This window comes from Lotus japonicus, chromosome 6 (assembly GCF_012489685.1).
Source record: "Lotus japonicus ecotype B-129 chromosome 6, LjGifu_v1.2".
In the NCBI taxonomy this organism is placed as follows: domain Eukaryota; kingdom Viridiplantae; phylum Streptophyta; class Magnoliopsida; order Fabales; family Fabaceae; genus Lotus; species Lotus japonicus.
Window position 1 is genome coordinate 9,327,979 of NC_080046.1, and position 71,850 is coordinate 9,399,828.

Here is a 71,850-nt window from a genome sequence, read left to right on the forward strand (position 1 = left end):
GCAAAGTATGGACAATTAGGAAACCCACATGCTAGGGATAGGGCAGTTATGGTTGAAGGAATGCTTAAGCAAGAGTTTGTGAAAGTGATATCGTCTGGTTCGTACCATGTTGCTGTTTTGACATCTGCAGGGAGTGTCTATACATGGGGAAAGGGTGAAAATGGGCAACTAGGGTTAGGTGATACTGAAGACAGACACACGCCTTGTTTTGTCGAGGCTCTAAGAGAGAGGCAGGTAGATACTATAACTTGTGGACCGAGCTTCACAGCTGCAATATGTTTGCACAGACCCATTTCTATTAGTGACCAATCAACTTGTAGTGGTTGTAGGTTGCCATTTGGATTCACAAGGAAGAAGCATCACTGTTATAACTGTGGTCTCTTATTCTGTCGCAATTGTAGTAGTCGAAAGGCTTTAAATGCGTCTCTAGCCCCGAGTAAGAGCAAGGCCTTTCGGGTCTGTGATCAGTGCTTTGAAAGACAGCAAGGAAATAATACACATTCAATTCTGGGCTCAAGGTCAAGAAATTGCAACAACCCTCAGCAGAACAATTTTGGTGATCTCACTGAAGATAGGGGAGGAACAACCATGACGCAGGGTCCTCTATTGTCTCCTGGTCAATCTTGTTACCGAAAAAGCATGCCGAGTGGAAGGAAGGACTGGAAAAACCAACAAGAAAACCAGCAGGATTTAGAAGAGAAATCTTCTGTGTTAAGTGGAGTGGCACCATGGGGGCAAGTTCAATACCCTGCACTATTTAAAAACAATTTAGCAGAATATTCAGCTATGCTTGTTTCTTCATCAAAAAATAAATTAGCTGCAGTTTCACCACTGAATGTAGAACCATCAGAACACAAGCTACCCTATGCAGAGACAGATACAAAAAAGTCTGATAAGATGCTCATAGAAGAAGTTCAGAGGCTGAGAGATGAGGTAATGATTCCACTTTTCAGTACCCTTAAATTGCCTTAGTTTAGACACATTTGATGCAAGAGAGCATTTCTTCATACAGTGCTTTTTGTGTGAAACTTTCTACAACCCTACTTTTCCTCTCTAAATCTCTCTTATCATGTCTATAATCACATCCCAGATTTCTCTTATCTCTTCCTTACTCTCTCCTCATTATAAAACAATTGTACAAGTATAATTTTTCATGCTGCAATATTGTACATGCATCTGTAAAGCAGTGAAAGAGAGTTCTTTCTCCTTCTGAATGTTTTGAGAAAAATGGAAATCCCTTCATAATTCACCAAATCATTATCCTTATTTAGATGAAAAGTACCTTTTTAATTGCTATAACACTACTGACAATCATGACTCCATTTCAACAAAAATAGTGCCATTTGCTCCTCCTCCAAACTATAGGGTCATGTTTGTTTCTGACCCAATGCATGATAGAACAACTACAATTTAGAATCCTTCTATTTTAAGCAGCTTTATTTAGGTGATTTTTCCTTTTTCCTTTGGCTTAACTGGTGTCACGTTTTAGTCTATAGAATGCAATATTCCTCTCATTCCAAGCTTCCTATATCCTTTGGTTGTAAATTAAACCTTCCCTACTCATTTGCTTGGTGAAAATTCATTTGTATTGTTGTTGCTTTGACGTGAAACCATTTCATATCTTTGTATAGGCAAGGAGACTTCAAGAGCAGTGTGATCTCAGAGACAACAAAATACAAGAGTGTCAACAAAAAATTGATGAGAGTTGGCTTATAGCGAAGGAGGAAGCTGCTAAGTGCAAGGCAGCAAAAGAAGTCATTAAAGCTTTGGCACTAAGGGTGAGTTCTTTATTACTATTGTTGTTATCATCATCATCTTTAGTTTGTGTCATGAACCAATTATACCAAAAGCTGAAGAGCGATTGGGTGAAGACGCATGAATGGCTTATATTGTTTTTAGCATTCCCCTCATGAAGAGTTCATTGGGTTTGAAGAGTGTACAATACACAGTCGAACTTCATGTGCTGAAACTTAACTTTTTTTTATTAGAAAATGGGGGGAAACAAGTATCGAACTTTATACCACTTGGTCATAGAGGTTCTGCTACCATGTCGTAAACCAATTATCTCAAAATTGACATGCATGAATGGTTTATATTACAATTGTAACAATTCGTAAGCTAGAATTTTCAATCTATTTGTTATCAGATAATTAAATCCTCGTTACAACTTCTAGCATTGTTTGGTTAAAGGTCTCCTAAAATTCCTCTATTTGGAGTATCTGTTAAAAATGTCTACAGTAAAGTTCTCAATGTCCCTATTGCCTTATAATTAACAATAAGCTCGTTTGGATATGGACCAAAAAGCACTTATTGGAGCTTAGCAGCCAAAAGATCTAGATAAGCTCCAATAAGTGCACTTTGGTCTGCGCTGGAACGGGTTCAATATATAATATAATAGCTCTAAATAAGTATATGGCATTTCTGCAGGATATGAGATGTTACTTCAATTATGCAGTCATTGTAATTTGGCCTTGCATTCTTTGTACATACACAGTAACTGATGTACCTATCAACATTACAGTTGCAGCTCCATACAATATCAGGAAAAGATAATGTTGGGCAAGAAGGAAAGGCTGGACTACATGAATCTCTTCCTAATTTGGCACCGGTACATACAGATATGAACAGTCCAAGAGATAGCAACATGGACAGTCTCTCCAATTCCCCTATAGTATTCTCTGCCACATTAAAATCCAAATTTGGAAAAAGTAAGTTCCTAAAAAATGATAGATCGAAGGAGAATTCTAACTTAACTCAAGCAGAACCTCAACAGGATACTGCAGATGGCTTGAAGGTTGAATGGGTAGAACAGTATGAACCTGGTGTTTATATCACACTTACAACCTTGCCATGTGGGAATACAGGCCTTAAACGCGTGAGATTTAGGTATGAACTTGTGGTTGGCTAAAATTAAATTCAGACAGTAACCATTTTTGCACAGATCTTATCAGCACAAACCACTCACTAATTTCAAGATGCTAGTATTATATTTTTGAATTTGAGCTGGAGTTAACTTGTGTTAGAAAATCAAACATTGAGAATGTGATAGTATGCATGCACATCTAAAACCAGTTATGAAACTGTACATAACAAGCTGTAACTCATAATTTGTCTAAATTGAAATCTGGTACTTTGGAGGATGACAAACCCTATTGAAAACCTTCTTTAGTGTACCTGATGTACCTATCAACCCTAATGAAATCTCATGTTATTTTGTGCTATGCTCTCTTCCCCTTATATCATGATATATATACATATTTACTGTCTTTATTTAATCATGGGATGGGAAATGTAGATTCCTTCTTAGTATTCTTATTTCTTCAAATGATCTGAAAAACAGAATCATTTCTGGCGAGAAGAATACAAAAAATGCACTCTTAGTAAGAATTGATTCTTAGATAAACTCAGTAATTTTTCAAGTTGAGGAAGAATTGATTCTTAGGTAAACTGTTATGAGTAGCTTATTCTGACTTCTGAGGGAAAAGTGATTGTGATGTGAATACAAAAAAAATGCACTCTAGTTTCTTATGTGTTATCTAAATCTATAAGGCATTTGTTGATTGCAGCCGGAAGCGATTCTTTCAGATGGAAGCTGAACGTTGGTGGGAAGAGAATCAATCTGCAGTGTACCATAAGTATGAGATTGAAGGATATAAAAGCACTAGCCAAAATCAGGTGAAAGGCTAAATTTTTACATGCCATTCATCTCTAGCAGTTTTCACTATAGTTTTTGGTAGGTGGTGATGTTGGGTTCAGGATTTAGATAACAGGTTTACTGCAAGAGAGATCAAGTTTTATTTATTGTATGAGCATTAGTATGGGCATTCCACCCTGTACAGTCACCAATAACAGTGTCTCTTAATTTTCTCAATTTTAGTATTATAAAGTTGTTCAAATGCTACCTCTTCCATATCATTTTTCTTAGTAGGGTGGTGTGAAATCTAACCGGATTGCGAACCAATCTGGTGCCCAGTCCATTGTGGAAAAACCGGCAGATTCAATAACAGGTCAGAATTGGTCAAGAATCGGGTCGAACCAGACAGTTTTATTTTGTTTTGTTGCTTCTTTTTTTTTTGAATCCAAAGTTTTTTACTGACCAACATTGCTTATGAGTCATACTCAACAAAAACCAATCAATTGTAATCCGTAAACATACTCCAAATACATAATTTGTTAATCATGAATCATGTTCGAGCTTTACTCTTCAATTTCTAAACCATAGAAATAAATTTATTCAATTCTGTTTCACTATCTTTTACTCGAAGCTTTTGCTCCATGTGGGGCCTGCAGTCTGCCTATGCACTTTTCTTCTTTTACATTCAGATATTTGATTATTTCAGTCTGAAAAGTATGCATAATGTGTTTCTTTGCCAAGCAATATACCTTAAATTAAATATGTAAACGCTACTCATAAATTTTAATACAATAACACAAGAACGTACTGAATCATTACAAGCACTGTATCTTTGTAATATTTAATGTTGTACCAATGTGAAATCGTCAAGGAGACAAGGAGTATAAGTTTTCACATACTAGAATATTAGCATACAGTTGTTTATGGTAATAACCGATGGTAAAAGCAGCCGATGAAGTTTAACTTTACATGTAAGATGAATTTCTAAGCAAGTAACCGTGCCAGAACTTATAGGATGATTGACATTCTGTTTATAATAAATTTTAAAATAAGCTAAGTATTGAGAAAAACTTAATGTAGATGGTTAAATAGAAGAAAACCTTACAAATATTTCAAGGTTCACTCGAAATGCAAGCATATACTCACTTCGAATTACAATCATCAATGACTAGTTCGAAGTACAAGTTTCATGCTCAATCCTAACTGCAAACAACCAGGCCAGTTCAAATTGCATGATCACCAAACAAGCTAAGTCTGAAGTGAAGTCTCAATTGGTCAATCTGAACACAAGCTATCAAAGTTGATTTGAAGATCAAGGTCTCCAAGATCCATTTGAAAAGAACCAAAACACTAGTGCTACAGCTTCCAAGGGTAGTTTGAGGTCAAGTATTCAGAACTCTTCAGGAAGGTTTCCTAGTATCCAAAGGAGAAAAAGTACTTACCGCGTCTACAGGCAGTTATTTTCATGTACTTTAATTGCTAGTTAGATCAAATGTATGGCATAAGGTAGATTAATAATTACAACTTACAATGAAAGATGTTAAAATTGAAACTACTGTAGGGGAAGTAGCAATAGACAATGAGCATCGAAGACAAGCAAAAGATATTGCATCTGCTATTTAAAAATAGATTTTTAAGATTGAATGAGTGATTCAGAAGCTTAAAGTTAAAACTGTAAAAAAATGATGAAAGTGTTGAATCATGCGGTGAAACAAATAATATTTGTAACAAGATAATTAAATGACCAATATTATATTATGGTTTATGATATTTTTTTTTGAAATCGATTATGATGGTTGTCTGTTACTGCATTTGGTTTTTTTTTTAACATCGGAAATATAAATTGCACCCGTTAGGAATCGATCCATAGACCTCCCCTACCTAGTTCATATGTCCTCCAGCCCCTACCACTTGAGCTATATATCTTTTTTTTTTTTTTGAAAAGGAGCTATATATCCTACGGGACAATAAAAATGTTTATAAACTGCATTTGGTTATAAATGTCTTTTAATTGTTATAAATATGTTCAAATTATTTTCATTATGACAATATCATACACCCTCCGGTCACTATTATAAGCAAAAGTTTGTTTTTAGATTCATTCAATAAATGATGTATGTGACCATTTTAATGACCACATACATCATTTATTAAATGAATCTAAAAAACTAACTTTTGCTTATAATAGTGACCGAATGATGTATTTGTATTTGGGTTGATAATTATTGAATTCAAATTTTTGTTTTTATACCGCATTTGGGTATATATGTTAAGTCCCATGCATCGTCGTTGATGCTTTAAAGTTGATCATGTCACTTGTCATTATGTTGTTCTTAATTTTTGTTCTCATTTCTCTTTGGGTAATGGCAATGATCAATGATTACTATTAAGTACTAAATACACCCTCCGGTCACATATAATGATTAGATACATTCATTAAATGAATGAACTTAAAATTTTTTCTTTTTGTTTATATATGTGACCGGAGGGTGTATATCTAGTTTTCCATATTATATTAGGCACTTGTCTATGATAAAAGTGTAATTCATATTAATTTAACCTTCAACTGTGTAGTTTAGTAAATAGTTAGATTTAGTATAGATTTTTTTGTTGAATTTACAGTCTCATCCCTATTTTTGATGTAGGATGGATGCTAAAGAGAATCCATGAAAATTTCATTTAAGAAAAGAAACAAGACGGTGAAGAAATCCATTTTGGAGCAAAGAACTCGCTCAAGTCAAAGAAAGTTCACTCAAACCAAAGTTCCAGGAAAGATTCTCGCTCTAATCGAGATTGAATTTTGCTTAAGCGAGCTATGGCGGTGCAGGAAATTCCCGCGTGAAGAAAGCTAGTCGCTCGAGCGAACCTGAATCTCGCTCGAGCGAAACTAAGACGACATGAACTCTGTAATTAGTCTGAAATAGGGCATAACAGAGTTAGTTCGTATTTTTTCATCTTTTCTTCATTTTTCTTCACTTCCAAACCTTAGAAGCAGGAGAGAAAGCTAGGAGTAACTTAGAGGAAAGCTTGGATGCTAGATTCAATAGCGGAACACAGTTCCAGATTCGATTTTTCATTCTTCTCTTTGATAATTGAAAAGCTATCTATGGAAATGGATAGCTAATTTCTCTTTTGCTGGGGTTAGATGAAGTTGTTTTGATACTTATGTATTCTATGTGATTCTCCTTGATATAAACCATGTTCTGTATCTATGATTCAATGATTTTCCTTGTTCTTCGTGCTATGTTTTGGATTGATCACCTAGATCATTTTGATTGATTCGAACTTGTGTTGGGAACTCACATGTTCTTGAGTCTAAAATTGAGTAAAAATAATCTAATAAGTCCAATGTCTAGGAATGGAATTAGGATTTGTTAGTCATAGAACACCTAAACTTCAAGATAATGATTTTTCTTAATTATGTGAGGAATTCATACTCACGAGTAGAGAGTTATTGTTATCCACTCATGTGAGGAATCCATGAAGTAGGGTTGAACTTGTGTAGATGAATCATATGCACAAAGATCAAACAATGAAATTTAATCCTAACAAGTTTTAATCCCTATTGATATCTATCTTTGTTTTCTTTGTTATCATTTTCTATTTGTTTCAAATATAAACTCAAAATCTTATGAAACTCATTACTTAAGTTACTAAAACTATTGAACGGTAGAGTATTACCAATTTCCTGCTGATACAACAAAACCCTATGATATACTGCAATTGAGTCTTGAAGATTTTAAAATTAGTTTTAGTATAGAAAAATCTCTCAACAATCACTGCTGCCACTTTGCTAGAAAATAGGGAAAACAAGTGATCAAGTACCAAGTTACTCCCTCCGTTCCTAAATATAAGACCTATTCCAAAAAATTGCGCTTATTAAGAAAGCACTTAATGTGACTAATTAGTGTATTGATTTTTTAAAAATGCATACATTCTTCCCTATTTACCCTTTGTCATTTTCTCTCACTAATAAGCATTGCATTTATATCAAAAGTCATAGTTAGTTGAATTAGTAGTAATTAATGGTAGGTAGTAACTTTAGAATTGAAAACATACAATTAATGTGAGGGGTAAATATGGAAGAATACAAAACCTTATGCTAGATTATCGTAAGAGGTCTTATATTTAGGAACATGAAAATTTTGAAACTAAGTTTTATAATTAGGAACGGAGGGAGTACATGATTAAACTCAAACATTCAGTGATGATGTATACTCGATAACAAATAGAATATAAATATATATATATATATATATATATATATATCAATGACAAAATAATTCACTTTGAAAAACAACTTAAAAATAAAAAAGGAGCTAAAGAATTTTCAATTTGAACATAATGTTGGATTGTTGGTGCTCTTATGTTGAAAATAACTCGAATATTAGCGTCGGCTACAACTGACGCTAAAAGTGTAGAAGTGATTTGATCTATAAGACTGATGCTAATAATTATGAAATAACGTCTATCATGGCAATTAGTATTCTGTATTAGCTAAGAGTCAGTTTAAGCTAAATGTAGCGTCGAGCATCTTGACAGAAAATTAGTATTAGCTTCGTGTTGTTTAATGTCAGTGTATCGCCGACACTAAATCGACATTATAATGGTTATAACGTCGATTTTTTTTATTGTTAGTTTCGTCTTCCCGCTGACAATAAAAAAGGGACAAATTATTGATGTGTATATAATGTGATGTAATAAATGGAGAAATACAAGAGAACAATATGGTGTAAATTGAGTGTGTACACTACTTGAATTTCTAAATATACCAAAAGATGGATGGGTCCACCTAATATGCACCACTTTTTAGTGGTGTAACTTTGCACCACTATGTTAATTGTCCATTTTACCCCTGTTCAAAAAATTAATCCCATCAAAATTCACCCGGTAATACCAATATTTTTTTCTTTTTATAAAATAATTTTTTAACAGGGGTAAAATGGATAATTGGTATAGAGGTGCAAGGTTGCACCACTAAAAAGTGGTGCATATTAGGTGGCACCAAGATGGATTCATGAAAGGGAAAGCATGGCATGAGGTAGACATCCTTGGGTTGGCCAGGAAAAGTATGAGATAACTTACAAGTGATCCCACCATGCCGCGTGGATGCTTTATTTATTTCACGTGGCAAAAGCTGGTCCCACATGGGTCCCACTTTGGACAATTAGTTGTTAATGGACTATCAATATGCTCTAAAACGTGATCAAACCATCAAGTGAATTCCATTATTAATTTTATGCACATTCTCTTCAACCATTACAATAAGTTTAAGGGGTTTTTTTAAGTAAATGGTTAAGGGTTTAATTCTTATCTTTTGTAAATTGGGATTTTTTTTTTATTGATTAACCCTTAAAACTGAATATGTTGAACGACTGCTAGGATCGATAAAACAAATTACAGTCCATTTTTTCATTATTGATCTTGAACAGGAGTCTCATTAATATTTATCTTAATTAACTTAATAATTGCTCAACCAATTACCCTTAATTATAAGAGTTTATAATAATAACTATCTTTTATTAATTAAATTAGTGTTGTCATAATGAGATCAAACCGGCCTGACTAACCCGAAACCAGAACATTAGTAAAAACTCTTAGAATATTTTTTTTATAGGCAAATGTTAGTGATTAGTTGTTAGTAGTTACAAATGTTACTCCTCAGAGTTCGAACTCTGGACCTTCATCTCCAACACCTATTTCTACCTTTAGCTCAACCAAGTGAGCTACCCCTCCCACCCAAACTCTTAGAATAAATATAAAACTATTCATGTGGTTCTTACACAACAGTTTACATTTTGGGATAATTAGTTGTTTAACGTGGTATCAAAGCCTCTATGATCAAGCAGTCTAGAATTCGATCATTACTGCTCTTAACTAGAGCTTTTGAGATAATTAGTTGCTTGAAAAATAAGTAAAAAAAAAACTGCCTCAAATATAATCAATTAGGGAAAAATGAGCTTCCTTTATTATATCCAAAATCGAAGTACACTACTCGTCATCCCCTCCCTCAAATATATAACATACAATTGATGCAAAGTTGCTAACATATATTTAGTTTGCTTATGTTGTAGAACTTGATCATTGAACTTTTTCATATTATCAATTAAAAAATACCATCGTTATGAACGTTTTAATCATAAGTATTAATCAACTTGTTCTTGTAATCATTGCTTTGTTCTCATAACAAATTATTGGGATTCGAATGGAAAGCTTTCATATCAGAGTTCTCACTAGCTAGCTATTATAATATTCAAACATACATGATATTTACATATACCCACGTCAAAAACAATTAAAGAGAACAGGAACACAAAAGATGAAGTTCATGAGAATATCAATTGCAAGAAAAAGAAGTGTGAAAGGGTCGTTTTGTTTAGTTATGAAACAGCCGCCAAAGTTCGTTGTCACGTTAATGAAGATTCTTAATAAATCCAAAGAAAAAAGGCATCATGCATGATAGCAATGTGAGCAGAGACCAGAATCCAAGAAAGAACAAGCAGGAAGCATAGGATCATTATAGAAGATCAGAAGAGAGAGTTATAATGTAATAAAATATAGTAATATAAAGTAGTAATAGCCATGCATTAATTCAATCTTCAAACCAAAGATAAAAGGAATCATTCATTTGATCAAAAAAACAAATGAAAAGAAAAGTAGAAAGAGAGAGAGAGAGAGAGAGAGAGAGAGAGAGAGAGAGGGGTGGCACAGACAGAACCTATAGAACCCTATTTTGCTTTTTGTTTACCCAATCTAGCTTCTCTCTCTTTTTGTCCTCTTTATTAAAACCCCAAGCAACCCCAACATTCCACCCTCTCTCGCTCCTCTTTGCTAATTCCCAACATTCTCTTTCAGCTAATTCTTCTTGCATTTCTCTCTCCCTGTTCTTGACTTTGGATCTTCTTCCTCTCTTATCAAGGTCTTTCTCTTTAATGCTTGGCTATGGAACTAGATTATTTTTGTCTTTTTCATACATGTTTCACTCGTTTGAGAAATTGTAGTTGTCTCTCCAAACAAATATTTTCTTAGAATTCAAATTTATATTTTCATCCTTACAATAGTGTAGCATGTTTATCTGTTTGCAAAATGATTTTTTGGTCTTTGACCGACATCTTGTTAGTGTTATGTTATTTTTGGAAAGCTTGTTAGTGTTATGTAATTAAATGCATGCGCACTACATAAAGATATTTATGTTTGATCAAGTTAGCTAATAAGGTTCTAAATTTTTTGTGACAGGGTATTGAATACTTGGTCATTGTTACTTGGAATTGAGCCTTGTGACCTGATTTTTTAGGGTCACGAGGCAACTACCAGCTCCATAGTTAGCTCATCAGTTGATTCCTTTATACATATATGGCACCTGTTTCATTGCCTCCTGGGTTCAGGTTCCACCCCACAGACGAAGAACTTGTTTCTTATTACCTCAAGAGAAAAATCAATGGTCGTAACATTGAGTTGGAGATCATCCCTGAAGTTGATTTATACAAGTGTGAACCATGGGATTTGCCAGGTAAAGCTAAACAGATTTTTTTTCATTCTTGCCAAGTTGTTGTCATCTCTCATTTTTATTTGTCATCTCTCATAATTCACCAGTAAGAGAAAATTTCATCATTTTATAATTTGATTCACTAATATCTAAAAGTTTTTCTTGTTATCTAGCTTAAGATTTGAACATTGACTATGACTATGAGAGAATCCCACTACACACATAGAGAGTAGAGACTAACAAAATCATGAGGAGGCCTACGTTTAAAACATCCTTCACTTTCTTTTGATTGGCAAATCATTATTGGTTAATGGGCCTGCATTTCTCTAGGCACTTTTAACACTTTTAACAATCCAACAAAAGAATCTTAAAAAAATGGGCCTGCATTTCTCTAGGCATTATTTGCTTCTGATCTTATTCAATTATGAAACACCGACTCTCTTTATTGGTCAAGTATATTTTTCTGCTTTTGCATAAAATATTTAGGGGATGTATGTCCTTGTGGAGGATGGTCCTTCAACTAAGGGTTCCTACTTTGAACGTCAAGACATAGTAATGTGGAAATAGTGGGATTCCCACGTAAAAAAAACACAGTCAACAAAAGAAAAGGACTACATTCTCTAGTCTCTGCATACATCATATATACATGACTGCCATGCAATCTACACTTGACATTTCTCATCTTGATTGCATTTTCTTTTCTTACTCATCTGCTTTACCATTGAACAAGTCTGGTTGGTTAAAAGTCTTTCTAAGAGTTCTGCTTTTAATGATCAATTTTTCTACCCATGATTTTAAACGGTTACTTTTAACCACTGAAACCGGCACACATCTCAATCAATGACCAAGTTTGATATTGAAAATATAAGTTTTATCTATTCAAAAAAATATTCTAGCATTCACCAAACAAAACTAATAAGAAGAGAAAATAGAAGTTTACAACTTTTCATGATTATCAGGTAAACCAATTACTACAAGTATTTGTGAAAATGTTAATTATGACAATGCAGCGCATGTTTGGACAGTTGAAACTAAAATTAAAAACCAATTTTGAAGAAACGCTTTTGTGAATAGCTTTTGATATCAATATGGTGTTAGAATTGATTACGAAAATAAATGAAGTTATTCATCATATATAGCTATAACCCAATTGATACTTACAGGGAAGTCATTGTTACCGGGAAAAGATTTGGAGTGGTATTTCTTCAGCCCTCGAGACAGGAAGTACCCAAATGGATCAAGAACCAACCGTGCAACAAAATCTGGATATTGGAAGGCCACAGGGAAGGATCGTAAGGTGCACTCTCAGAGTCGAGCAATTGGAATGAAAAAAACCCTAGTTTACTATCGAGGAAGGGCGCCACATGGATCTCGCACTGGTTGGGTCATGCATGAGTACCGTCTTGATGAGAGGGAATGTGAAACTGCTACTGCTTCAGGCTTGCAGGTTCAACACCTCCTTTCCTTTCACCTCTCCTCTTCCTTTTTTCTGAAAAAAAAGTTTATCTAAATGTGTTATTTTCGGTTTTCATACCATCGAAACTAAAATAGTCTATGTTTCTTGGTCTTAAGGCGTTTTGGACTAGACCACCATTTCAACTCATACTAATACATTCTCTGTAATCCATAGTAATATTTTGGGCCTTTTGCACTTTCAACCCAACACTTTTCGGTTGAACTCAAAAGTCGATAATGTTTAAATCAATATTTTCAATTTGTTTATCTATTTTTAGCTTTGAATCTGTGAAATCATATTTGTGTTGACGTAAACTAAAAGTTAATAAGGTAGTACCATTGCTTTAAATATATTTCTTGAATAAAATCAAGTGTTATTATAAAATTTAGAATTACTCATGTCATGTTTGAATTTACAAATGTTTTAAATCCATAGACATCTGATTATTCTTTCAACTGATACAATAAATAATTTTCATTTTAAAATTCTAGAGGATAAAATTTGATTTTATTTACAAATTCTAATTAATTTCAGGATGCATATGCTCTTTGCCGTGTGTTCAAGAAGAGTACAGTGATTGCCCCAAAAGTTGGGGAGCAGTATGTTAATGTCACCAGACATGCAAATCAGATGACAAGTGAGCAATCATCAAGCATTGAGCTCTATTCTGAAGGAAGAGGAGAAGTTTTAGAGAGCACAAATTATTTGATGCCGTGGGATACATGCTCAACCCAAAACGTAAATGGGGCTCCAGCATCTTACTCATCATTTCCCAATAGTGGCACAAGGGATAATGGGATGTGGTCACAGTTCTCATCCGATGACTTGCTCAATCTTCCAACATCTTCTTCATCATTTCCCAATTATGGAGCCATACCTTACCCACCATCCAAGGTACTATAAGTTTTTTACACAAATTAAATTTGGCAAATTGCAATTACGATACTTATAGCGTGTTTGGATGTGCACCTGGCACACTTCAAACACATTATTTTAAAAAACATGTTATTTTAAAAAGCTACAAGTTGTAGCTTATGATTCAATGGTAATATGTAATTTCTGGAAGTGAATCCAGGCATCTAAGACACGTTATTTCAAAAGCTACACAATGTAGCTTATTATTGAACCGCTTCCCTTAGGTCATAGCTAGATTAACAAGACAGCTTAAATTTTACCTCACAAATCCAAGGCACTACAATGTCTTGTTTACCCTTTACATGATTTAATTTGCAGGTGGATATAGCACTAGAATGTGCAAGGATGCAGCACAGGTTTACCATGCCTCCCTTGGAGGTAGAGGACTTCCCACAAGTTGGCAATTCTGAGCTGAAGATGATGACACAGGCCTCGGGTTCCATGTCCGGAAGCAAACGTGAAACAGATATCTTGCAGGAAATTCTTTCAGTTGCTCATGTTTCCCAGGAATTGATAAACCAATCCAGCTACTCACAGGCATTATGGGGAAGCAATAGTGACAATTATGCTCCTCATGAGAATGATTTTACTTTTATGGTTGACACTAATAATTACAATCATATGAATGACATGAACTCCTTGAGATATGTTGACAAAGCATGGGAAGATCCAAATGCAAGATCAATAGACATCATAGGAGATCTTCATGATGACTTCAAGGCTGATCAGAGGATGGTGGAGAATTTAAGATGGGTTGGAATGTCAAGCAAAGATTTTGAAAAGGTATGCCGTAATGCTAATATTTAATTTATTAACTTGAAAGTACTGCATATTATATTTGCACATATTTCTTAATTATAACAATCATACAAACCCATTAGCTTAAGGTAAAGATCCCAATATGGATTTTAAATTTATATATAAAATTTAGTAATTTAAACATATTTGCAATCACTTAGTGCGAGCACCCCATAACAAAGGAATTAGTCGATGCAGTCTACTAGTAACACAATTCTTGGAGGATACATGTGAAATAGATTGGGAATTGCTAGTCTAGGATGTATGTATTTGTTAATAAACTGAGTTATGATATATAGTTACATACACACCTTCACCCATTTTTCACCTTCAATTTCTATCTATTTTCATCTTATTTATCAATCAAATCACTTATCACATCTTTATTTTTTCTCTTTTTTTTTCCTCTTTCTTCTTCCACCTCTCCACACATCAAGAGTGAGGTGTGAAGATATTATTATTCTAATAAGCTAACATTCGATTTGATGTTTATTTGCGCAATTTGTCAGAGCTTTATGGAAGAGCAAAAGGTAGTTCCAATTGAGGATATTTCGAGCTTCCAAACTATCAGGGAAGAGAATGAGGTGCAAGGTATTAAATCAATTAAAAGTTTTGTACATGATATTGCTTTTTCTAATGATCATTGGTGATGTAAATTTTTCTCATTTTATTTTAACAACAACTTTTATTGAACTTTCATTTGCAGCAGAATCTGAGCAACAAAATAGCAACAAAGAACTCAATGATACTGACATTGACAATTTCTCATTGGAGTTCATCAATGATGATGACCCCAATGTGAACTTTATTGATGATGGCAACATTGACTATTCAAATTCTTCAAGCTTTGAGGTAGTAGAGGAAACAAAAGTGAGTCATGGAATGTTTGTTTCCACTGGCCAAATAGCCGAGACATTCTTTCATCAAATAGCTCCTTCACAAACTATCAAAGTTCAACTTAATCCAGTAATGACAAACAAACATTCTATAGAGAATGCAGAGACAATGGTTATAAATCAAGAGTACTCTTTGTTTTGGAAGTTTAAGGACTATGCGTTGGGGAAGCTGATAAAGCCATCAAAGACAACAGCAAGTGCACTTTTATACATCTTTGCAATTTTGTTGATGCATGGTGGTTATTTGAAGGAACAAGTGGAAGATTGGAAACCAGACCTTGTGGATGTAAAAATGAGATCCCAATCAGCTGAGAAAATAACATGGTATGAGGAAGAAAAAATTGGGATTGTTGGTATCAAGTGTGGGAAAGGATTTAGTGTGGTCTTGAAGAAGATAGGCATCTTCCTCACCATATCTTTTGCTCTTTGTACCGTGTGGGCTAACCACATTACAGTGAGCCCTTGAGCTCCTAATTAATTTCTTTTTGTTTTTAGCTTCTAACTTAAGAATTTTATATAGAAGGATCAAATTATTACATTCTAAAATTGGGTTTCCCCCACCAATTTACTAGGACACATTGTACCAAGATATATACTTGTATTTTAATTCATTAATATGTAATTTCAAATTCATTCAATCATTTTTCTTTTATCTTGTCACCCGTTCGGGAAACAATTGCATGTTTCTTTCAATAAATGTCTTTTTTTTACAATAATAAATGTCTTTCTCAAGATTCAAATTTATGTTTTCATCCTTACTAGGTCTAGCTTGCTTACCAATAGATCAACAACTGATATTCAATTTGTTCATCTTCATTTTTTATTTAAACCAAATAAATTGAAGTGTTAAAAATTAGTGCCTTAGCTTATTTTAGAAAATTCTTAGCTTATTTGTTCTTCTTCATATTTCATGTTCTTTGTGTAAGCAATTTCCCTGAAAATTATTATTTAACAGGGGAATTCTAGTAAACACCATTAGGTGGTGTATCCATTCACACCTTGTAACATATAGAGTTAAATTTGTAATAATGTTTGAGTTATCATTCTTTCACACTCTCGCATCATTTAAAATTGTTATCTATTTTTTCTTCTTTTTAAATCATATAACGTATCATATATATATATATATATATATATATATATATATATATATCTCTTATTTTTCTCTTTTTTCTTCATATTTCTCACTCCACCTCATTTATACTTATATTGAAGTGTAAAGGAAATTTAATTTAAACATGTTTGATAGAGTTTATAATATAGCTAACCAAGTGGGTTGACAACTTGACATAATGATTCATCATTTCATTCTTAAGCAAGTCTTTAAGGTTTGAATCTCAACTCTTGTGAAGGGAAAAACATATTTGGTCACTTCCCTACTGTGCTTAATACGATACCGTAAAGCGATGAGTTAATCTCACAACTATCAGCTGTAGGATACCTTCATTAACACCGAAAAAGAGTTTGTAGAAAAGGATAATCATACACACTACAAAAAAATGTTATTTTAGCCTCTAAAATTATCATCAACAACAACTCTGACCCTAAATTTGACCGGTTAGAATTAGCAACAACCCAACAAGATGCAAAGTCAACACAAACTGTCCAAAAAAACTGACTGACCAATAATAAATGGAGTCGCCTAACTAGTAATTTGCGCTAATTTAAACCGACAAAAAAATTATCGGCCAACAAAATGTTTGTTGTGACAGTTTGGGGTCAATACTATGTTCAGTGGTATTGTTAGTATCGTTTGCGACCAACACTAATGTATCTCGGTACAACCCATTTCACGGCCGCGAGAGTTAGCTTCACCTTGACATAAATAAAGATATTAATGATATTTGCATCTGGCCCCTATATTTATTATCCAACTTATTCAAACGTCCCCATATGCTAATCTTCCTCTTCTTCCTCTTGTAAACAAAAAAACGTCCACATATACCGCTGATATGCAGGTTATTCGTTCACGTGACTCTGTTCTGTCTGTGCTATAATTTGCAAGAAATTATTTGAATAATCATACCCAATTTGCGTACAACAGAGTATCAAACACATTGATGCATCACTGACACATTAGTAAGTATAATCTCTATTCATCATAAATTAAAAGTGTGTTTAATATTTTACTCATTTACTTCTAATATCTTTAAGGGAAAAACCTGTTTTCCTACTAGGCTTAGTTGTTTTACCCAAAAAGATAAAGCTCTATTCAATTTCAGTCTTATAAATTAATTATAATACTTCATGCTTCTTTTGCTAAAAGCTCAAAAAGTAGATAATTTCTTGTGAGTTGTTGGTTGAGAAAAATTAAATAAGAAAACTGATCAACTTATGGTGGTATGGGAAAATTGGTTGTTATCCCATAAGCTGCAATCAAGGAATAAATAGGTAGTCGTTGAACTATGGTGAATGCACAGCACATGTTTGATGATGACAAGTAGATAATTCACATTCATCAGGGTATCAAAGAAAGTGACAAAAGTAAAAAATTGTAACAATTTAGGAACCAACAAAACAAAGAGGATGAAAAGAACATGACAAAATAACCCAAACATGGGTTCACGGGTCACTCACTGTTTCCTCATCTTCTTGTTAAATATAAAAGTGCACACCCCACTAGCTACAATATGCCATTATCAATTCATTCACACCCTCTAAACTATACATAATTTCACCGTAATTTTAGATGCAATTAGACATACAAATAGTACGGATATTCAACAGTGACTCATTTTTCTTTTTGTCTCTCTCACTTCTTTTCTTTCTTAGTCTAGATATCTATTGAATTTCTACATTATTCGGATATCTACAAATCATTTTCATAATTCCAATCCATTTATCTGGAAAAAGCTGCAGACACCACTCTCACACACAAGGAATTGATGCAATTTAGCTTCAGAAAATTTCCCAAAAAGTCAAATAGCTTTTCATGACCTCATAAAAGTGCTTTAAAGTAATGATAATGAGCAAACATACTATATATAATTGGCTTCAGTGATCAAATTATTTTTATATAGCAAGAGCCAAAGAGGTAACTCATTCAGCTTATGGATTCAGCTACTTGTTATTGTTCATGGCTGCAACCCTTCTTCCTGTTAGCATTGGTTTGGTTTTTTAACTGTGGAGGTGTTCAGGGGGCAACCCCTGCAGTGAAAGTGGGTAACTTATCAAAGGTGGAAGATGCTGTAAACTTTCATATTTACTATGGCCAGACCTTCAAAGTCATTAAAAATGCAATTGATGGCCAGAGCTACCTTCTTCTCCAGGTACTCCATGAAAGATATCTTAGAAATTTTTGGGAACAACTTGTTCTTTAGTGTGTGTTGGGTAAATTATTCTAAAACAAAAACCAATTTTGGTGAAAAGCTTCTGTGAGTATCTTCTGGGTGCTAGAATTGATTCTAACTAAAGAAAAATTTATCTAATATGCTAGAAGAAAAACTACAACTTGTTGTTTAGAAGTGATTTTGGTGTTTGTCCACCGTGTGTCCAAACATGCTATTATTGTCTGTGGAATGTGTATATGAATGAGTTTTATTACACCAATAGGTCCTTAAGTGTTAGTTTGATTTCTGGTTAAGTAGATAAATAATGAAATGGAAAATGGTAGGCATAGCCTAAATTAGTGTGGATGAGAAAATTTAGGCATTATCAAATTTTATTTTAGATGTCTGTTAGTGAAAACGTTAGTTGGGTTAGCTGGATAGATATAGTTTTGAAGAAATAAAATATGCTACTGCCTATAAAAAGTGGAGAGGTAGAGAGGGAGAGTAACTATCTTGTTATTTGAGAGAGAATTTGGGTATTTACTATTTATATTAGGGACCTGAATACCCTCAATGCTGAATCTGTAATTTGGTGAAATTTTTCCCTACTTTCATTGTAACATAATCCAGGTTCCTATTATCTTTAAATTGTTTCAATGATTTTATAAAAGAAATTCACATAATCATAAGAATGCCTTTGTACTTTCCCAATTGGAAACTACTTTATTAAGGGTTGATAAACTAGTATGATCAATCTATTAGCTGCCCAATTTGTTTTTTCAAAAACATTGATCGGGGAAAGTAGTCAAAGATAGGAGACTTTACCACAAAGCGAGTAGATCAACTAGGAGGGAGTTGTTCTAGCTTATGCTTAGGTCTTGGGTTCGAATCCCTGTAAATGCAGTTGCGTTAAATACTTGGTAGGAAGAACTTTACCACTCATATAGGTCCTACCCGACTCATACATGATTGCTTCAGTGGAGGATACATGTATTTAAACAAAACAAAAAAAAGATAGGAGATTTTTAAAGTAGATCATATATCAGTATAATGTATAACAGTAATCTGCTGAGAATGTATGTTTTAATGAATTAAACATAGGATTTACAATTTTTTCTCTAATATTTTGCATGTTTGCTGCAATTTTCCTACTAATCTATGTTTCTAGTCAACTTAATTTTGTTCCACCAATTCCTTTTACTGGCAGAACAATTCAAGAATTGCATCAAGGACTAAATATTGCACGTCAAGAATCAAATCCTTTATAATACCATTGTCAAACTTTTCTGTTGATACAGATTCATTTCCTGGTATGCCATGCATATTCCTAAACTCCTTGCTCATTCTCATTCAACTTATTGATTCTCTTTTTTCTTTGAAATCAATATGCTAGCAGATAACACCACAAACCATGTGATTTTACCAGCAAACCAAAATTCAGTACCAATTCAATGTTCCAATGCAAAAAAAGGATGTCTTATTCATGAGCTGCAAACTAGCAAAGTAATTATTTTTCACCTTTGTTATGCCTAACATTTTCTTTTCTTTTTTTCTTTCTTTCTTTTGCTTCTGGGGATTGGAACTCAAGTTTCCTTCGTAGAGGTGAGAATCTCTTATTACTTCCGGATTCACATTCGTGTTTCCATGATCAAGATTTGAGGATTTAATTTCTTTTCTGCTTTGCATTCTTATGTCCTCCTATTATTGTTTTTGACATTTGAGCAGCTTTTAGGCTTACTTGAGAGCTTAAAAGGCATAACCTCAGACACTGTGGCTTCTCCATGTGTGTTGAAATTGTATGAAGGAGGACAGATAGAAATGTTCAACAAAAGCGATGTTCAAAAGCTTGCGCAGTTCGCTGCACACTTCTTCACTGACCTTGACACTGATCAACATCCATCTTGTAATTTTGCAACTTTTGTTCCTTTTGCAGAGGATACCCCTTTGCAGGTAAGCAACTTGAGATGACTCTATAGATAAATTTTCAAAATCCTTAAGGATCTAAACTGTGCTTCATGTGTTAGAAATAAATATGACATTTACTTTAATTTGATAGAGAGCAGAGTGGATCAAGTTCATGGGAGCTTTTGCAAATGTTGAAGCTAGAGCCAATGATGTCTATAGTACAGTAAGAACACCACTCAGTCCATATAACTATACAACTAATAATTTCGATGGCAGCGTTTCTCTACATACAAAATTGATATTAATTTAATGCTGAAATTTCTTCCTCACTCTTGCCTTGACTGATAATCAGGATATAAGTATTTCTAAATTACTTTGTACTTAAAAGTTAATCAAGTTTCTGTATGCATGAAATAAAATTTGGACTTGGAGACTAATCAATCACTGTTTCATGATATTATCTGATTAGAATATGTGATAAATGTTACTCAGACAAATGGTTTGTTATTGTACAGGTTAAGCAGAACTATTTGTGCTTGGCTGAAATCGCAAAAACTAGGACATCGTTCAAGCCAACAGTAGCTTGGATGAAGTATGATACGGTATGTACCATAGCAAATAAACCCTCTAATACACATTTCAAAATCATTGTAGCTTTGTTTTCTCTGCAAATTATCTGTAGCTTAGCTTACTTCTGATACATGGATTTTCTTTATTGGCACCCAATGAATAACCTTTAATGTTGTGTTATTTTCAATTGAAATGTCATCTTTGCAGGGTGTTTGGTCTTTTACAAAGGATGGATATCAGTTGAAGGTATGAAACCATTGATTTAGTGCTTGACTTGTAAATACATTATTCAAGCCAAGCATTTCTGATCAGTTTCATATCATATTTTAGTTAATCTGCTGCTCGTGCTTCATGTTCCCCTTGTCACCATCTAATTTTTTATAGAAAAACTTGGCACACAGTATGTGGAAGATGCAGGCGGAGCGAATTTGGATGACTCTATGAGCAAGCACACATACAATATCTCTGATCCTGATGACTTAGAGGAATTGCACGCCATCCTATGTGTAAGTTTAATTAAGATATTTAGATATCTTATTTAATGAGAAAATTCAATTCTGTTATTTAGATATCTTAATTTATTTTCTTTTTACTTATTACTTTTTGTAATTGAGTAAATGTAATTTTGTATGTAGACTGTGGAAGTAGTGATTGATGAAACATTAACTTCTGATCCAGTCAACTACACGCTATCAACATTCATCCAAAACCTGAATGTTGAAGATCGTTCTTGTTTTTCCTTTCTTACAAACACAAGCCTATGGAGATATGACAAACGGATTCAAAACTATACAGCTCTTGGTAAGTTACCTGCATCTCCAATTTAATGCCCTTGTGATCTATCTCTTGTGTTTATTTAGTGATTCACAAGAAAATGAACTCAAGAACCAAAGAGTAATCAGAGACACAAACATGGCCTTGCTATATGTAAATCAATAACCTTTTCTGCCTAGTTTGTATTGAGTTTCTCCTAATTTGGGGTTTCCCTATAAGCCCCACATCTAGTGCCTGAAAATATTTTAAGACCAAAAGTTGAATCCCACATAGGGGGGTGAAGTCTAACTTTTTTGTAAAATGAAGGTTTGAGATTGAAAACAAAACACACCAAAATCTAATCTCTCACTTTCATACAAAAGTGGATTTCAAAATCTGGTGTGTGTTCCTCTCAATCTCAACTTTTTTTTTTTGAGTGATTTGCTCTTAACCTCATCTCTTTTTTTAATATAAAAGAGTTTAATAGCAAAGAATTTTGGACCATCCAGTGTGGGATTTCAACTCTTATAAGGAAACCAGTGTATAAATTTTTTTTTCATCCATTAGATTTGGGACTTCTAGGAAAACTCTAAATAAGGAAAAAACCAACACAATCTGTAACCCAAAAACACTCATTTGTGGTCTAAGTAAAACATAAAGATCCAAAAACCTTCAAATAACCCAAATCAGGCTCCATTGAGAAGTTTAACATGTTGTGGTTTAATTTTGGAATAGGAACATGGTCTTTAGCACCTGAATCTAATTAACCAGGTGCTGTGAGATTTATTTGACAAGAATATATAACTTTGTTATGATAAGCTTGAAAATCCAATTGATCACTAAGTACATTCTATTCTAGCATGATGCATGAGCTTGTGCTTCTTAGTTTGTTAGCTTACTTTCATTGAATAATGTTTGTCTCTGCATTTGATAGATTGGTATAATGGAGCAGTCTCCCAACCTCATTTGGTACTAGCAGATCTTATTGAAGTTTTATTTCCCACTGGAAATTACACCATTACATATTTTAGGAACCTTGCAAAGGTATGCTTCCATTGGTGAAAGAAAAAGAACTATTTCCAAGACAATTTTTCATATTATTAACCTCTCAGCTCAAGTCATTCATCAATCATCATCTAATTGCAGGGGGAAACACCCATAGTTATTGGCCCTGAAATGTGTGACAGGGACGCTTCCTCAACAATGGATCCTACCATAGTAGCATGTGGATGATTAACTTTCAAGTTCAAAAATAGGTATATTCTTGTTAAAAATATTCAATCTTTTGAAATTCAGGATTTTTAACATAGGATCTTAGATCTATACTTCTGTTTTGTTTGTACTAGTATTTACAGTCTACGAGGAGTATTCATATTTTTTAGGATGGAGACACAAGTATTCTATTATCTAATGAGACAATTTTACTTGAGCCGCGAAGGACACTATGAGTGGTAAAACCGAATGTTAATGTAGTTGTATTTATATAGAGTCGAATCCGAGATATCTATTTGAATTAGAACTATTATGTGTTAGTTGATTTATGTGTTTCGCGATATGAGTATGGATAATTTGATACACAAAATTTCACACTCCTACCTCTTTGTAGTGGCAATTTAAGTGTATATGAACAAGCATGACAATACCTGAGTTCGCGGTTCTGTTTGAAATTAAATCAAACAAAATGATAAGAGAATGGAATTGAAATAAACAAACATAACATGACAAAAAGAGTTGAATTGTGTTATAAAGTTCTTTTCAAACTCTTAATAATTTTCAAATTTATCTATTAACTTGAGCAGATGCTAACTGAAAGTAGAATATGTAAAGATTAGCACGTGATAAGGCTCAAGCGTTCAGCATCCAAGTAGAACCTAAAAAGTTAACCAAAAAAGTCTTAACGCCTAAGCCTAGCCTGTGGCCTGTTAAAGACTTTTTTTCAAGTCTGGCCTGACCTTCCCAAAAGCCTGGTTTGACATGTTAGCCTGTTTAAAGGTCTGTTTCACTAGATGAGTTTTACGTTTGCTAACAAACTTATATGTAAAGAAACTATCAAACTTATAAGCTAACGTGTTAAATTATACTAAAATAAATTTTTCAACAATCAGATTTATAATATTATAAGCTACTAGGTAGAAATGGAACTAAACAAGATTATGTTGGTTTCTTAGAGTTAGAGGGCCCAATTAAAATCACACTTCATATTAAGGTATTTAAACACATCATATATCTATTTCTACGTAGACTTATAACTTTGAATCACTATATAAGTCAATTTGCTTAAATATATAAAAATGTCAATAAGTATATAATATCAAGATATTATGATAAATTTCTAATATATAAACATCATCAATGGTAAATATATATTTATACTAATCATATTTAAAATGTATCAGAAAAATACTAATTATATTTACTTAAATAGGCTAGCCTATAAGGCTTACAAGGCTTTTTGAATGGCATAAGCCTAGCCTTTTAAACTAAATAGGCTTTTCAAAATGCCTAAGCCTTACCTATTTATCAATTTGGCCTGGCCTGGCCTGGGCCTGTGGATAAAAACGGCCTGACCTATTCCCACCCCTACTTTCAAGTGAGGATAAAAACTCTATTGTTCAGGGAGAAAACCCTAAAATGCCCCCAGATTTAAACATAATTTTAAACTTTTTAAGGGCAGTCTGGGGCTTTCACAATTTTTTTAATTGGAACGTTGTGTTTACTCTTCTTCAACCTTGCTTCTACGTTCTCCTTTGGGTTCTCCTCTGTTTTTCACGATGAAAACAGAGCCCTGCTTCGTCCTTCTTCCTCCTTCCTCCTCCTCCTTCTTCCTCCTCCTCCTTCAGCGTAGCGGCCGTAGCGCTACACGCTATAGCGCTATTGCGGATTTTGGGCTCGCCGCTATCGGCCATTAACAACATTGATTTAGAGTGATCTTTTATAATCACGAATTCAATTCCTATGTTAGTAATCAAAACTAATTGACAAAGATAAGGGGAAGAGATATACCACATGAGTGTTTATTCTGGTTAACCCCAAACTTTGGGCTATGTTGAGTTTGCTTACTCCTTAAAGGTACTTCCACGTGCTAACTTTACAAAGTTATAAATATGTGACTGGCCTCTTCACACTAATGAGTTGTTTCTGAGTTAGTTTTTTGAGATTTTTTGAGGAAAAGGGAGATAATGGCATATTTTTATTTTTTAATAAATATTATCTAATTTGATGATGTTTAAAGTGAAGTGTATGAAATGATAAATTAACATAAGCCCAACATTCTACAAATTATGTATTATAAAAAATATTATGTAATCCTTCCAATTTGAAAAATAAAAATATGCCCTCCATTGCCATTTTGATTAAAGAGATTTTTTTTGAATAACTACTATTAAATTACTTTCAAGACTTAATCGCAGTATAATATCAAATTTTGTCAAATTCAAACGTTGGATGAACGATTAAAAGGTGATAATTATCTAAATGAGAAAAACAATAAAGGAAGGGAAAAAAGAATTTGACGGAGGTAAACGAAGAAGAAAATGTACTTAGAAAATTATTTCACTTGATCCACAATTTGTTCTCAATCAACACACTCAAATAAGGTGAAATTAACATTTAAGATGTCGATAGGACTATTCACCTACTAATTCCTTCATTAAGCAAATCTACCAATTGAGATCTTAGCCTTAATCCCTTAAGTCACAGTAATCACAAAATGGAGCATTATAGCACAAACTAGCTCGATCAGACATATCCAAAGCCATGTTTCTAACCCAAGAAGTTCATGCCTTGGTGGATGGAATCTTTGACTGTCACTTAGGGAATCCATTGGTTCATAACTAGATAATCATATCCCATTGTCGAGTATCCTGACTAATCACTCAGTTTAGACCTCATTTCCTACCTAAGATATTCATATTTAAGGGTAAACGTCTCCTATTGTCCCTTAAAAAACCTCAACCTAGCCTAAAAAAATTATTTCCTAGGGTCAATGATGCAAAGGGAGGTTCGTCTCATAAACTAGACTCACACCAACTTCCCAATTGTTATGCAAGCCCTCAAAATCATAACATGACCAAGAGATTCATGAAGAACAAAAAGAAAAAATTAACATCCCAATACATAAGTGAAATTACCCCTTTCATAACTAAGCATACATAAACCATATCAAATTTCCATCCAATTCATAAATCAATGAAAGCTATATAAATTACCATTTGACCAAACGAGGAATCAAACATAGAAAGAAACACCAAGCAATAAAAACTCATCTATATAATTGCATAGAGATGTATTGAGCAAGAGTAAAAACAAACTTCTTCTCCACCAACTTGGGTTTAGAATGACCCAAGATGCATAAAAAAAACACTAAAGAAGTGCTTAAATAAGAAAAATCTAAAAAAAAATCATGTTTTATGTCGGAGACAGGGGCGCACAGACTTGACAATAAAGAGCTCACGTAGAAAAATGGCTCTTGCGACTTCGTTCATCGTTGGATCGAGTTTTGATATGTTTCAAGACTCACATATCTTCAATCTAACCAACCTTATTGTCAAGAAAATGTATGTGCACGGAGATCAAACACACACAAGAAGCATCTAAATTACTTAAGTAAAATTTGCAATAAAAAACACATAAAAACACCAAATAAATTTATAAAAATCCTTAAACAATATATAAATACAAAAATGCATGATATAAGATCTAAATGCATAAAAATGACTAAAATAACCTAAATAACTTATTAAACTAAATACAAAATAACTAAAAAAATGGAGGTTTCATAAGGATCAGTAGTTTTCATTTAGAAAAAGGACTTTTCAATTTTATTTATTTATTTAAGGGCTGGAAATTCTTTGTTTTTTTTTGTCAAAAGATTTTAGTTTTTTTTTTTGTTGATACGCAATAAAAAATATATTGATGAATATGGGTACTTCAAAAGATTTTAGTTAATATTAATTTCAATATTTTCGGAGCCCCATTGGATATATGGGCTGATCCAATACAACTCACAACCCGCATCAAATTAGGGTTTCAGCGGCGCACTCTTCTTTCTTCCCTTTATAACCACACACCTTCTCCCCCTTTTCACAAATCAGACCATCTTCTCTACCGAAGTTTCAATCTTTCATACTGTTTTCAATTTAGGGTTTGAATTTGGATTCTGGGTATGTCTCAATTTTGTGAATCTCGCGTCAATTACTGATTACCAGTGCTCTAAACCTTGTGGGCTCTGTGTATGATATGACGCCATAGCAATTCCTTTCTGCAATATCTTGTGTGCTGTTTATCCTTTCTTCTCAGTTCCTATTGCAGAGTGGGATAATTCTCTGCTAGTTTTCAACAATTTTCAGTTTTGTAGTTTGTTTTTTCAAACTGTTTTGGGTTTTGCTAGGAATTAGGTTTTAGTTATTTTTCTGTGTTTTTGTCTTTGATTTTAGTCTGTTAATTTTTTTCATTGAAAGATGGATGTGATGATTTTTTCCCCAGATGATCGAAGCTGAACAATCTGTGCGATTTTTTTCTCTTAGGAGAAATCAAGCCAAATAAATCTGATCCATCTCTGATACTGAAAAATCTTTTTATGTGTTGCATTTAGGTGTTGATTTTCATTTGCTTCTCTATGTCTTGGATTATATTTGGTTCATGATTTTATTGAATGTTTGTATTTTTTGGAGAAATAAATTAATATGGTATCTGATACCTAAATATCTGAATTCCTTACAATTTGTTCTCCAGATATCAATGATCAGAAGTTTAATGCTTGCATTGCTTTTTGTTGGCATTGCAAGTTTGGCTCTTGTGTTACATACATCATGGAATCCATTCCTTTTAATACTTCCTTGAATAATTTGTATTTCCTTAGCTTGTATTTTAGATTAAAATTGAAATGCTGTTATCTTTGTTGAAATCTTAGTAGAAAATGTTTAACAATGTGTGATTTTAGTTGATGATTAAAGTTGGAGGTGATGATTATTTCCCCAGATGATCGAAGCTGAACAATCTGTGCGATTTTTCTCTATTGAGAAACCAAGCCAAATAATCTGATCCATCTCAATAGAACTCATTTATATTTCTTAAATGTATGAAATTATCATTATTCTGGTAAATTTTAGATACAATGTTTAGTAATTTTTTAAAAACAACACAGCCTTTTTTGTCATGCGATAGAAAAGTTTCCATTAGATGCAATATTCACATTCGTTTCTTTGCTATGAAAATATTTAGTAGCTAATTTTTTTTTATTTCAAATTAGTTCCTCGTTGTTTTGTTTACCTTGTAAATATTCTTAGTTTAATTTACTTAAGACAGTTGTTTGAATCAAATATCCCGCAACCTGGATTATGATCATTCATTGGAGTTAACATTGGTTTTTGCTATGAAATCCGCTTCTTTGTTGACTTCACTACAGATTAGTTCTGAGACATATATATGGATGTGAAGTGTTGTGCTGAGGTAGCAAGGTTGTGGATTTTATGGTCAAAGGCCATCAACAACATTTAATTGCATATTGAAAACATACTCAGATAAATTCAAAATGTGTTTGGAGCAGCCCTTTACTAGTTAGGGATCCCTAATCTCTTGGCCACTACTTGGAAAATTTTAAAGACAACTTTCGATAATTTTATAAATTTAGCCACTACAAGTTTTTGATATTTTTTACACTTTTAGATATCTTTACAAATTTAGTTTTTCGAAATTGAAATCATTTTCTATTATAACATTTTCAATTTTATTTTATATAGTTTAAAATGAAAACATGAAATAGACTGACAAATAAATCCTAAGCCCCTATCCAAAAAATGGAGTACTACATCCAAATGACAAAAAAAATAGCCCCTCATTCCAAAACAAAAGTTCCAAGATCCTGGTTAAGAACCAAAGATTCAAATTCTGGTGGTACCTCTTCTGTTCAAACTGGAGTTATGGGATTTTGAAGAGTTTTTGGCTAAGTAATCAGCTACAGAATTGCTGAATTGACGCACTAAAGTCTAATTAAAACTGAAAAGGATGAGACTAAGTCTCTATAATCATTTAAAATGGAAAACAAATAAGAAGAAGAACCACTATTTGCCTTATTTCAAGTCTCAAAGTGAGGTACTTTCAAAAGAAAACAGTCTTAAAGAAATGTAAGCAATCTGTCTCAAGAGTCACTTGTTGGAATCCAAGGTCTTTATCATTTAAAATGGAAAACAAATAAGAAGAAGAACCACTATTTGCCTTATTTCAAGTCTCAAAGTGAGGTACTTTCAAAAGAAAAAAGTCTTAAAGAAATGTAAGCAATCTGTCTCAAGAGTCACTTGCTGGAATCCAAGGTCTTTATCTAGGGAGAGTAGGGTTGGCAATGGCCCCGTGGGTGCGGGTTTGGTCATTCCCACACCCGAACACAAATTTAACATCTAAACTCAAACTCAATATGGGTGCAAAAGTTAAACCCAACCCCAAACTCTTGGATTTCGGGTTACCCAAACCCAAACCTAAAATCCGATGTGAGAACCGAACCCGCAAAAAACTCAAATACCCGATCCGGAAACAAAATGAACATAAGCTGATTAAACTTCATCATCTTTCCAATACAAAGGAAAAATTAAAGTCCATGAACATATGCTGATAAACAACATAATGTATTGATTTATAAACATCCAAATTCTAAATGTCTAATTAAACTTCATTCTTCAATGTTCTTCTAATTAAACTTCTCAGTAGAAGTATTCAACAAAGAACAACAACTACAAATAATATAACAAAATAACAAAAACAGCCACAAATTCTGGTTTGAGTTTGGGTGCGGGTTTAATCAATCCCACACCCATACCCAAACAGGTTATAAAATTTGGGTGAAACCCAAATCCACACCCAAACCCAAACCCAAAGAAATCGGGTTTTGTCTAAAATTTCGGGTTGTGTTCAGGTTGGGCCCCGCGGATTTGAGTTTTCTTGCCATCTCTAAGAAAAAGTGACCATTGAAAAGCTAATGCTTCCGCCACCAAAGGAGATGGTGCCTCAACCGGATGCATAATTGTTGCCATAACTTGCGCATGTTCTTTCCTTGCAATTAAGCCAAATCCTGCACCTACATTTAGCACCCAAGATGTCTCAAAATATATTTTAATTAAGTCACCCCTTTGGCTTGGTCCATGTTCCCCTTTTCACACGTTGTTCCTCTGCTTGGACCATACCCACCGCCACATGTTCCCCTTGCGCACAGAGATTGCCAAACCGCCCTATAATTCCCTCAAAGTTGGGTTGTTTCTGCTGGTGTACAACACCATTTTGCATTTTCCATATCCCATAAATAAAGTTAAGGCATCGCCCAATAAGTTGAGCATCATTCTGGTAAAAAATCAGGAACTCTTCTAGTTCCTCATTATGTCGAAACCTCGCCCCCATGGGAGATGCAAACCACCACCTTGTCACCACCGGACATGTAAATAGTATATGTGCTACCGCTTCTGGACCTGCACAGCACAACGGACAATCCTCCTCGACTTGGACACCATGAATATTGCGTCGGGAGAATCTTCTTCGCAGCTCCCACGCTACTTCCTTGCAGCGAGGAAGAGCCTCTGCCGACCAAAGAGCCTTCCAGAATTTTGGATGTAGTTGTTGCCCTCTAGAGAAAGACCCCGTTGAGAAAGAAGATTCATTATGAGGCATGATTTATTTAATCTGTCTCCATGGAGGTGGTGGGTGGTGGGTTATTAGTTGGATCATAACTGTTGGTATGTAATCTTTTGCTTCTTTACTTTTTTACGCTGTACTTTTTTCTTTCTTGTATTGGGTTGAAGTACCCCTTGTACTTCATTTCAATATAATTCATTTGGCTTATCAAAAAAAAATTAAGAATCCTCCTCTGTCTACGAAAAGCATATCCTGTTTTGGTAGAGTAGCCTCCATCAGTTGTTAATGGCCAATAAAAGTCATCCTGCATTGGATTGAAATATGTTTTCTCCTTTATCTTTTGAGATCAATGGTGAAAGATGGTGAGAATCTTCTAGTTCTTTTTGGTTCGGTTCACAGTTCAGTACGATTTTCTTAGAACCATGAACATGCCTAGTTGCCAAGATCTGTCGAAGTGGAGATTATAAGCGTTTAATGTTGCACTTCTTGAACCAAAAGGTTTGGTAGAAGAAGTGCAAAGTTAAATGCTTTTAAGCCCTACTTTGATAGATTTTCACCACTAGGCATGTTGTTCTAAGAAAATCGTACTGAACTGTGAACCGAACCAAAAAGTTCCAGAACCATTAATATGGTGTCAAAACTAAACCACTTTTCAAAAATCAGTTCCGTGAACCGAATTGATTCCTTACAACCAATTTGAACCGTACTAAATTGCTTTTACCATTTTTATTTTATTTTAGATTCTAATTTTAAGTTTTTTACCTGTGTACCGTTAGTCAGTAGTAACTGTGAGACCCAAGTTTCTAAGCTTAGAATAAATGAATGAAATTCCTATTCACGATTAGGTTCGATGTATCGTGAAGGAAAAACCTGAACAAGTGTTTATCGAATGGAATGAATTTATGAAGGAGAAAGCTCAGGAAAAAGGCTAAGGATAGTATTAAGGTCGATATAAGTTATAGCACAAGTAGTATTCGCTTATACCTAGGACAAGAGCGTTAGTAAACGACTAATTTGCACTCAAAGACACGATAGAAACTAATTCCAAAAATGTTCAGAGAAATGTTAGAACTTCTCTTAATCCTTTCCATGACAAGCGTTTCGATACGAAACCCTGGAATGTACGAACGACCGATTCTAGTTCTCGGAGGTTTGCCGAAACTAAATCTCTGATAGCTCAAGAAACCTAAAATAAACGGTCGATGAAGACTTTTTCTATTCGGAGCTTCAAACGAAGATTCCACACGCATACACATATTTCTTTCGAGTTTTCCAATCTTTCTTCGGAAAGAAGTTTTCTCATCCGACATCAACTGCAAAAAGTAGTTTTTCGGGTAAAATAAATTTACACCGACTTTGGATCGTTTGTCTTAATTCCAAGAAAACTATTTTGAGTTCTGGAATTCTGTCGCCATAACCTGTCTTAGAATTCACAGAGGAAGGCACAGGAAAAATCGGAATCGCGAAATTTTCATTTTTCCGCATTTTCCATCAACTATAAATAGCTTGAAAAAAAAATCAAAATCCTCCACCACCATTAACACCAAACCCGCGAGCTTGAGAGGAGAAGGGGAGGAAGAGATTTTCGCCGTTTCTTGCCTGATCGCTGCACCGACAGTTGCTACTCGAAGACCTCGAGGTATAGATGTTATTCCTTACTTCTGATCGTCAATTCTGTCGTTTTTCTCTATGTCTTTCTGTGCTCAAAGTTTTGAGCTTTTTGTAATACTGTCCAAATAACTTGATTTCTCTATCTAAACTTATTCCCTGCATGCCCAATAGCATGTTTAGCGGATTACATTTCGCCGAATCTCGCCGAATTGCCGCCGAGTTTCAATTCTGCTCAAAAACCCATTTTTTGACCAAAGCTTCGCCCTTTAGACTTAAAACTCTCGACTGAGCTTAACGCCAGTAGGATTAGTTGTCATAAACGTCGTTGGTGACGTCCCCATCTAATTTGTTTTTCGAAATTCCAAATTTAAAATTCCGAGCTAAAAACACTGACCAAAATACCCATGCGTCAGTTTTCGATCCGATAATTTTTCCGAGCTTTAATTCGCCTTAGGTACGACTAATGATAACCTAGGAACCAAGTTTGATCGAAGAAAAAGCGTCGGACACAATTAGTGTGTGTGGCCGAGAGCACCCTCAATGGGGGAGGAAAATTTCTCTTTTTCGAAAACTCGTCTTATCGCGTTAGATTATCGTACTTCGGAGTTTATGATGCTTCGTGTAACCTTAGTAATTATTGTTTGCTGAGTTTCTGACTGATTGTGATTGAATTCTGTGGTTTCGCTCTAAGGTTCGTTCGAGGAATTCCAAGGAGCGGAAGGAGGAGATTGTGAAGGAACGCTGCAGGATCACGCTGGAGGAGCTACAGGTGAGGGCTACTCACTGAATACTAGATAATGTTTTAGGTGTCGACGAATTCGACTTGATTTATTGTTTATGCATTTGATTGTGATTGACTGGGAAATGTTTTCTGAGGCTTCGGCTGACAATGATGATTATTTATCGCTTGACATGTTTTTTATATTGATTTACATGCTATGTGCTAAATGGTTAATCTAGGATGTGTTGATATTGATTCACATGCTATTTGCTAAATGGTTAATCTAGGATGTGTTGATATATGTGCCATGACTGTTGGATTGTGTTACTTTGATTATGCAATTACACATATATCTGTTGTACGTCAGAGTGAGGATAACAACCAGTTATGCCAAACTTATCATGAGATTTTGGGAAAGTTTGACGGGACGAACGGAGGTTCGGGCCCTTATTCATATTTCAGTGGATCGAGACCTTCTCTGGGAATTACTTGGGATGATGGGATCTTTTAAACTCATAAGATTAGAGACAAAACTAAATGGAAACCATTTTACAAGAAAAATTCATAATACACTAAACAACCTCTGAACCCTTTAAATAATGATAACAATCTCAGATGAAAGCTTAAGGTTGTATATTAGTTTTGGAAAATGAGAAGTGTCGCCGAATCCAAGTTTTGGGGAAACTAATAAGTTTATGAGTATGTTAATACTCTTTTGCTCGATGAGCAGTTTTGTTGTTTGGCTATCTACAAGATAAGCCGGGAAATTAATAAGTTTCTGAGTATGTGGATACTCTTTTGCTCGATGAGCAGTTTATTTGTTTGGCTACCTAAAGGATAAGCCTGGGAACTATAAGTCCCAAGTACATTGGTACTCTTTGCTCGCTGAGCAGTTTTGACCATCGGAATTAGATGAGTCGGATGACTCGAGAAGTCATCACGAGTGATTGCACTCTTTTTATATTTAATTGTCTTTTGTCGCAGAATCGATATTTACCTTAGAGTATTCTTTTTAGAGACAATAAGTTAGCTAGAACACGTGACGACGTGACGAGTGAGGTCGGAGACGTTGTTTGGCTAATCACGTTGCATTCATTCACACAATTCTGGGGTTAATACACGGTGGGATGCCGGACCTCGGTGGATTCCAAAATGGTCATAAGACCCGGATTTCCACATAAGAACACTGCGGTGATTCTTAGTAGCAGACGGAAATGGCAGGCCAGCGGGTATACTGCTGATCTGACTACATTTTGTTTGGTGTAAGAGATGCCCGAGCGGAAATGGTCCCACTTTGGCCGGTGATAGGACTGACTCGTTGGTGTCCATCCTTCCGGATTGCATCTTGTTCCTCGTCATCTCATTCATGCACCATGCATACTGACTTAGTTGCCGAGTGTGATTTGTTACTTGTTAATTTTACTTGATACATGTTATTTGTCAGTAATTATCATTTACATTCAATTGGAAGATATACAAATTATAATGCTATCACAAACTTCTAAGCCTAAGTAGCTATCCCTTAAACTTTATCTACTGGGTGTATTACTTATGTAATTCTTTGAGTTGACCCTTGCGCCTTCTGTTTGTGTTTTGGCGGACTACGCCCATTGTCAGATGTCCATGGCGGATTGGTTTACGATGGTCCACCCTTCGGGGGGGACTAGGTTTGAGATGCTTGATCAGGAGATCCCCGGCTCATGGGTGGTCGACCCCGCTTGCCACAAAGCGATTTACTCGGGGAGAATAATGGAAGATCGTGTCGACAGTCTGGGACACTTGACGGAGGGAGTTCTGAGGCGTTACACAATCAGCTTTAACCTGCCACCCGGCGTGCACTGTGGACCCGGTGTAGGAGTACCACCACCACCGTCGTCTTCTGACGATGAGGACCCCTCGGAGGAGGAGCCTGTGGGAGGGACTTCATCAGACTCTAGCTCACCTACTGTTGCCGTTGCTGATGACCTTGGTTCGGGTCCTGGACCCGTGAGACCAACACATAAGCATGTTGCAGTAGCGAGATGGGGGATGGTTGCAGACATTGACCTAGTCGTCCTGGATTCTGATTCGGACGATGACCACGCTAGCATGTAGTTGTGAGTGCTGGGGTGTACTCCTCTGGACAGGATTAGGGTAGGAGTAGCATTATAGCTCTGTTCGTCATGTTCGTATTTTGGGGCAGGGTAGGTTTCCGACCTTTAGCTTTTTGTGTGGTTTTCTTTATGGAAATCACAGAGAGTTGGTCGGATTAGGAGGTCTTGTTTAGACCGTTTTGGGCTGACCTACTTTCGTTTTGGAGGACTGTATTACGAACACTTGACCTTTCACTTTGGTTTGTACATATTGCCCACGGGCACCACTTTCGGTTACTTCCCGTCATTGGAGGATACTCGTGACGTGGTCCACTACTTACAGCGGGGGCTGTAAATATATATTACATTAGTTATGTTTGTCTTTTGCTGTAGAGTCTTTACTTCGACAAGTCTTTAATTTTATTATTTAAAACATATCGAAAAAAAATATTCACGTTTTTCCGCTTTATTTTCTTTTTGGTTACTAAAGTGATGCCACCGAAATCGGGGTGTTACAGTAACTCACTAACTCTTTAGTGTTTCTCACACTCTCTTGACACCAATTCTCTGAAGAATCAATTAGTTTCCATGATCCTAACCCCAAATGAACCCCATCTCCAAATCCAACAAATTCACCTACATGAACCCTAACTCCGGTTGCGGTGATGGAGAGAAATCACAAGGGTTTAAAGATGTTACCGAAGGATAGCTCAAGTGGTAAAAGCTAGTGATATAAGAGTTGGGTGGGAGAAAGGGTGAAGAGTTCAAATCTTGAGGATGAGTAGTTTACTAAACATTACTAACAACTACTCCCTCCGTTCATTTTTAACTGTCCACTTTGAAGAATTTTTTTTGTTTCTATTTAACTGTACAGTTAGCATTTCAAGAGAGCAGTAAATGGTGTTTTTACAAAAAATGCCCTTGTCAGTACAATAAATGATGAGAGATAACACATACTTTAAAGGGTAAAATAGAAAATTAATCCTCACTTTTTCTAAAAATCAACAAAATTAATCACAACCTTAATATGTGTGCATCCACTCAAAGTGGACAGTTAAATAGGAACGGAGGGAGTAACATTTACCTATAAAAAACAAGGGTTTGAAGATGGTCCTTCCATTGTGTTTGATTTATATAATCATATCTAATGCTATTTCTATTTGGTATGTAAATTTAGAAAAAAGAAACGATTATGATGTGAGCGAGATTGATGAGCACTTGTAATTAATCTCAATTCTCACATGCAACTGGCAAGTACAATTTTGATTTTTGAGAGCTATTGAGGTGATGTATTTAAAATTTAGAAAAAAAAAAATGTGCACCGATAGTTTTTTTATACTGTCAACTAATCAGATTTTAAGGATGTGAGAAAATCTCTCTTTTTATTTAATTTCATTAATTGACGCGGCATACCCTTAAAATATCTTGGTTAACGGTGTAAAAAAAACTTTACACCGTCGGTGCATAGAAATTAAACTCTTTAAAATAGTATTAAAACTATATTTACAAATAATAGTTTTCTAATTTTTAATTGGTTCTCAAATAGTTTCCAAAAAATGTTCCGAAAACCATTTCTCAAAATCAGTTCTTTAAATTGGTTTTTAATTTATGCGATCGAACCCGCTCTTTAAATAGCCCAACCAGTTCTTAAATTAAACTGGTTCATAACTGGTTCTAAGGCTCAAACCAAATTATAAATCAGAACCGGTTTGCTGAACTGAAGAACCAGTTTATTGAATTAAAAATCCGGCTTGGTTTAATTATTGTGAAGCAAAAACTAATTTGGTTAAGTTCAGCCAAACTGGCTTTCTTGAACCGAACCATGAACAGGTCGCTGGCCACAACAAAACTCAAAAACAAAATGATGAAGGAGACTATACTAGCTGAACAAATTCGGTAAAGGGCTCATAAATAGGGTTAATGAAGATGCTCAAATGTTATGTACCAGAGAATATCTTAAGTAAGAAAGGTACACTAATGAAACCCTAGCAGAGCACAAACAAGGACATGATATAATAAAAATGAAATATTCTCATTAATGATAGTAAAGTTGTCAGATACAAGGTAAAAACCTCCCTTTTATAGAGGGTGAGGTCAACATCTAGATTGTTCCTATATTTGTGCCTTTACAAACAAGGTCCAAATCCTTATGTAGATAAGACAAACCCAAAAGAATCTTCTAGCTGGCAGATGAGAACACCGGTGGAACAATAGACCTTTAGACCTTCCATCACCGCCTGTGACCTTTGCCAGTCTTGACACGTCGCCATCTTCTATGAGTGTAATGGGTGGGCATCATATTAGGGATGCCCCGCCCAGTCCATCAAAGTTTTCTAGATTTTGGGTGGAATGTAAAGATGAAGAAGAATGTGGAATAGTACATGATGTTTAAGGTTTTAGGTTTGTTCATGATTTTTCTATTTTAGTTTTGAGTTTGTTTATTTTGAGAAGACGTTTAAGATGATGGATTAAAGATTATAGATTGGTAACTATAGATTAATAATTACATATCTAAATTTGGCCCCTCTTAAGTTTGAAAATTTTGATCTCAAATGACATATCATCATGTCACATAAGCTCTAGTTGAGCACTTAGCAAGGTCACATAATCACCATCTCTAGAGCGAACAGAAATTGGGTGATTTCCTATATATTCAAACTTTACTCGGACGAGGTGCAAAAAACATAGTTAATCCAATAATTTTTTTATGGCATGCCAGTCTGATTGATAGATTGTGAATCACCCATGTGAAGCATAGTAGAAGCCTTTCAATTTTTTGGCTAACAATTGTTCCTTTGACTATAAATGAAGGTAATTAACTTTTTTCTTCTTTAAATAAACTACTTAGTTATATCTAAGTGAGAGGGATTTTTAGGTTTCCTCTTGTAACCCAAAAAAAGTGAGAGGGATTTTTTATGTAATAGTGAGAGAATCAATTTTTGACCTTTTGATCAAAATGAATGAGTGAGATTAATAGCCAATTTAAAACCTGACGTGCCTCTCAATAGATGCCCACCCAAACTTCTATTTTTTGTTCGTCCATTTTCTCTTTCTACCGCAACCATGGTGCTTCATAAACCTTTTCTTTCTTGTTTCATATTGTGCCATCATCATTCAAAAGTTTGGATTGGTTATTTGTTTGAGTCTTTAGACTCATTCCCTCTTACGAGAAATAATGAGTTTGGTTCAATTGTCTATGTACAATATTAACTTTGAAATGCACCACTGTTTTGGGAATCGGAGGAATGACACCTCACACCCGCTAGGACGATCAGAAAAGGATAATCAAACCCTTAAAAACTTCAGTCGCTCTTTAGTTCACGCTCCACTACCCTAGTGGATCAGAACTAGTGGACTACTGTTCTGGGAATAAGGGAAAGACACCTGACCCCCGACAGTACGAGCGCATGTCGGTTTCGAGGGAGCCACGCAGAACCTACCCCGTTTTCTTGGTCATATCTCCCTTAACCAATCGTCTACCTATCCTATCACGGACTGACCGACGACGGGGGACGAGTAACCGGGAGACTCACCCCAACGACCATTGATGACCCGAGATTTAAGGATATTTTCCTAGCTTATTTGCATGTAGTTTAGTATAATTTTTAGGATATTTCATTCATTTTAGGACACTTTAGGCTTATTTCATACATTTTAATATTTTTATTTGGTTTTAGTATTTTTCTACATTTTATAGTATTTTCTAGATATTATTAGGATTTATTTACTTTAATTTAGGATTATATAAGTTTATTTTAAGTTGCAATCTTATTTTTATCTCTTATATATTTTTATTTGCTTTATTTTAGGAGAAGATTTGGAGAAAAAAAGAAAGAATCCAAGAAATAAGGAGAATTTCGTATCTGCTATCTTCCCCAACGGAAGAAACCGCTGCAATAGCACTAGATTTTATCTGCTGTTTAATGTAGCGACACTTTAACCGTCGCGAAAGAACCTGACGGACCAGAACATAAAAATTACTATAAATTCCGTTTTTTACCTACTTTTTGGGATTTTTTTTGTCTTTTTTTTTCTCCTAAACCTAATAAACACCTTTGGGAGACTTAGAGGCAATTTCTTGGTGGAGAGGAAGGCTAGGCCCTTGAGGGCCGGTGTCAGGGTCATGGAGGAGGTGACAGCTTCTCCGGATGTCCATGGCTCCGTTCTATTTTGGGTTTTGTTTTTCTCTTTACCTATATGTGTGTTGACTCTCTTTTAGTATTTGGGATGACTTAATTTGATTTTCTCTCTTATTCAATATACTATTATGCAATTATAATTATGGATTTTCATTATTTGGTGTTTTTCTCTATGCTTAACGCTTCTATTGGTCGATTGATAATTTTAAGGGTTTATATTAATTCGTAAATAGATTGGGAAATTGATATGAGTTGATGTAGGCTTAGTTCATATAAAGGGGAAAAATTTCTATGTCTTAGGTTATTAATTCTCTTTGCACGTTCATGTATCTTTTACCAATGTGATGCTTTTTAGGATTTACATGACAATTGAGAACTTGGTGTAAATTTAGTTTATGAGAGGAACCACCCTTGCATCAGTCATCTTAAGAAAGACATGTCTTAGGTAGGGTTAAGGTTTTCTAGGTGACAATAGGAGACATTAACTCTTAGGTATGAATATCATGAGTTGGAAAAGAGATCTATACCGAGTGACAAGTCGGGATACTCACCTCTCTAGGATAGGATTATCTAGTAGGAACTATTAGGATTTCTTGAGTGACAGTCAGGGATTCTATCCACTAGGACATGAACTTCTTAGGTTAGGAACAGAGCTTGGGAATGTCTTATCGAGTAGGTATGTGCTATAATGCTCCTTTATGATCACTAGGACTTAAGGAATTAAGGCTAGGTTCTTAATTGGTAGATTCACTTAGCTAAGAAATTAGTAGGTGAATAACTTTTATCGGCATCTTAAATGTTAATTTCATCTAATAAGAGTATATTGGTTGATAATAAGTAGTAAATCAAGTGAACTCATTTTCCAAATACACTTTCTTCTTTGTTTGCCTCCGTGAAACTTCTTTTATCGCTTTAATTATAGTTTTTCCTAAATTTAAATAAAACACATTTTACTATTTAAGCCATTCATCCAACATCTAGCTAGTAAGATTAATACGTAGCAACACAATCCCTGTGGAGACGACAAAACCCGATACTATACTACGATTGAGTCTTGAAAGGGATTTGATAGTAGTTAGTGGAGGAAAACCTCTTCATTAAATATCCTTTCATCAACCATCATAACGAACGACTACCTAGGGCATCAACCGATCAATAGTGAGCTGTTTCCGTCACACTCAGAGGGATCGACTCAACCATCCCATCACAGACTCTACACCCCGCTTATGGGGACTAGGGCCAAGTCTCGAGGTCAAGATGCAGGCTACGAGGATCCCTGGACCATAGGATCTCTGAAGCTTGCAGGAACCACAGACGAATCTGACGACGAAGAATCACTCGGTGATCGTAGACACTCATGACACTTCCCTCCCGCTGGGGACCACCCGACAATCCAGATCTCATATAAAAGGCCCCTTACGACAAGAGGCCAAGGTAAATTTCTCATAACACTTAACCAAAAAGTTATCTCACACTGATAACTGACTTAAGCTTCGGAGTGCATTGCAGGACCCCCTCTCTGTTCCCTTCCCCTCCTACCCCTTCCAGGGTAGTGTTGGTCGGCTTCCCCCCCGATCAACCACATATGATTCGACATTTGTTTTGATTCATAATGCATAGAAAAATTTGCACAGTTGCAGGTCAGATTGATGTCGAAAGAAATCTTTTTCTTTTGATATTTGTGTTTACGATGAAACTACTGAAAAATCCCGATGACTTCTCCTCTGGTTCCCAATCACAGTTGAGTTGATTCCCCCTCTCACATGAAAAGGAAAAGGGAAGACCCACAAAAACAATTTGTTTGAGAACGAAGACGCAGAGGGAGGTAACAACGGGAGAAAATGGAACAAATAAGAAAAGGAGGTTTGATTCGTCATGCTTTTAAGATGGAACACGTGAGGGGTTTGAAATTTCCTCTTTTTTTTTTTCTTTTTCTTTTTGGTAAAAAAATTGCTCCTCTCACCCTCACATAAAAAACCTCCCTTTATATATGTGGGCTGATTCAATAGTGGGCTACTACAACTCAGGCTTCATCACAAGCCACATCAAATTAGGGTTTCAGCGGCGCACTCTTCTTTATAACCAGACACCTTCGCCTTTTTCTTGTCACTCATCAGACCCTGTTCTCTTCCGGTCCCAAAGTTATCTTTCAATCTATTTTCAATTTTGTATTTGTTAATTTTTTCTGGGTTTGTCTCATTAGTCTGGATTACGTCACGGCAATTCCTTCCTGCAATCTCTTGTATGCTGTTTATCCTTTCTTCTCAGTTCTAATTGCAAAGTGGGAAAATTCTCTGCTAGTTTTAATGTCTTGAAAATTTCAGTATTTGTTTTTTTTCAGTGTTTTGTGTTTTGCCAAGAAACAGGTGTTTTTGTCTGTGATTTTAGTTTCTGTTGATGAGTTTCATTGAGAGATGGAAGTGATGATTATTTCCCCAGATGATCGAAGCTGAACAAACTCTGCGATTTTTTTCTCTTTGGAGAAATCAAGCCAAATAAATCTGATCCATCTCTGATACTGAAAAAAGGGAATTGAGTTTGGTGCCCCACCCCTTAGGCTTTGCACCCCACTTTATTAAATACGGAATTTAAAGTTCCGTATCAATACGGAAAATAAAATTCCGTATCTGTTTTAGTATATAATGAGTGGTTGAAAATGTGACATGCATGCTTAAATATAGTACGGAATTTTAAGTTCCGTATTCAATAGGGAGAATACAGAATTTTAAATTCTGTATTTGATAAAGTGGGGTGCCAAGCCCCATAGGTGGGGTGTCAAACCCAACTCCCCTGAAAAAACTGTGTTGTTCTGTTTTCGATTATATTCTTTCTGTTTATGATTTTATTGAATGTTATCCTTTTTGGAGGAATAAATAAATGATTTGTTACCTGAGTATATGAATTTCTATTCAATTTCAATGTGTTTTTCAGATATCAATATTCAATCAAAAGTTTAATGGATGCAGAGCATTCTCTTGGCATTGCTAGTTTGGATATTCTGTTACGTTTATCATGGACCCTATTCCTTTTGATACCTCCATGAATAATTTTGTACTTCTGTAGCGTTTTGTGTGAATTTAACTTGAAATTTATGTTATCTGAGTTGATGAAATCTTACTAGAAAATGTTGAACGATGTCTAATCTGAGTTGATGAAATCTCTGATTGCTTTGAAAGGTGGAGGTGATGATTATTTCCCCAGATGATCGACGCTGAACAATCTGTGCGATTTTTCTCTATTGAGAAACCAAGCCAAATAATCTGATCCATCTCAAAATAACACGTTTATATTTCTTGTATGTGTAAAATTATTATTGTTCTTCTGTAATTTAGGCTCTATATATGTGTTGTAAAGTTGAATGGACTCAAATCTCTTGAGCATGCACAGTTTTGAGGGGTCTCTACTTTGGTGCTTGAGGCGGGTACCCTTGGATGATATTCTGGGCACCCAAAATTGGAATTTACATATATACATCAACCGTTGGCAATACAACATACATTCCCAAAATATATGGCTAATGTAATGGCTAATTAAATGCACCTGAAGGAACACTGAAATATGTTGGCCCCAACTGAAAGACTCCTTTATACTCTTTGACTGTAAGTAATCGGAGCTTGAGGTCACCGTCTTCCTCTAGGTGATCATAAACTTAGGCAGTCTTTTTACAGCAACTTGGGCTTTAGTGGGATCGGCCTTGAACCCTGTAGACTTTTGGTAGCAGCTGTTGTGGCATAAAGCGTGCATGGGGCATGAAATTAAATATGAAGGCTATAGGTATGTATAGCCACTCCAAAATCATCCCTCCCAAAGGGGGCTAAACCAAACTAATGTCGGCTATATGGCCAAGATTCAGTATGGAATCACAACTTGTCAGGGAATATTTAAAGAATATTGAATATGCTCCACATCAAAGCATATGAAGAATCCCCAAAAGGAATTAATTACTACATTCAGCTCAAGTTAGTCCCCCTCTTTGATGAATGGAAATAATTCACTCAAGCAAATCATTTACAATTAGTTCAAAATTAAACAAATTCGGAGAAAGCAAGCAAATCAAATTATTATATAATATAGCCTACAATTAACTCAAAATGAAACAAATTAGGAGAAAGCAAACAAGAAAGACCTCAAAGGTTGTAATGCAAGGATGGACAAATTAAAGAATGATGTACAAGAGGCTACAAAATCTTAGCTAAGTGATGCCAACCTTTTTAGTTCACTTCATTCTCCAAGGCGTCTCTCTACATCAAATATTTTTCAAATAAAGCATTAAAGAAATAAAGAGATATAGAAAATGGTATTAGCACCTCCGTTCTCTTACTCACTCATCACATACCTGTTTTTTTTTTTTTTTTAAATGCACTCATCACATACCTCAAATATACCATTTTTGCATAATGAGAGATGACTTTTCCTTTCTCACATTTTACTATGCTCAAACAACTTGACTCACATAACATAATTTTTCCAACAAAATTCACCAAAGCAATTGTGAGCCGGTGGTACAAGAGTATTTTCTTAGCACATTTTCACTTTATTTTCATTTACTAAATAGGCCAATTTAATCTTTTTTTATTGACTTTTAGTCTTAATTTACATTTTTAGCATTTTTTGTTAATTTTGTTTATCTAAGTTGCAGGTTTTACTGAAGTGATGGGAATGCTCATTCGTTCGCCTTTGCACATACATTTTCTTGACAATTTGATTTGTCATTTTAAAGATCTATGTGTTATGAATAATATATTAAAATTTTAATCCGATCCAACGATGAATGAATATATATGAGCCACTTAACAGTGAGTGCTTAGAGGTTAAAAGTTGTTGCTGGCGCATATGAGCTCAGGTAACGAGAAAAACTTATAAAACTCATTTTTAGAACCAAGTTTGTAGACTTTTAGGTACTTTTGACATCTTGGACCGCTAGAGAGCTTAGGAAGGCATTAGAGCTCTCCTAGAGGTTGACAATGTAAACAAGATCATTGGGCTTGTGATTGAAGTTTCACATCTATTGGATTGCTAGTTATTGGGTCACTTGCAACTAGTTCGAATCAGGGAGCCGTGTATAAATATTTTTAGGGTCTAAGACGAAAATGTTAAAGTGGTTTTCTTTTAACAAGAGTCTTAAAGAGACTTAATATATCATAAATTATTTTAGTTTTATATACTAATCTTCTAGTTTTTTTAGTTGCAAAATCATTTATCAAAGTTTTTTAATCAAGAAATTCTCTAACATTACAATTTCATTAAATAATATAACTAACTCATTCTAAATATCTATAACATTGTCGACCTTAGATCTGATTTAAAAATTTTTAATTCTGAATAACTTCTTTTAGTTGTAGCAACCGTTATAGGGATTGTCAGTAAAATCATTTATACACAATATACTAAAAAAACTAGAAGATTAATACTAAAAGAACTAGAAGATTAATATATAAAACTAAAATAATTTATGATATATTAATCAAGAAATTCTCTAACATTACAATTTCATTAAATAATATAACTAACTCATTCTAAATATCTTATAACACCTTAGATCTGATTTAAATTTTTTTAATTTTGAATAACTTCTTTTAGTTGTAGCAACCGTTATAGGGATTGTCAGTAAAATTTTATACACAATATATACATTTGAAAATAATTTAAAGTTTTAATATAACTCAATACTTCTATCAGAACGTTAATTTCTTTTATTTATTTTGAAAATATATCAAAACCATCAATGTCAAAATATTCATTAAAACTTAAAAAAAAAGTCAAGATTACTACAACATTTTTTCAATTCATCATCATCTAAAGCTTTAATTTTTTGAATCAAATAAAAACAAAAAAATCTCATATTATAAAAATAAAAAATTGGGGCCTAAGGCATATGACCCAAATTTGGAGTCTCATATTTTTTTAATTCATCCTCATCTTAACTATTATTTGGTGTATTAATTTGAAATAGATAAATCTTTCCAAATCTCTTGTATGTTATTGTAATTGGGTTCTAACAGCCCCCTTGTGGTAGTTTTTTAATTCATTTGGCTTAAAAACAAACAAAACAATTAAAACATTCATTCTATTAATTATTTTTTGCTACACCCATATCCTTACACTGCTTACCAACGTAACCAAACATAAAACAAATTTTGATACATCACACTCATATTCTCTTTATCATATTTTCACACACTTTCCATTCCTAACAATTTAAGGGTGTGAATGGAATTGATGTGTGAACAAATTATTTTCCAAACCAAAAGATAACCATCACCAGTCCCACACTCTTTTTTTCTACCATCTTATGAAAACACAAAGCATCTACTACTCATACAAATAACATATAAGAATTGGAGTTATAACATCTCCTACTTACTGAACCAGCTCCCTTAATTTCTTCCAAGCTGGCCTACTTGAAATCTTGTCCCACCAAGCACTCACTTTCTCCCTCTCAGTAATCAAGTGCCCCATTTTGGCAGTCTCTTTGAGATGTTCAATCCCTGGAAGGTGGCTCAGATCAGCCAAAGTGAACTTATCTCCAGCAAGATAAGTGGTTTCAGAAAGCCTTGTTTCATACACATCAAGCACTTTTTCTAGCTTCTCCACACAGCTATGAGCCAAGGCCAAATCTCCAGGCTGACCCATCCTTGGAAGGATCACAAGCTGAAACATGAGAGTGAAACACAAATCATTGAAGTTGTGTGCTTCTACTTCCAGCCATTGGTCCACCAGGGCCCTCTCCTCTAAGGTTGTGCCCAATAGGTCAGGTCCACGGTCTGCATACTTTGCTGCGTAGTACCTTACAATAGCCCTGGATTCTGCAAATATATATATACGTGTATAAATATTATAAACAATAGTAGAAAGTCATGGAATGGAATGTGTCGGCTGAAAATAAAACACCCTTGACATTTTTTTGGAACCAATGAACATGTGAAAGTAGTGGATGGGAGGACAAAACGTTTGATTAATTTATTTTTTTTATTAGAAAAAAATTACTTTTCTTAAATAATTTTTTTAAACTTTTAAAATATTTGTTTCAGATTTTTAAAAATTATTTATTTCTTAAAAAATTTGAAAAACAACTCATTTGAATAAACTATTTTAATTAGTTTATCAGGATACTTTATCATGATAGATGAAAGAAAAAAAATACAAAATAAGCAAAAAAAACTTTTTCTTTTCATAAAAATCTCTAAAAAATAATCTCTTTTATAAATAATTACAAATTATTATTTTTTAATTTGAAATAAACGCACTAAAAATCTTAAATAACTAATTTTTTAAGAGTTGATTTATGGACCTCAATCCTTCTCCCAACCTTTATATTCACTGACTCTTACCACTTAAATTATCATTCGGTGACACATTAAAATCATATAATAAAATAAGTTTTTATGTAGAATAAAATCATTCTTAACCTTGATCTAGCTTTTGTCGAGTTAAATCTAAACCCATTAAGTTTTACTATAGTATTATTGTTTTTATCGTGCAACCTATAAATAATTAAGTTACTCGATATATCATAATATATATGGCAAGCCATGTGTTTCACAGAGGCCAAAAAAGTCCCTTAAAAGGAAGAACAAAACAATAGCTGAATAATTGATTTGTCTAGCCATTTAAAATAGAACAAAGGAGCTGATTGGTACAAATTGCTAGTGGTTCCAATTTATGGATTTCGCGGCTATGTTTACTTAGGAAAGTTTATTTGTAAAAGTGCATAAGTAAAATATCTCCGGCAAGTTTATGTGGTGATACAATAAAACAGCATGAGTACTTTTGTATTCTGGAAAATAAAATGTTTTATAAGAACTAAAATCAATACTTACAAATTAAATTTTATAGGGGTGGATATTTTTTTTGTTACAGGTGAAAAACATATTTGATTCTTAATTTCTAAATCCATAATTTGTATTTCTTAAGTTGGAATAAATTCAATCGAGAGAAAAAAACCATATATAGGGGCATTAATTGCTTAAAAGCCAAAAATATTATTTTTTCTTTCTTACCAAAGAGCCTCAAATCACCATCTTCCACGACCGGAACTTGACCAAAAGGCTGCAAAAATTCTAATTCCTATTAGTTATCAAGGGAAAATAACTCAAGATGCTATATGATGATATTGTGCAAGGAAAATCTCATAGAGCATATAAGCTGAATCTCCAAAAACACAAATATGGGGAAAAATCAAATACAAGTTACAACTATATAGGTTAAAACCTCATATCTACAAAAAAAAAATAACTTTATAAATATAGAAAGAAAAAAATTAACAGATCTAATTAAAAATTGTCAAAGATGAACAAACAAACAGATTCTATAGTTCTAAATACAAAATTTTAGCTAATTGTATTTTTGCTGAAAAAAAGAACCACACGTACAAAAGCTTAACTTATTAAGTTATTGGTTAAATGCATGGTATATAATATGTTTAGGCTTTGTCCACTGTGAAATTATACTTGGAAAAGTAAAAATACATGCATGTTTTGATACACGATGATAGTTAAAATCACATTAGAAAGTTTCGAATGCTAAGAAAAGTTTGTTTTGTATCCACCGTAATTTTAGTTTATTATGGGTTTTCACCGTTTATCCAAATATGCATAATTCCATATACTAGAAGTATGCTGACTCCACCTGCAAGAGAAGGAACTCAGGTTTCTTTTGCTCTCCTTTTTCAAGTTCAACAGGCACAAGTTCAAATTCTACTCCTTTCTCGAAGAGGCAAGCCAACACCCTCTGAGGGCAGGCTGCCCTTGAAGCACCGTAGACCTTCACCACCATTTTCTCTGTTTTGATGATATGCAAATTGGAGAGCTCAAGAGTGTTAATTACTTTGGTCTCGTTATGATCAATTGAGGGCCAACACTGCCAAATATATATAGTGTGATTGATTGATTCGCCTACTTTAGTTATTGTCTTCCCTTTGTACTTAACTGTCCACGAAACGAAGGGTGCAACCAGCAGCATTGGGGGTTACCACGTGATGACTTGTTTGTCCCTCTTAAGTCTTACGTAACGTGATCAGTCGTCTTTGCATTAAAAGGTTCTATACCAGTTTATAAGGGGTGGTGAATCATTTCTCATGTGAAATTTTTCTCATGTATTCCTAAAGTGTTTATAAAGAGAGAGATAAATTTCATGAAATTTTCAACTTGTAAAACATGAAGAATTTTCACATGAGATGATCCATTTCCGTCTATAAGGAATTATATTCTAAAGGGAATTAACCAAATTAACATACAAGTTTTTTAACAAAAATAAAATAAAATTTTACAATGATTCTCTACCATGAGATGGTCCAATTTCATTTTTTAGTGATAAAACAAAAATATCTTCATCTTCCATCATTCATTCTTTCACTATCCTTTTAATGGAAATCTGGCTTCGTCGCTTTCTGTTTAATTTAGGGTTCTCTCTGCCGCACGCCGCCACGCACACCACCTTGGTCTTCATTTTCTCTTATTCCTCCTTCCTCGCGTTGACTGGTAACGAGAACCCTCACCCACATCGGTCCTTTCCGCCGTAACACCGACCGAGCCACCACCGGTGATCGGGCTTCATGTCATCGCAAAGTTCTTGGTCAACCCATTGTCCCTCAAGAAAACATCATCAATAGTGAACGAGGGAAGCCGACCAAGACTACCCAAGAAGGGTAGGGGATGAGGTGAATGGAGAGAGCTTTGATGACGAGTAGAGAGGATGGTGTCAAGGGGTGCACCGGTGACTAGAGCGGAGGTGGTGGAATCCGATCGTCGAGGGTGAGCCCGGGAGGGGGTCCTGCAAAGACTCTTTGATGCCTATGTCAGTTCAGGAACCTTGGAAAAATCTCTAAGTGTTGGAGTTAGAAAATCCTACCTTGTCTCTGGATGAGAGAGCGTTTTATACTTGCCCATGGGGCTAGAGTAGCCTCAGGGAAAGTTATGAGAGCCTAGGCCCCTAGGAGATTCTTCACTGTGAGACCCAAGTTTTTAAGCTTAGAATAAATTAGTGAAATTTCTTATTCCCGAATAAGTTCGATGTAACGTGAAGTAAGAAAACTGGATAAACGTTTATTAAATGGAATAAGTGTATGGAGAAGATATTTCACGAGAAGGTTAATGACAAGATTCGAATCGACGAAACTTATGACGCAAGTATTATTCGTTTACGCATAGGACAAGAACCTTAGGAAAAAATTAATTTAACCCTTGGAACACTATAAGAATAAATTCCAAAAATCTTCAAGAGGAATATAAGAATTTATCTTATTCCTTTCCATGACAAGCGTTTCGATACGAAACCCTGGAATGTACGAATGTCAAATTCCAATTCTCGGAAGTTTGCCGAAACTGAACTCCTGATAGTTCAAGAACCCTAAAATCAACCGACGATGAAGACTTTTTCTATTCGGAGCTTTAAACGGAGATTTCACCCGCGTACACCTATTTCTTTCGATGTTTTGAATCTTTCTTCAGAACGAAGTTTTCTCATTCGACATCAACTGCAAAAAGTAGTTTTTCGGGATAAATCGATTCACACCGACTTTGGATCGTTTGCCTTAATTCCAAGAAACCTGTTTTGAGTTCTGGAATTCTGTCGCCAGAACCTATCTTAGAATTCACAGAGGAATACGCAGGAAAAATCGGAATCGCGAAATATTCATTTTCCCGCATTTTCCATTACCTATAAATAGCAAAAAAATGAAAAATTTCTCACCATTCCACCATTGTTGGTCGCGAGCTTGAGAGGAGAGGGAGGAGAAAAGATTTTCGCCGTTTCTTGCATGATCGTCTCACTAACAGTTGCTACGCGTAGGCATCGAGGTATAGTTGCTATTCCATACTTCTGATCGTCAATTCCGTCGTTTTTCTCTATGTTTTTCTGTGCTCAAAGTTTTGAGCTTTTCGTAAAACTGTCCAAATAGCTTGATTTTAGTGTCTAAACAAATTCCCTACCAACCCAAAAGTACTTCTAGCGGATTACATTTTGCTTAAACTCGTCGAATCGTCGCCGGGCTTCGATTGTGCTCCAAAAACCCATTTTCTGACAAAAGCTCTGCTCTTTCGGTTTAAAACTCTCGACTTAGCTTAGTGTCAGTAGGATTAGTTGTAATAAACGTCGTTAGTGACATTTCTATCTAATTTGTTTTTCGAAATTCCAATTTTGAAATTCCGAGCTAAAAACACTGACCAAAATACCCCTGCGACGGTTTTCGATCCGATAATTTTTCCGAGCTTTAATTCGCCTTAGTTACGACTAATTATAACCTAGGAACCAAGTTTGATCGAAGAAAAATCGGCGCACACAATTAGTGTGTGTGGCCGAGAGCACCTCCAAGGGGGGGAGGAAAATTCGTTTTTCGAAAACTTGTCTTAACGTGTTAGATTATCGTTCTTCGGAGTTTATGATGCTTCGTGTAACTTTAGTAATTAGTGTTTGCTGAGTTTCTGACTCAATGTGATTGAATTCTGTGATTTTGCTCTAAGGTTCGTTTGAGGAATTCTGTGGAGCTGAAGAGGAAGGTTGTGATGGAGAGCTTGAGGAACACGCTGGAGGAATTACAGGTGAGGGCTACTCACTGAATACTAGATAATGCTTTAGGTGTCGACGAATTCGACTTGATTTATTGTTTATGCACTTGATTGTGTTTGACTGGGATAATTGTTTTCTGAGGCTTCGGCTGACAATTGATAATCATTTATCGCTTGAATTGTTTTTGAGATTGATTCACATGCTATGTGTTAAATGGTTAATCTAGGATGTGTTGATATTGATTCACATGCTATGTGCTAAATGGTTAATCTAGGATGTGTTGATATATGTGCCATGACTGTTGGATTGTGTTACTTTGATTATGCAAATACACATATATCTGTTGTACGTCAGAGTGAGGATAACGGGCAGTTATGCCACACTCATCATGAGATTTTGGGAAGTTTGACGGGACGAACCGAGGTTCGGGCCCTTGTTATTGTTTTAATGGATCGAGACCTTCTCTGGGAGTTTCTTGGGATTATGGGATCTTTTAAACTCATAAGATTAGAGATAAAACTAAATGGAAACTATTTTACAAGGAAAATTCATAAAACACTAAACAACCTCTGAACCTTTACATAATGATCACAATCTCAAATAAGAGCTTAGGACTTGAATATTAGTTTTGGAAAATGAGAAGTGTCGCCGAGTCCAAGTTTTGGGGAACTAATAAGTTTCCGAGTATGTTGATACTCTTTGCTCGATGAGTAGTTTTGTTGTTTGGCTATCTAAAAAATAAGCCGGGAAATTAATAAGTTTCTGTGTACGTTGATGCTCTTTTGCTCGATGAGCAGTTTGCTGTTTGGCTATCTAAAGGATAAGCCGGGGAACTATAAGTTCCAAGTACATTGGTACTCTTTGCTCGCTGAGCAGTTTTTGCGGATGGAGATGAGTCGGATAACTCGAGAAGTTATCACGAGTGATTGCACTCTTTTCATAATTAATTGTCTTTTGTCGCAGAATCGACATTTACCTTAGGGTATTCTTTTTAGAGACAATAAGTTAGCTAGAACACGTGACGACGTGACGAGTGAGGTCGGAGGCGTTGTTTGGCTAATCACTTTGCATTCATGCACTCATTTTGAGGTTAATACACGGTGGGATGCCGGACCTCGGTGGATTCAAAAAATGGTCATAAGACCCGGATTTCCACATAAGAACACTGCGGTGATTCTTAGTAGCAGACGGAAATGGCAGACCTGCGGGTTCACTGCTGATCTGACTACATTTTGTTTGGTATAAGAGACACCTGAGCAGAAATGGTCCCACCTTGGCAGGTGTTAGGGCTAACTCGATGGTGTCCATCCTTCCGGATTGCATCTTGTTCCTCGTCATTGCATTCATGCACCATACATACTGACTTAGTTGCCGTGTGTGATTGATAATTGTTAATCTTGCTTGAGATATGTTAATTGTCCTCAAATTTTATTTATAATCATTTAGGAAGATATACAATTTATATTGCTGTCATTTATATCTAAGCCTACGTAGCTATTGCTTAAACTTTACCTAGTGAATGTACTATTATGTAATTCATTGAGTTGACCCTTGCACGTGCTACCTGTGTTTGGGGGGCTATGTATGTCCTTATTGTCAGATGTCCATGGCGGACTGGTTCGAGATGGTCGTCCCTTCAGGGCGGACTAGGTTTGAGATGCTGGATCAGGACACCCCGGGCTCATGGGTGGTCGACCCTGCCGGTCACCGAGCTATCTATTCGGGGCGAATAATGGAGGATCGCGTCGACAGGATGGGAAACCTGACGCACGGAGTTTTGAGACGCTACACCGTCAGCTTCAACCTACCACCGGGTGTGCACTGTGGACCTGGAGTTGTAGTACCACCACCACCGTCGCCTTCGGGCGACGAGGACCCCTCGGAGGAGGTGCCTGTGGGAGGGACTTCATCAGACTCTAGCTCACTCACTGTTGCGGCTGCTGTTGATTTGGGATCGGGTTCAGAACCCGCGAGACCAGCTGTGGAGACAGATGTAGCCATAGACCTAGTCGTCTTGGATTCAGATTCAGACGACGATCTTGATGATGCGTAGTTGGGAGTGCTGTGGTGTGCTCCTCTAGCCAGGATTAGGGTAGGAGTAGCGTTGTGGCTCTGGTCTTCAGTTTCTCATTTTGGGGCAGGGTAGGTCCCCGACCTTTAGCTTTTTGTGTGGTTCTCTTTACGGGAATCACAGAGAGTTGGTCGGACTAGGAGGTCTTCGGGCTGTTTTTGGGCTGACCTACTTTCGTTGGGAGGACTGTATTCTAAATACTTGACCTTTTATTTCGGTTTGTACATATTTGCCTACGGGCACTACTTTCCGTCACTTTTCCGTCACTGAAGGTTACTCGTGACGTGGCTTGTTATTTACAGCGGGGGCTGTAAATGTATTTGTACATTAGTTATGTTTATCTTTCGTAGTCGAGTCTTTATTTCGTCAAGTCTTTATTTACTTAGAACAAATATCAAAAAAAAAAAATTCACGTTTTTCCGCTTTGTTTTCTTTTTGGTTACTAAAGTGATCTGTAGAGTGAGCGATCGGGCTAGGGAGTGATCGTCCAAGGGTAAGTTAGAGGAATGAGTCAGTTGGTCATACCGACTCCCAAAACAGTAGTCTCTTAGTCTCTTAGATAGATATTGAACGGAAAACTAAACGGCAAGCAAAAGCTTTAGTTGGAAACCCAAATTGCAATTTAAGTTGGAGACCAATGTCATCTAAATAGTGTAAGTATAATTTAATACACATATTAAATAGTGAGAGACTGAAAGTATAATTAAATACACATATTAGACCCTAAGAGCATCTATATCCATTATACTTAGTAAAAATTTACATTCCATTTTTTACAATTCTTTATAATGTCACATCATTTATACCACTTTAGTAACTTTTTACTCCAACCCAACAACTCTTAAAAGTTCTATAATGAATTCCATCATCAACATCACATTTGTATATTTTATTATTTATCTTCATTTTAATTACTAATTATATTAATTGTAAGTGTTTGTAATAAATACAAGCTCATTTTTCAAGTCTAGTGTAGAATATCTATTTCCACATACTCATCTTTATTATGTTGGAATTGAATATGTACTATAATGATAATAGATATTCATATGAGTATGTATTTAACATTAGATATTACAATTGGAGATGCACTAGCTAGGTGTGATATAGAAACTCTATCTCACAGAAGAGAGCGATTACCTATTTTTTATCATCTAGCTTTGTCCCCCACGAGTGCAATTTTGCCCGGTTCCAATTCATTTACGCGGTGCATGAAACAGGAGGTGGCGCTAAAATACAAGGATCATGAAAATGACTCCTATGAGCCATGATGAGGGGACACGAGGCATTCAAACACTTGTATAATACAACCACCTTTTGATTTCTATGCTCGTGGCACCGACCAGGCCTTACAAATTTCAAACAACAACAACCATGATCTCATGGGACTTACGTGGTTTTTAATGTTTAAACAATTTAAAATCATTTTTTCAACCAGGTACAATTTGGGGGATGAACCGATGAAGGTTTGTTTAGCCGTGAAATCAGCAACATAATTGTCACTGATCTTAATAAAAGACAAACTAAAGAAGAAAAATCAAGAGTTAACTCTTCACAATTTTCAAGAATGATTCTAAAATAAGAGCGGTTGAAGTACACTTCTGACATCAACAACCAACAAACAATCAGTCACAAAGACGAAATCCAATAGATTCAAGTCGCCCACGAAACTACCCAACGAAGACACAAAGCTTTTGCGAAAATAGGTGAAGCCACATAAGAGAGTGAAATCATACTGGCAGCATGAGGAAATTATGACGATTTCGAGCAACCACACCCCCCGTTGTAAGACTAGAAGTTCAAACTGCGCATCAGAGTTCAGCTTCTCAAGACCAAGTGGGGGACATCAAGCTTGCAAGTGATTCACGAAAATGGCAGGAGCAATAGGACACTTAACCGCATGTGCAACTAGCCCAACACCTCGTGAAATGGTTCCAGAAGTGGTCAATCTACAACTATGAAAAATTAAGTTTGTGCAAATTCTGCCCCAATTCTATTTTTGTCGATGTTTCTACCCCTCATGTTTTCAAACAATGCACCGTCTACCCCTCCATTAGTCAAACGTTAAAAAACTAACGGAATGAGCTGATTTGGCTTTTTATTTTAATATTTTTTTGACCTGCCACGTTGAAATTACAAGTGAAATTGAAAAAGGGGCATGGGAGATTCAAACTCAAGACCTGTAAGTAGCAAAACATGCATTTAACCAGTTCAGTTACATACATAATTGATATATACATTAAGCAAATTTAATTTATATCATTTCCTTGATCATCATCAACTTCATATACTCTTCTTCATCTCTCCAATCCACTCAGGAACCTCTCCTGAAAAAGCCTGACTGACGGAGGGGTAGACGGTGCACTGTTTGAAAACATGAGGGGTAGAAACGTCGACAAAAATAGAGTAGGGGCAGAATTTGTACAAACTTGAAACATTAGGGGCAAAAAATGTTTTTTAGCCAAAAATCAATCATTACGACGCTCCAATATTGATGCAAGTGGCGGATCAGGACCCGGGGGTTAGGCGGTTCAAATTTTTCAAATGAACACATCGGTAAAAATATAATTAAAAACAACTTTAATATGTTTATACATCAGAAATTATACAAGTCATAATTGTGCAAATATGTGAGTTTTTAGTGCAAATAGGTGCAAAACTTAGTCTACTAGTATAATTTAAAATTTTCAGGGGGTTCAAAAAAAATTACATAGGGGATTAAGTGCAATTTTTTTTGTCCAAGGGGTACATCTGAACCCTCTTACTTTAAGGTAGATCTGCCGCTGATTGATGCATGCATAGAAAGGAGAAGAATAACATTTGAAGACTTGTTGGCTTTATCATTCTTCAAAACATGAATTCAACTTTGTTTTCTATTGCTAGTATAAGTATTTTCCCTATTTTCAATATTATATTTTGTTTTTAGTTTAGGATTTCATATTGGACCTACATAGGGGTTTAGTTTGGACTCAGCGCTTGTATTCTCGCCCATTAGGATTTGGGTTTAGGGCTTGTATTTAGGCCTATTAGGATTTGGACTTGTATATCGGTCCAAATAGGGTTGTGACACTTGGGGCCGAGTTGGGTTTAGCCCACTTGAATTAGGGGCCACTTATCATGCTCCCCCAATACAAGGAGCTTTCATGTGTATTTTCACACCTTACCGTCAGAATATTCATATTTGAATTTGTGAGTTGAAAAAACTGTCTTCGAGTTCTTTCTTGGAAACCCTAAAGAATTATCAAGAGGTGACTCTAGTGGCTTCTCTCCTTTCAGAACTATCATGCTTCTCTTTCTTTGGGCTTATCATTCTTGCACGTGGTGCTTCCACGCTTAACATCGCCAACCAAAGTCATCTACAATTCCAATTGCAACACACACCACACCGTAACAGCAAACGAGCAAGATAAAATATCATGAGAGACTGACTCCACTACAACGTTGCAGAATGGGCAAGTGCTATCCACCAGGATCCCTTTACACTGCAAATTGTCACACACCGATAATATATCACTACAAACTCGCTAGAAGAGCTCCTTGCACATATGTAATGCTGACCTTCCAAATATGCTTCCTTAGACCATTAGTAATTACTGACGACTTCGCACATAGTCATCGGGAATTTTTCCGATGAGCCCATTGCCAACAGATTCCTAACCATCAGAGTTCCGTCCATAAATTAGCACTACCAACGCTTTTCAGTGATTACCGACAACTTTTGACCATCGGTAATCAGAACGTTCCTCTAATTACAGAAATACTTAAATTTCACACTTCAAAAAAATTTAAAGATCAAAATTTCTCCATTCAAATATAAGAGATCCAAGTCATGATAGATAATAGGCCAAAAGTACAACTAACAAAAAAAGAATGAGATGATATAGTTTCCTTCCATGTTTAAGGACCGCCACCCTCACAACTGGAGAATGCGATTTAGGAAGCCCTGTGCCTTGATTGAGCCGTGAAATGCCATCATGGGTTTAGCCTTGTGGAAGGAGGCAAATTATTACCCCCAGGCCTCGAGTTTGGCAGATGAAATCATTGCAACAACCATGACTCTTGGAAACTATTGAGAAATTCATTTAATTGGTCAAAATTCATGTAGATCTACTAAATTATATGATCTTATTTTAAATTTACGAAAACTTACATGAATTTTAATCAATCAAATGTAAAGAGTTAAGAGTGTCAAAGAAAGTGCTACTAGGACTCCCATTTTCTCTTTTCCCTTTTCCTTTTCTCCCTCTTTATCTCCTTATTTGGTGATAGTGCACGTAATGTGCTCCTCTCAGTCACCTTTGATACCATGTTTGTTATTTTTTAAATTCAAACCATTAACTGATATCAGAATATCCGAGTCCGAGATGTCAAAAACATTTCAGATTTTCCAAAATGGTGGATTAATGGATTAAGAAACTTTAGACCATCTGATTAAATATCGTACTTATTAGTTTAAACAAAACATGGTTTTGAAGGTTGATGCATTATCGGGTACATCAAGAGTTGTAAAATGTTTATTCAAGTTTGGGAAAACAAATATTTTCTTGTGATCCGGTTTATGCGGTTCAAAATGATTTTGAACATTTCATTAGTAGTTCGGTTCTTCTAACTTGTAGGACCAGCCACCACACCGATTTCTGGTCTAACCAATTGAACTGTCCAGCCCGGTCTGATTTTTTAAACAATGATATAACATGTTTGACAGGAAACAAAGTAGGGTAATTATTGATTTTGAAAGCAATACATGATACATCTTTTGGTTGGTTTTGTTTCATAACAAATGCAACTTTTCTTACGAAAAAAGAACAATTTTAGTATAATTAAACAAAACGCATTAATTAATTTTATTTCTTTCCATCGATCCACCATTCATTATCCTGCCCCAGTCGTTTGATCAATGTTCATGTGTTTACCGGTAGTTGCACCTAATATTCTACAACCCAAACTCATGCTTTGACAATTGAGATGGAGATATGAAAGATACGCTTTGCTCTACGGTATGAGATTTTAATTGATATGAAAGGTATGTAGCACGAGGAGTTTTAAGAATGAATAAGCGACAAATCAAATTAATATTTTATTTATGGTCAATGGCGACAAAACAATTAAAGTTTCTGATTAAAACCATACATGGGGTGGACCAATGAAAAACAGTTAAAAAATGCAGCTTATAGCTAGCCACGTAAACATTCATTCCTTTAGTAGAAAAATATAAACCTGCTGTATATCTACTATTTCTCATCTAGGGTTTAGATCCAATGCTGGTCGCAACAGTGGGTAAAGTGATTGTCTGAATATTCTATGTAAAAAAATTGATTTTTAAGTGTTGTACTTTTAAGAAGATATTTGACATTCACCACACCGGATCGGAATACAAAATTACAATAATAATTTAGTGCACATGAAAAGAAAACTCCCTGCCAAGTTTTATTTCGTTGTTGGACACATAATATTAATTAAGTAATTAATTATTACAAGCATAAAAAAACGCTTTATTCAAATGAAAATCACGCATGTGACAAACCATGAGCAAATGAACCTCTATCTTCTCCCGGGAGGCTATTCTTGCAGACAAAAATGAATAAATAATTCACTGCGTGATGCGATTGCGACTCTGTGATGCTCCAACACTCGTGGTTCATGAGCCTCATGGTTTGCAGTGATTGAGGAGTCGAGTACTGGAGCCCTACCCTAATTGACATCGATCTAAGGGGTGGGTAAGATTATATGAACCATTGAAATCAACATACACGATTCTAATTCGGAAAATGCTGTGGGGCACGACCTTGGGCCTCGTGCACCACGCACGAAGCAATTTCTGGCGGTTTTTAACCGCCAGAAACCGTAGCTTTTCTTTTTATTTTTGACAGTTGTAATTTTGTGGCGGTTTTAAACCGCCAGAAACCGTAGCTTTGTTTTTTTTTTAACAGTTGTAATTTTGTGGCGGTTTAAAACCGCCACTAAATTACACTCGTGCACTAGTCGTACATATTCTCTCGTACCATATAGCATTATCATTACAGGACAATTAGATCAGATGTTTAACTATTAAATGAAGTATTAAATAAAAAACTAAATGAATTGCATGTTTTTAAAAGGATAATATTTTTTGTTCAATAATTAAAAGGACAATTAGCAGAAATAAGGACAATTGCCTGTAGAATAAGTTTGTGACTTGTGTAGCAATTGACAACCCAACCAACAACGTCGCCTTTGTTTTTGTCAAAAGAACATTGTGTTCTTTTTTTTGGGTCGATCGAAAGAATTAGCCCACTCAACAGGTAGAAGAGGTGGATTTGGATTTAGACAATGAAAGCTATAGCCTTCTTTTGTCAATAAAACTAGCCCATTCATCATAGGCCTAAACACAGAGAGATATATGAATAATTTGTACTCACCTAATAAGGGTATTGATTTTGGCACCGGAACCTCAAAATTCACCCACTTTAAAGTATAAATTAACTAGGATTATACCTGTTTTTGTCCGTGCGATGCACAGATAATTTTTAACGAACTCTACTGTGAACTACAATTATTCAGAATTTGATATATATGGAATAATACAATGATGTATTTTCTAATACATACAATTATACTTAGTCAAACACTTACATATCGTTATTTTCTTATGTTTATTTTAAAATGTTTTATCTTTCTTATATATATGAGTTTCAAATGTGAATTGTGTTTGACCCCCTGTCGACTTGTAATTTGGCGCAATCTTTACTGTAAAAGATGAAAAGTTGACTGAAATGTAATAACATATTAGACTATGAGGGAGATATTTGAAACTAAAAGAAAATATTTATACATATATTCAAGAGTAATGAGATTACAAAATAAAAGAACCTTTGTTTAGTAATAACTCTGCTGGCTCTTTGTCCTATTCTCGATCTTAGCCGCTCTCTTCTCTATTATTATTAATATATTTGAATTTCCAAAAAAAAAAACTCTATTGGTTCTTCTAGCCGACTGTCTTCAGTTCCTGACACCACTGTTTCTCTTGATGACATTTCTTCATGTGGAGATTCAGCAGTTGCTTTACCACCTTCCAACCCAGGCACTGAAGAGGCAAGTACATCAAAACCTGCAATGAAGAAGAGGTTGATCCATGTGAAGAATGAAAAGTTAAGTTGCTTATGTATCTATAATGGACATCTTCAGAGTAATATTATGGTTGTACTTTCATGGATATCAAATTTTATTTTGTATCTCTAAGTATGATAAAGCCCTAAATCAATCTGCCCTCAATATCTCACACATTTATGTGTTTGGGTGTTAGATGTTATATAATTATATATTGTAAGATTAGGAGATGTCCATTTTTTAGTATTCCAAGGGATTCTAATGTGTAATTTCCAAGACATGTATTTATTTGAAGTTGCTTTTTTTTTTTTGGTTACAGAAGTTGCTTTTATTTAAGCTACTTATGTTGTTCCTTATCCATTGTTTATTTTTATGTTCATTCGATCCTTCTGTAATCATATATAGTGCGATGCCCGGGAAATATATTCAACAATTCGCTCAGATTAATTATGTGATAAACACATGAGTTATATAATCATGATGTCATCTCAAATAAATTAATAGTCATTCGTATATAAATGATAGAATAAAATTTAGAGTTAAATTTCAACATTAAATAAAAAATTTAGACATCATACTTGTACTTGAATTACATTTGAGAAAAAGGATGATAACGTATCACAATTGTCTTTTTTCAAAAATATAAAAAATAGATTTCAGCATGAAATTATTAAACAATTAAAAAAATGGCTTAATTTCACTTTTGCTCCCTTATCTTTTACCGTTGTGCGAAGTCCCTCCCCCATGTTTAAAAGAAGCAGATTCCCTCCCTCATGTTTTAATTTGTGCTACCGTTAACTTTCCATCCAATTATTAACGGAATTTCTATTTTCACCTTCTCCTTTTACTAACCAAACCCCTCAATCAAAAATATAAAATAAAGGAAAAAATAAATGAAATAAGTTAAAAACAGAAGAAAAAAATATTTTTATAAAAGAAAAAAAAACTCCTTCATCTCTCTCCATTAAACAACACCAACCCAGCAACCCTCCACCACTCCATTCTTCTTCTTCTCTCATCCAACCACCATGAAATTGAATTTGAATCTTACCATGAAAAGAACCCAGGCAACCATAAAGCCCACTGTCACTTAATCTCCCTCTTTGTAGAAATAAAAATCCCTAATCTCTAATATGCATCAACAACAACAAAAACATGGAGACAACCCAAAATCCAGAATGAATAATAAATCTAACATCAACCATAATCTTCATCTTTATCCTAAACCATTAAAAACCTCTTCCCCTTATCCACATACCATTTGGCAGCAACAACCACCGAACCAACAGAGCCCTTGCTGAAAAGGTGCGACCTTTGGGTTTGTTTCTCGCCCATATCTGGTGGTGCGGTAATGGGGGTGGCTTACGTGAGAACGCCGATCATCTGCTCTTCGCCGCCGGCCAACACCTTCCCAAGGTGCGACCTTTTCCTCTTGTTACAGATCTGGGTTTGGTTGAAGATGGGAGATGGAGGTTGAAGATGATTTTCTGGATGATGACTGTTGTTCCTTTGTTGTCATCAATTTTGTTAAAAACAACCTGATGTCCTAGCCGATGTTGTGACATCTGCCTTGGTGAAGGCCTGGACATCCGCCCCTGCTGGCGTGCAATGTGGGTCCCTTTTGTTATTGGTTTGGAGGATGTGATTTGTTATTACTTGAGATTCAAGTAACTTATTAAAGGGAGATATACGCGGGTTGTTTATTGTTGGAACAAATCAGTGATTGGAGATTTGTTTCTATTCTTAAGTTGTTAATCACTCATATCATATCTTGGAAGATTCTGTGCTGATATGAGTTGGATCAGAGTTGTTCTTCAGCCCAAGAAACCCTAGTGCCGCCTCTGCTGAAGTATAAATAGAACAAAGACCTAAAACGTGAGCCACCAGAGCTAAGATTGAAGATCAAGTGTTTTAGGATTGTAAGTTGTGTTTTGTTCTTGTTATTTGTGAACTGTTCTTGCTCCCTGATTCTATAAAGCAAGTTTCAGTTCTGTGTTGTGTTTGAGTGTCAAACAAACTCTGTGTTATTGTTGTTCACCAATCATTGTGGCAGTGATTGAGAGAAAGTGAGAGGGGCTCTCATACTTAGGTTGAGATTCTAAGTAGAAATACACTGGGTAGATTAGGAAGTGAACTATGAACTGAGTTGTTCATGAGTGTCTGTAATTCCTGAATCTTGAGATAGTGGATTTCCTTTCTTTGGGTGCATGCAAACCCTCACCGAACTGGGTTACCAATCTTCTGTGTTCTACTTTATTATTTTTCTGGTTTTGTTACTGTTAGTCAGTTGTCGAAACGGTTGTCCCAGCATCGCGTTCGACATCTGTCCTGTGTGAGAACCGTATTTTCGATTGGCATCAGAGCAGGCACCCTATTCTGTTGGGTGAGCTCCAGGGAATATATACTGTTCTCAAGGACAACATTATGGATGGAAGAAGATCAATCTATATGCCACCAATTTTGGATGGTACCAATTATGACTACTGGAAGGCTCGAATGGTGGTTTTTTTCAAATCTATGGACAGTATAACATGGAAGGCAATAGTCAAGGGGTGGAAACATCCTGTGATAGCATCCACAACTGAATTGAAACCTGAAGATAAGTGGACAAAGAAAGAAGATGACGAAGCTCTTGGAAACTCCAAAGCCTTGAATGCTATTTTTAATGGAGTTGACAAAAATATGTTCAGGTTAATCAATACATGTACTGTGGCTAAAGAAGCATGGGAGATTCTCAAGACTGCCCATGAAGGAACATCAAGAGTTCGTATGTCAAAGCTTCAGCTTCTTACAACTCAGTTTGAGACTATGAAGATGAATGAGGATGAATCCATATATGAGTTTCACATGCGTATAAGGGATCTAGCCAACTCTTCTTTTGCCCTAGGGGAACCCATGTCTGAAGAAAAGTTAGCAAGAAAGATTCTCAGGTCTCTCCCCAAGAGGTTTGATATGAAGGTAACTGCCATTGAAGAAGCCCAAGACATTAGTAACATCAAGGTTGATGAACTCATTGGTTCCTTGCAAACCTTTGAGATGTCTCTTAATGGTAGATATGAGAAGAAGGCGAAGAGTATAACTTTTGTGTCCAACACTGAAGAAGATGAAGATCAGAGGGACAAGGATACTGATGCAAACATTGCAGAAGCTGTATCATTACTTAACAAAGCGTTGAAGAGTTTGGGCAGAATGTCAAATACAAATGTCCTGGACAATGTGTCGGACAATGTGAAGAATACTGAATTTCAACTCAAAGACAAACATGGGAATGATACAACCAAGGCTATTCATGTAAAGGCTCTCATTGGGAAGTGCTATTCTGATGCTGAGTCAAGTGATGGTGATGAGCAAGAACTAGTTGAAACCTACAAATTGTTGCTGGCTAAGTGGGAGGAATCATGTACGTATGGTGAGAAAATGAGAAAAGAAGTCAAAGATTTGATTGCTGAGAAGAAGCAACTTTAGAGTAATAACTCCAGTTTGCAAGAAGAAGTAAAGACCATCAGCAAGTTGCGTGAGGAGAATGAGAAACTTCAGATCACTAATGCAAAACTGCAGGAGGAGGTAACATTACTGAACTCAAAGCTTGAAGGTATGAAAAAGTCTATTCGTATGATGAATAAAAGTACTAATGTGTTAGAGGAGATTCTGGAAGTTGGGAAAACAGTTGGAGATATGGAGGGGATAGGCTTCAGCTACAAGAGTGCAAAGAAGTCTGCTTCATCTGAAAAGCAAACTAAGCAACCAATGTCATACCCAATGTCGCATCATTCTGTACGACATGTGTACCCTCAGTTCAGAAAATCCAAGAAATTTACTTGGAGATGTCATCACTATGGCAAACTTGGTCATATAAGGCCCTACTGTTACAAGCTATATGGATATCCTCAGTCTCATGATCAACCAAGGACTAATCCACAAGTAGCTTCATCAAGGAAAGAGTGGAAACCTAAAGAAGGAGTTAGAGTCAAGTTCTTCGGCGAGGAAGAGATGTCTCCACAGCCATCTAGGGTGAATAGATCATATTCAAAGGATGTTGCTCTTCTTAAATCTCCGAGTTCTGGTGTAGATGTTATGAAGGAATGGAGGAAGAAATTTGTTGCTGCAAGTTCTCTTGAAGTCTCAAATGCACCAACAACTGTTCATGCAAGCATAGGTGAATCTGTAAGTGCATATCCTAATGTTATTGTGACTAATGTGATTCATGAGATATCAGTTGAATCTGTTTCTGTTCCCAATGTTGAACCTCATGTTGAGACATTAGTTGAGACTACTTCAGATGTGAATATGGAACCCTCTGCTGGAAATCCAAACCCCATTGTTGACACATCTGAACTTGATCTCCAAATCCATCAATCTGCCTTGGGTTCTGAACCATCTACCGTTTGTAAGAAGTCAGTTATTGAAAGTGTTCATGAATTGTTGTCATTCTGGTCTTAGAAGTGATGGTTTGTTTATGCTGTGCTACCTTTGCCAAATTTGTGTTAAAAAGGGGGAGTAGTTTGGTGAAGAATCTGTGTTGTTTCTGTTGCTGTGAAGACTATGTGTGATTTGCAAGTGTTAGCTTTGGTCTGTAATAAGTTGAAGACTCTTTCAAGACAAGGCTAGTAACTGGTTTATGTTCAAGCTGCTACTGTTCAAGTTGCTACTGGTTTTCTAGTTTACACTTGTTGGATAGTTAGTGTGTGTGCTGCTATGCATATGGTATTTATACTTCAAGCAGTCTACATGGATGCATCATTTGAGGGGGGGTTCCTCTATGGTTGGCTACAAAGATGCATTGATTTGAGGGGGAGTTTTTTTTCCGCTGCTGACTCTATGTGATTTACCCTCTCTGGTTGTGAAGTTGTTTTTAGACAAAATTTGACAAAGGGGGAGATTGTTGTTCCTTTGTTGTCATCAATTTTGTTAAAAACAACCTGATGTCCTAGCCGATGTTGTGACATCTGCCTTGGTGAAGGCCTGGACATCCGCCCCTGCTGGCGTGCAATGTGGGTCCCTTTTGTTATTGGTTTGGAGGATGTGATTTGTTATTACTTGAGATTCAAGTAACTTATTAAAGGGAGATATACGCGGGTTGTTTATTGTTGGAACAAATCAGTGATTGGAGATTTGTTTCTATTCTTAAGTTGTTAATCACTCATATCATATCTTGGAAGATTCTGTGCTGATATGAGTTGGATCAGAGTTGTTCTTCAGCCCAAGAAACCCTAGTGTCGCCTCTGCTGAAGTATAAATAGAACAAAGACCTAAAACGTGAGCCACCAGAGCTAAGATTGAAGATCAAGTGTTTTAGGATTGTAAGTTGTGTTTTGTTCTTGTTATTTGTGAACTGTTCTTGCTCCCTGATTCTATAAAGCAAGTTTCAGTTCTGTGTTGTGTTTGAGTGTCAAACAAACTCTGTGTTATTGTTGTTCACCAAACATTGTGGCAGTGATTGAGAGAAAGTGAGAGGGGCTCTCATACTTAGGTTGAGATTCTAAGTAGAAATACACTGGGTAGATTAGGAAGTGAACTATGAACTGAGTTGTTCATGAGTGTCTGTAATTCCTGAATCTTGAGATAGTGGATTTCCTTTCTTTGGGTGCATGCAAACCCTCCAGACATAGGTGAAGTTTCACCGAACTGGGTTACCAATCTTCTGTGTTCTACTTTATTATTTTTCTGGTTTTGTTACTATTAGTCAATTGTTGAACCGGTTGTCCCAGCATCGCGTTCGACATCTGTCCTGTGTGAGAACCGTATTTTCAATGACCATGGAAGGTTTCAGGAAATCCAGATTTAAGATGATGAAGAGATTTGAGATTGAGAGGTGAGGGTGGGAATGAGAGAGGAATAACCACGGTGGTGTGGTGAGGTGGGTTGAGGGAAAGAGGGAGTGGTGGTTTTTTGCCCTGATTCTGAACCTGAACAGCGATATTGCAGCAATTGATAGTGGAAATATTATGGTTCTTCGTGGAGGAGGAGGAATTGTCTCTGATTTCGATGTTGTATTTTGCAGAACAGTGCAAGACAACTTTCGGTTATTGGGGTTTAATTTGGTGTCTGGTGTTTTCACTTGGAGAAGATATGCTTTAAATCTCACAATTGAAATTTTAACATGTTGGGAGCTGTTATTTCCTCATTACGAAACAAGTTAATGGTCGATCCTCAATTCAAATCTCATGGTCTTTTTGAAGGATTTTGTGTCAAAACTTGAGGAAATGAGTTTTTATTGCATCGTCTAGAAACACATCATTATCTTGGTGAGAATAAGTTAGAATGGTTATTAATCTTTTAGAAATTGAAGGGAGGAAGAAGATTACAGGGAGAGGATGCACATTGTTGATTTGCTCGGCATATTTTACTAGTATTTTTTGTTAATGTGTGTGTGGCTAAGTGTGTATGAGATTAAATTTGGGGTAAAAAAAATCTACTGGGTTTTTTTCTGGGTTTTTTGTTGTATACCATGAAGAAGATGAAGATCATAAGGGAAGAGATGAAGATGATAGATTTCTTGGTTTTGAGTTTTTAGTTATTATTTTTTTCCAGAAATCATGTAAGTGGTGGAGATAGTAAAAAAGGGGGTGAAAATAGCAACCTCCGTTACCTTTTAGACGACTAACTAACGGAAGGGGTGATGAGGGAGGAAATCTGCTCCTTTTAAACATAGGGGAGAGACTTCGCACAACGGTGAAAGATGAGGGAGCAAAAGTGCAATTAAGCCTAAAAAAATAAATGTGGTACATTTTTCCAAATAGTTGAATAAAAAATATGATTATTTTAAAAATGTTCATACTCATATATCAGATCATATATTAGAGACATGATCATATAACCTTAAAAGAGATTAAAATAGATCATAACATTAAAGGTAAAATGGTTCATGTCATCCAGTACATAAAAAAAAAATCAAATACACTTAAACCATAATACATAAAAGTAAGGAAGACCAACAAAAAACCACTAAAACCCAAATGGTAGAGACCTAAACAACGAAAAATGAGAGACCTCAAAGCATTCTCCAAAACGAAAGAGATCCTAAAGCATTCTCCATAACGAAATGCTTCATATCAAACATGACTTTCACTGCCTATCTCTTGATGGCCTTATTCAAACGGGTTCTCTTCTAGATGGCCTCAGAAAAGCGATTTGTAGAGACCATATAAGCAACATCCTCATTTGATCCTATTTGCACGTGAGACCAACTTCATCTAAACCTTGCAAGGATCATGAGTGCCAACAACTTATACAGCAGCATCAGATAACTGGGACATGTCTTGAAAAAGTAGCAGAAGATGAGTTTAAAATTAAATCAAACAATAGCACCGATTATCTTACAAAAACAGAACATTAAAAGGCATAGACTTGGAGGGGACCTTAGCAGAAAATGACACATGTTGATGTCAATCAATAATATACAACCAAGTAATGGGTTGTTGAACCATGTTGACGAAATGAGATTAATTTAGAACTAAAAAAGATCAGCTAGAAAATGCATAATAGCTAAAAGATGGCTCAAGAAAGTATTGTATTACACACATCAAATAAAGGTCCAAATGATGCAGATAAGTTGAAGTCACATAGCATGCTGCTCCACCACACAATGATCATAAAAAGAAAGCAATGTTTCACCACACAGGGGGGATAAACAGAGAGCAAAACATGAGGCATAATGGAAGAAACAAAACTGGAAAACTTTGAATAGAAAGGAAAATTTAAAGTCATGAGCTTGTCAAGCTCATGCTTAACTTGTCATTTTATCTCAGGTGTACTTAATGGAGTGTAAAACTTTAATAATAAAATCTCAGTGTTGGTGAACATAATCAGAGACATGCCATCTTGAGAAATAAATATAATGTCAGATTTTGTATTCAAAAGTTATTATATACGGTAGAAGAGGTCATAGATAGCACCAGGGCCACACAAGATAGTAACCATGTTCTCCAAAATATTGCATAAAATCAGCTATGCTATACTCACAAAGAAATGGAGTTATAATTTTGCTTAAAAAGAGACACCAGATAGATACAGGATCTTCTAACAACAAAAAAGGATCACATCAGATTCATCATTGAGTTATAAAATTGATAGAAAAAGTACATTAGGTGGAGAAAAGAGAAATTCATATGCAGACTCTAAGAAGGAAAATTGTGATATCAGTTCTGATTTTGATGGTCATATCTTAGTTTTAGCTTTTTCTACTTCACCTTATGTGTCTTGCTTGTCGCAATGATGTTTAGTTGTTTTTACTGGCTCTAACATTTGATCATTCCTATAATAGCTTAAAATTTGCCTTTTATTTTTTCTTCTTTCTTTAGTTAGTTCTCATCCTAGGAGATTATGTTACTTTCACTTAGAACACATGAACTTTCCACGAACCCAAATCAATAATGAATTCATAATGTAAATTAAATTCACAGAAAAAATATGAAAAGTTGAGGAGGGAGAAGCCTAGATTAAGAAAGCAACTAATTCTATCTCTGGTAGAAGTTTGTTCCTACTTCTTTTCCTCTTCACTGCTTTATGATGGCATCCACTCTATAGTCCATATACCCGATAACCAAATCACTTGAACTCCCTTGAATAAATCAATCTCACACTCTGCAGAACAAAAACAAAGAAATTAGTAATGATATACAATCTCACTAACCTGTGTTTATATAACAGATGAGATATGCTACAGTCATGGAGCATTCATGTGTGTGGCAGAAAACAGGGAATACAAACCTTTGGAAGTGACTGTTGATAAATCAAGTGGATTATAGTTTGCCCTCTCTCTAATTTAGAGCTTTATATCAGAAATTATTAAAGAATCAATAGATTTACACATTGGAACTAAATGAAAATGATGCTAAACAAATTTCCAGAGGAAACACATAGGTGAGTCACAAAATTAGGTGACAGTCAATATTTTTTTTGAAGGATCAAATGACTGATTAATTCTTCAACCCTAAGATTACATTATCCAACTCTCCCACCCTTATCTTTTAAGCAACAACTAATATCAATTGAAAAACACACTTTGGAAGAGAACCATGACACTTGAGTAAACCAACCTTTAATTAAACTCTTTCCTTTGCACAGAAACCCCCTTCACGAAGCATAGTTTAGATAAGAAAAAAATAAATTTGAAAATATTAACCAAACAATCAGATTTTTTTTTCCTAAATGAACCAATCACAGCAAGCTGGTTATAATAATTCACTGGAAAACCTATTAGAGTTCATGTCCAAAAATAAAGCAATATATATATGGACACAAAATCTTAAGAGAACAATGGGACATCAGAAAAATACATGCTTCATCATAACGAAGCATCACATTGTCTACTTGCCTATATTTGTGAGCCCTTGATTGCTCAGTATCCTTTATTTAACATGAATTATTCAAAGGATCAATTGAGTTTTGGGATCCAATGCACCCCTGAAGTAATCCACATACATTTGTATAACACTTCTATTATTATTTGCATGACAGTAATGTGCTATGCTTTTTTACTTAATCCTAATTGGCATAAATATTATCACTATGACCTGCCATATATAGTGTAGAGCATAAAATTTACATGCACCACAAGAATACAAAACCTTCTAGTTTATAAACAATGTCTCAAGCACCAAACTCATAATCTGAATTCAGAAACATTAATTATAGGCAGATTATCCACCTTTATAGTCAAGGTTCAACAGTAGGTGTCATCTCTCACTTCCTAATAACCCTTGCTCTGATCTTCCATTCTTCTCTACCATGGCATAAGCTTCGAATGGAATTCATGTGTGCAGATACAGAATAAATAAAAGAGCAGGAAAATTCAAACAGATAAGTGAGTGAGATAAAATAGAGGTGGGGGGTTTGAAGCAGAAGGATTGGGATATGAGAATTCGATTAGATACACAACAACATGGATAAAATCAATAATTAAGACAAATGAACACAACTAAAATATATTTATGGTTAAAACTTATTTTGCATCCTCATCTAATAAACTATCCATGCTAGTTGCTGCTTTTTTAACTGTTAAAATATATTGATAAACTATATATGTATTATTAAGCAATTTGGATTTACCACCTTCAAATGCTTTAATGTTTCTAGGCTATATAATAGGAGCTTAATGGCTGTAATATGCGATAAATACAAAAGAGTTTTCTATTTTCTCTAGTATCTACTCTAGGATTCTTTACCCTATCTATATGATCTACAATGTTCATGCTTAACCTTGCAAATACTCTGGTATCTAGGCACCATGTAAAAGGATAATTCTTTGACAATATACCAGAGAAAAGACATGATTCACAAACATTATGGATTGAGTATTCAAGCCAGTCTAGCACTCTAAGGTCTGACTACCAAAAAATCAGCACATTAAAATTCAATCTGTTTTATAACCTTAAGTATTAGCAAGATGAATCTTTGTTTCCTTAAATGGATTTGCATTGAAGTCATGAAAATACTAAAATATGATAGTAAAGATGAATTAACTATCAGTGAATGAAGTTGTAACATACTTTTCAAGTACTGTCAACTTCTGGAAACATGCTATTGTCCTTCCTCCCATTACCTGAAACCATCATTGCACAAATTCTTTCAGCTTAGCTTCCATCTTGGGAATAGACACACATAAACATGACAAAAAAAGTTGCATGTTATCCTCACTACAAAATGCAAATGCTGTCAAGTTTTCAATAAGATATTGGTGGTGAATCTAAAAATACTTTCGTACTTATTCAAAATATAATACATGAATAGGTGAATACATCACAATGACAACACAGAATCCCTAAACATTATGGATTGAGAAATTGAAAAAATATAAACTATGCCTAATCACCTATTTATGGAAAAAAATAATTAAAATTATAAGCAACAAAAACAACTACATACTACCAGTGGCAGATACTACTTCAACAAATTCAAGATCATAATTACCAACTATGGAACTCCCTTTCTGATAACCCTTTCTCTGATCTTTCATGCTTCTCTTCCAGGGCATACTCTTCCAGGGCATAAGCTTCAAATTTGCTGAAGCAGGACCAGACATAGGAGAAATAAGTGAAAATACACAAATGGTTGAACAAAGGTGCAAATGGGATATGGAAAAGCAGAATGAATGAACATCCTCACACATGGAGTATTTATAGATGAAGATGAATAAAAAGTACAAAAAAGAAAATCCGTAAAAATAATGGCGATTTAGACTGCTTACTAACCAAAGGATTGTGTATCCGTGATTTGCTCCTTGGGAATGCATTCCGATCTGGAAATTAAGAAAGAAGGATGAGCAATCAACAGTGATGAAGGGAGCTTGTCGAAATCTGGTTGGTTCCTCCATTTCCAGCGAGTGAAATCTCCTTGAACACGGAACGACGAGCGTCGGCGATGATGTAATGAAGGAAGGACATACGCGAGATGACGACAGTAGATGAGAAACTATGAGCTGTGGAAGAGAAAGGGAGAAGGTGAATGGTACGATGGAGTGGCTAGAAAGGGAGAAGAAACACGTGATTGCCAGCTAGGGTTGATTAGAGCAACTCCAACCCTTGGTTCCTTATCTGGTTTCTTAGCACACTATTCAGCACTATTCTGCACTATTCTTGTGAGCCCGTACTGCCACATCAGACTTAAGAAACTCCTAAGGAACTGGACCAGATTTTGCTCCAACCCATGGTTTCTTAAATTACTATTTGAAGGGTCCCACCCGTGTCCCACCATACAACATAAATTAATAATATTTATTTTCACACAATTTAGATTTAAAATTTAATACTAAATCAATTAAAAAATAATTTAATTAATATTTATACGAATTTAATTTAAATTTACTTAATATTTAAAACAACTAAATTTAAATATCGACATATTAACTTAAAATAAAATAAAATAGAACATTGTGTTTTTTATAGCAAAAACAATTTTATTGAATGATAGAAATAAAGACGAAAGAAAATACATGACAATGAAAAATAAAGAACAATACATTTTAAATGAAATACATAATAACACTTAAAGATTAATTTTCATTATTCTCATTTTCGGGAAGCTGCCAAATATGCTCCACCAAGTCTGCTTGAAGTTGGTGATGGATTGACCTTTCAATTTGATGTGCTCTTCTTTCCAAGATATTTCTAAAAGCGGGAATAGGACCACTTAATACTTCAGCATCCAATATGTCATTATTGACCTGTTCATAAACAAAATTACCTTGGTACGTGTTGCGCTCATCTTCAACAATCATGTTATGCAATATGATGCAAGCATACATTATTGACTTCATGTCATTCGGATGCCAAAAGCGTGATGGACCACGAACTATTGCAAACCGAGATTGGAGAACGCCGAATGCACGTTCAACGTCCTTTCTTGCT

At 35.2% G+C, this 71,850-nt stretch overlaps 5 protein-coding genes, 1 long non-coding RNA gene and 5 other non-coding genes across 14 annotated transcripts in view; 9 read left to right on the forward strand and 2 right to left on the reverse strand.

The window, feature by feature from the left end:
- The window catches only part of LOC130723269 (PH, RCC1 and FYVE domains-containing protein 1), an 8,299-nt gene extending 4,403 nt beyond the window's left edge, over positions 1-3,896 (forward strand). For 2 of the 3 annotated variants that reach the window (XM_057574252.1, XM_057574251.1), the window contains 4 exons: positions 1-933; positions 1,632-1,778; positions 2,522-2,886; positions 3,567-3,896. The exon at positions 1-933 is cut by the window's left edge. In XM_057574252.1, the coding sequence (XP_057430235.1) occupies positions 1-933; positions 1,632-1,778; positions 2,522-2,886; positions 3,567-3,687 (1,566 nt within the window). In that variant the 3' untranslated portion in view covers positions 3,688-3,896. Of the gene's footprint in view, positions 934-1,631; positions 1,779-2,427; positions 2,887-3,566 lie in introns of those variants that run through there. The other variant, XM_057574253.1, reaches the window with a different exon arrangement.
- A 6,498-nt stretch (positions 3,897-10,394) lies between these two features.
- Positions 10,395-15,843, forward strand: LOC130726704 (NAC domain-containing protein 54-like). 2 transcript variants are annotated; one of them, XM_057578000.1, is made up of 7 exons: positions 10,395-10,553; positions 10,871-11,144; positions 12,284-12,567; positions 13,111-13,470; positions 13,810-14,274; positions 14,799-14,880; positions 14,996-15,843. In XM_057578000.1, the coding sequence occupies exons 2-7, from the start codon at positions 10,988-10,990 to the stop codon at positions 15,649-15,651; spliced, it is 2,004 nt and encodes a 667-aa protein (XP_057433983.1). In that variant the 5' UTR covers positions 10,395-10,553; positions 10,871-10,987; the 3' UTR covers positions 15,652-15,843. The 2 variants fall into 2 exon arrangements, with proteins under 2 accessions (XP_057433983.1, XP_057433984.1); XM_057578001.1 differs by having other exon boundaries at positions 14,999-15,843.
- Positions 15,844-17,874: 2,031 nt separating this feature from the next.
- LOC130726465 (uncharacterized) lies at positions 17,875-23,201 on the forward strand. The gene is made up of 11 exons (XM_057577727.1): positions 17,875-18,454; positions 19,662-19,764; positions 20,043-20,056; positions 20,180-20,404; positions 20,511-20,582; positions 20,875-20,961; positions 21,137-21,175; positions 21,331-21,435; positions 21,565-21,730; positions 22,617-22,726; positions 22,829-23,201. The coding sequence occupies exons 1-11, from the start codon at positions 18,236-18,238 to the stop codon at positions 22,913-22,915; spliced, it is 1,227 nt and encodes a 408-aa protein (XP_057433710.1). The 5' UTR covers positions 17,875-18,235; the 3' UTR covers positions 22,916-23,201.
- Positions 23,202-26,748: 3,547 nt separating this feature from the next.
- On the forward strand, positions 26,749-35,044 carry LOC130726483 (uncharacterized). The gene is made up of 3 exons (XR_009014873.1): positions 26,749-30,399; positions 32,601-32,678; positions 34,248-35,044. It is a non-coding gene; the product is annotated as an uncharacterized LOC130726483 (long non-coding RNA).
- Positions 27,142-27,237, forward strand: LOC130727111 (small nucleolar RNA Z103). Its single transcript, XR_009015148.1, has one exon. It is a non-coding gene; the product is annotated as a small nucleolar RNA Z103 (small nucleolar RNA).
- LOC130727118 (small nucleolar RNA snoR98) lies at positions 27,368-27,489 on the forward strand. The gene has a single exon (XR_009015155.1). It is a non-coding gene; the product is annotated as a small nucleolar RNA snoR98 (small nucleolar RNA).
- Positions 27,637-27,729, forward strand: LOC130727114 (small nucleolar RNA Z103). Its single transcript, XR_009015151.1, has one exon. It is a non-coding gene; the product is annotated as a small nucleolar RNA Z103 (small nucleolar RNA).
- Positions 35,045-41,255: 6,211 nt separating the features above from the next.
- LOC130727112 (small nucleolar RNA Z103) lies at positions 41,256-41,351 on the forward strand. Its single transcript, XR_009015149.1, has one exon. It is a non-coding gene; the product is annotated as a small nucleolar RNA Z103 (small nucleolar RNA).
- A 666-nt stretch (positions 41,352-42,017) lies between these two features.
- On the forward strand, positions 42,018-42,110 carry LOC130727113 (small nucleolar RNA Z103). The gene has a single exon (XR_009015150.1). It is a non-coding gene; the product is annotated as a small nucleolar RNA Z103 (small nucleolar RNA).
- Positions 42,111-44,916: 2,806 nt separating this feature from the next.
- Positions 44,917-47,662, reverse strand: LOC130724205 (glutathione S-transferase F11-like). The gene is made up of 3 exons (XM_057575393.1): positions 47,470-47,662; positions 46,842-46,890; positions 44,917-45,647 (listed from the first exon to the last, which is right to left on the reverse strand). The coding sequence occupies exons 1-3, from the start codon at positions 47,614-47,616 to the stop codon at positions 45,202-45,204; spliced, it is 642 nt and encodes a 213-aa protein (XP_057431376.1). The 5' UTR covers positions 47,617-47,662; the 3' UTR covers positions 44,917-45,201.
- Positions 47,663-71,554: 23,892 nt separating this feature from the next.
- LOC130724851 (uncharacterized) overlaps positions 71,555-71,850 on the reverse strand; it is a 1,231-nt gene continuing 935 nt past the window's right edge. The window contains exon 1 of the mRNA XM_057576120.1: positions 71,555-71,850. This exon is cut by the window's right edge and continues 935 nt beyond it. The gene's annotated coding sequence lies outside the window, so the exon portion shown is untranslated.

Excerpts from the sequence above, each read along its gene's own strand:
- LOC130726704 (XM_057578000.1), top strand. The coding sequence starts at position 10,988 with ATGGCACCTGTTTCATTGCCTCCTGGGTTCAGGTTCCACCCCACAGAC. Across the intron at positions 12,568-13,110 it reads CTACTGCTTCAGGCTTGCAG|GATGCATATGCTCTTTGCCG; the intron begins GTTCAACACCTC and ends AATTAATTTCAG. Across the intron at positions 13,471-13,809 it reads TACCTTACCCACCATCCAAG|GTGGATATAGCACTAGAATG; the intron begins GTACTATAAGTT and ends TTTAATTTGCAG.
- LOC130726465 (XM_057577727.1), top strand. The coding sequence starts at position 18,236 with ATGGATTCAGCTACTTGTTATTGTTCATGGCTGCAACCCTTCTTCCTG. Across the intron at positions 21,176-21,330 it reads AGGATGGATATCAGTTGAAG|TATGTGGAAGATGCAGGCGG; the intron begins GTATGAAACCAT and ends CTTGGCACACAG. Across the intron at positions 21,436-21,564 it reads AATTGCACGCCATCCTATGT|ACTGTGGAAGTAGTGATTGA; the intron begins GTAAGTTTAATT and ends TTTTGTATGTAG.
- LOC130724205 (XM_057575393.1), bottom strand. The coding sequence starts at position 47,616 with ATGGTGGTGAAGGTCTACGGTGCTTCAAGGGCAGCCTGCCCTCAGAGG. Across the intron at positions 46,891-47,469 it reads CTGAGTTCCTTCTCTTGCAG|CCTTTTGGTCAAGTTCCGGT; the intron begins GTGGAGTCAGCA and ends GAATTTTTGCAG. Across the intron at positions 45,648-46,841 it reads TGGTGATTTGAGGCTCTTTG|AATCCAGGGCTATTGTAAGG; the intron begins GTAAGAAAGAAA and ends ATATATTTGCAG.